We start from the raw sequence: 60,948 nt of genomic DNA on the forward strand, positions 1-60,948 counted from the left end.
GGGCTCTGGTGAAAACCAGCGGCCCCTTAGACTCCGCTCCCTGGTGAGGTCAGTGCCATCACTAGTGAGGGTCCAGTGGATCCACTACTCCAGGCGTTACAGTAGACTCCGACCATGGATCCCGGCGAGGTGCCTGATATCCGTGAAGTAGCCCGAGTGGTCGCCCTACAGGCTCATCAGATCCAGCAACAGTCACAGCTGATCCAACAACTGACTGCAGCCATACAGCAGCATACCACAGCTCAGCATTCATCACCTCCTGCAGCCTCTTCAAAACTAGGACTGGCTCTCCCAAGTAAATACGCTGGTGACTCCAAGTTGTGCAGAGGATTCCTGACTCAATGCACCATGCATATTGAACTCTTAAGTAGTCAGTTTCCCACAGAGCGCTCTAAAGTGGCTTTTATCATCAGCCTATTGGAGGGTAGAGCTCTGGCTTGGGCCACGCTGCTGTGGGACCGAGATGACCCTGCTGCTGCCAATCTCCGAACCTTCCTGGCCGAGTTTCGCTCCGTCTTTGAGGAACCTGCCCGTGCGTCTTCGGCTGAGACTGCTCTACTCAACCTCTCTCAAGGGAGCTCCTCCGTTGGCGACTACGCCATCCAGTTCCGCACCCTGGCAGCGGAATTAGACTGGAATGAGGCCGCTCTAATAGCTACCTTCAAGAAGCGCTTGTCCAGTCGGGTGAGAGACGTGCTTTCCGCCCGAGACCTACCTACCTCCCTGAACGAACTCATCCTACTGGCCACCAGGGTCGATACTCGTTTTTCTGAGAGAGAGGAGGAGGTCTGGCATGAACGGCGACTAAGCCTGTCCCGTCGCCATCACCAGCTGGCGCCGGGCTTCCAGAATCCTGATGTTCCGGTGTCCCAGCCGACTCCGGAGATTCCTATGCAGGTGGAACGGACTCACCTGACGACTGATGAGAGAATTCGTCATCTGGAGCTGAATCTCTGCCTCTACTGCGGTGGTCCGGATCACTTTCAGCTGAGATGTCCCCAACGTCCTCAAGCGTCCGGGAAACGCCAGCACCTAGGTCCGGTGGGAGAGGCCTCCCTAAGTGTGAATGCCACCTCTCCAAGGTTGTCTATGCCAGTCTCCATCCAGACACCCACGGGACAAAATCACCAGACTACTGCCTTTCTCGATTCTGGGTCAGCAGGCAGTTTTATTGCAGCTACATTGGTCTAAAGATGGCGGCTACCCGTGACCCAACTAGCCAGACCCCTGACTATCTCCTCGGGCGAGATTCTTACCGACCATGTGCACTACCAGACTGCACCTCTAGTCCTCCAGGTGGGCACCTCACATCAGGAAAAGATCTCCTAGTCCTTGTTCCTGATTCCTGTCCGCTACCTGGTACCTAGTCCTTGTTCCTGATTCCTGTCCGCTACCTGGTCCCTAGTCCTCGTTCCTGGTTCCTGCTCCTCTGTTACACTATTGCTCCTGTGTTCAGCCTGTCATCTGCGGTTACGCCTACAGACCTCTGCCAGATCCCCTCCCCTAATAAAAGTCAGCATCACCCCCTTTTCCCATTTTATAAATAAATAAACATGTTTGTTATTGCCGCGAGCGTAATCGCCTGAACGATTAAATTATCACATTCCCGCACGGTAAACGGCATAAGCGTAAAAAATTCCAAAGTGCAAAATTGTGCATTTTTGGTCGCATCAAATCTCGAACAATTGTAATAAAAAGTGATCAAAAAGTCTCTTATGCGCAATCAAGTTACCGAACACATCATGGCGCAAAAAATTACACCTCACACAGCCCCATAGACCAAAGGATATAAGCATTATAAGCATGGTAATAGAGCAATTTTAACCCTTTAAGGACATGGCCCATTTTCGTTTTTACGTTTTCGGTTTTTCCTCCTTGTGTTTAAAAGGTCATAGCACTTGCATTTTTCCACCTAGAAACCCACATGACCCCTTATTTCTTGCGTCACTAATTGTACTTTGCAATTACAGGCTGAATTTTTGCATAAAGTACACTGCGAAACCAGAAAAAAATTCAAAGTGTGGTGAAATTGAAAAAAAAAACGCATTTCTTTTATTTGGGGGAAATGTGTTTTTACGCCATTCGCCCTGGGGTAAAACTGACTTGTTATGCATGTTCCTCAAGTCGTTACGATTAAAACGATATGTAACATGTATAACTTATATTGTATCTGATGGCCTGTAAAAAATTCAAACCGTTGTTAACCAATATACATTCCTTAAAATCGCTCCATTCCCAGGCTTATAGCGCTTTTATCCTTTGGTCTATGGGGCTGTGCGAGGTGTCATTTTTTGCGCCATGATGTGATCTTTCTATCGGTACCTTGATTGCGCATATACGACTTTTTGATCGCTTTTTATTACATTTTTTCTGGATTTGATGCGACCAAAAATGCGCAATTTTGCACTTTGGGATTTTTTTGCGCTGACGCCGTTTACCGTACGAGATCAGGAATGTGATTAATTAATAGTTCGGGCGATTACGCACGCGGCGATACCAAACATGTTTATTTATTTATTTATTTGTTTACTTTTATTTAAAACCTGGGGAAAGGGGGGTGATTCAGACTTTTATTAGGGGAGGGGGATTTTTACTATTAACAACACGTTTTTTTTTTTTTTTTTACACATATACTAGAAGCCCCCCTGGGGGACTTCTAGTATATACACTTTGATCTCTCATAGAGATCTCTGCAGCATAGATATGCTGCAGAGATCCATGAGATCGGCACTCGTTTGCTTTCGGCTGCTGCAGCCGGAAACAAACGAGTGCCGAGCCGAGGACGGCGCCATCTTGGACGCGTCCCCGGCCGGCATCAGTAACGGAGATCGCTCCTCCGGGACAAGGTCCCGGAGGAGCGATCTCCCCCACTAGACACCAGGGAAACGTTGCCTCCGGTAATCGGAGGCAGCTGTCAACTTTGACAGCTGCCTCCGATTAGCTAATTAGCGGGCACGGCGATCGGACCGTGCCCGCTAATAGCGGCGGTCCCGGGCTACACGCGGCACCCGGGATCGCGGCACTTCAAAGCGGGGCCGCCGCGCGGCCCCGCTTTGAAGTGCTAATGAGGACATAGGACGTACCGGTACGTCCTATGTCCTTAAGAGGTTAAGAAACATATTTTATTTTTAAAGATTTAAATTTAATCGTAATAACTTGAGGAACATGTATAACAAGTCAGTTTTACCCTAGGGCGAACAGCGTAACCCCCCCCCCCCCCCAATAAAAAAAAATTAGTTTTTTTTTTAAATTTCACCACACATATAATTTTTTTCTGGTTTCACGGCATATTTTAGGCAAAAATTACGTCTTCTATTGCAAAGTACAATTACTGGCGCAAAAAATAAGGGCTCAACTAGGTCTAGGTGGAAAAATGCACGCACTATGGCCTTATATGCTCAAGGAGGAAAAAACGAAAGCGCAAAAATGAAAACTGTCTGTGTCCCCTAAGGGTTAAGGTGAACCTCAGAGAGATGGTTCCTAACGATGGCCTCTCTTGGGCGTACACTAAGCCTACAAAACTGGGCATAAAGGATCCAACTAAACTAAAAATTAAATAACACCCACAGGAGATGGGTGGAGTGCATGCCAAAAGGAGGTAGCCCCCCACATATAACACTAAAAGCAAAAATGGCCAGCACTCTAATACCACTGAGTACACACTGTTCACACCTCATTTTTAAAAATCTGTTAGCCAAAAAAAAGTATTTATCAAGGCCTAGGCTCCTAATTATGAGATGAGCGAAGCAGATTTGTTTTCTTTTGTATGAAGCAAAGCTCATCAGCGTTTGAATCCTGAGAGCTGATGGCTGTACAGCTATGGCTGTATCCTTGTTTTCCAGGCGGTTCTCAGGCTGTATCCACCCTCTTCACGGAGCTGCCCACTCACAGGGTTTTTACACTGATCAGTTATTCAAAAATAATCTGCTTCACTCGACTTTACTCCTAACGATAAAGGCCCTATTCCACCAACAGATCTGACGACAGATTATCTGCCAAAGATTTGAAGCCAAACCCAGGAACAGACTATAAACAGAGAACAGGTCATAAAGGAAAGACTGGATTTCTCCTCTTTTCAGATCCACTCCTGGGTTTGGCATCAAATCTTTGGCAGATAATCTGTCGTCAGATCTGTTGGTGGAACAGGGCCTTAACCCCTTCGTGCTGCAGCTAGTTTGGGCCTTAATGACCAGGCTAATTTTTCAAAATCTGACCGTCTCACTTTATGCTCTTATAGCTCAGTGATGCTTTAACGTATGCTAGCGATTCTGAGATTGTTTTTTCATGACATATGGCACTTTATGTTAGTGGCAAAATTTGGTCACTACTTTGTGTGTTTTTTGTGAAAAACATCAAAATATCATGAAAAATTTAAAAAATTTGCATTTTATGAACTTTGAAATTCTCTGCTTCTAAAAAAAGAAAGTCGTAGCACATAAATTAGTTACTAAGTCACATTACCAATATGTCTTCTTTATTCTGGCATAATTTGGTAAACATATTTTACTTTTTTAGGGTGTTATGGGGCTTAGAAATTTATCAGCAAATTATCACATTTTCGTGAAACAGATTTTTTTAGGGACCAGTTCTTTTTTTAAATGGATTTAGAAGTCTGGTATCCTGAAAAGCCCCATAAGTGACCCCATTTTGGAAACTACACACCTTAAAGAATTAATCTAGGGGTATAATGAGCATTTTAACCCTACAGGGGCTGGAGGAAAGTATTCACAATTAGGCAGTAAAAAAATGGAAAATGTAAATTTTCCAATAATATATACGTTTAGATTAAAGTTTCTCATTTTCAAAAGGAATATGAGAGAAAAAGCACCCCAAAATTTGTAATGCAGGTTCTCTTGAGTACAACGGTACCCCATATGTGGGTGTAAACCACTGTATGGGCACACAGCGGGGCTCAGAAGGGAAGGAGCGCCAATTAGCTTTTCCAATGCAAATTTTGCTGAAGAAGTTTCTGAGCGCCAGGTGCGTTTGCAGTGCCCCTGTAGTGTCAGCAGAGAGAAAACCCCCCATAAGTCACCCCATTTTGGAAAGTGCACCCCTCAAAGAATTCATCTTGGTGTGAGGTGACCATTTTGACCTCACAGGTATTACAGGAAAGTATTCAAAAGAAGACAGTAAAAATGAAAAACTCGAATTCTTCCAATAATATGTTCGTTTAGTTTGAAATTTCTCAATTTCACGAGGAACAAGAGGAAAAAAGTACCACAAAATTTGTAACGCAGGTTCTCCTGAGTACAATGGTACCCCATATGTGGGCGTAAACCACTGTATGGGCACACAGGAGGGCTCAAAAGGGAAGGAGCGCCAATTAGCTTTTTCAATGCAGATTTTGCTGCAGAAGTTTCCGAGCGACAGGTGCCTTTGCAGTGCCCCTGTAGTGCCGGCGGAGTAAAATCTCGCCATAAGTCACTCCATTTTGGAAAGTGCACCCCTCAAAGTATTCATCTTGGTGTGTGGTGACCATTTTGACCCCACAGGTATTAGAGGAAAGTATTCAAAAGTAGACAGTAAAAATGAAAAACTCAAATTTTTCCAATATTATGTTCTTTTAGTTTGAAATTTCTCAATTTTATGAGGAACAAGAGGAAAAAAGTACGCCAAAATTTGTAACGCAGGTTCTCCTAAGTGAAAAGGTACCTCATATGTGGGCATAAACCACTGCATGGGCACACAGGAGGGCTCAGAAGGAAAGGAGCGCCAATTAGCTTTTTCAATGCAGATTTTGCTGAAGAAGTTTCCGAGTGCCAGGTGCGTTTGCAGAGCCCCTGTAGTGTCCGCAGAGTAAAATCTCCCAATAAGTCACTCCATTTTGGAAAGTGCACCCCTCATAGAATTTATTTTGTGGTGTGGTGAGCATTTTGACCCCACAGGTATTTGAGGAAAGTATTCAAAAGTAGACAGTAAAAATGAAAAACTCGAACTTTTCCAATAATATGTTCCTTTAGTTTGAAATTTCTCAATTTCACGAGGAACAGGAGAGAAATGTCACCCCAATATATGTAAAGCAGGTTCTCCTGAGTAGAACAGTACCCCATATGTGGGCATAAACCACTATATGGGCACACAGCCAAGCTCAGAAGGGAAGGAGCGCCAATTAGCATTTTCAGTGCAGATTTTTCTGAAGAAGTTTCTGAGCGCCAGGTGCGTTTGCAGAGCCCCTGTAGTGTCAGCAGAATAGATTCCCCCCAAAAGTCACCCCATTTTGGAAAGAGCACCCCTCAAAGAATTCATCTTGGGGTGTGGTGACCATTTTTACCCCACAGGTATTAGAGGAAAGTATTCAAAATTGGCCAGTAAAAATGAAAAACTCGAATTTTTCCAATAATATGTTGGTTTAGTTTGAAATTTCTCAATTTGACGAGGAACAGGAGAGAAAACGTACTCCAAAATCTGTAACGCAGGTTCTCCTGAGTAAAACGGTACCTCATATGTGGACATAAACCACTGTATGGGCACACAGCAGGGCTCAGAAGGGAAGGAGCGCCAATTTACAGGAGCAAAACCGCAGCTAGTAATAGTTATTAGAATAGCGCAGTTACTAAAATAAAATAAAAAAAATGAGATTACAGGTAATGTGGGGTGGTTACGGACAGCCTGGGGTGGTTATGGGCAACCTGCGGTGGTTACAGGTAATCTGGGGTGGTTACGGACAACATGGGGTGGTCACGGGCAACCTGCTGTGGTTACAGGCAACGTGGGGTGGTTACAGGCAACGTAGGGTGGTTACGGGCAACGTGTGGTGGTTATGGGCAACGTGTGGTGGTCACGGGCAACCTGCTGTGGTTACGGCAACGTGGGGTGGTTACAGGCAACGTGGGCTGGTTACAGGCAACGTGGGCTGGTTACGGGCAACGTGGGCTGGTTACGGGCAACCTGCTGTGCTTACAGACAATCTGGGATGGTTACGGGAAACGTGGGGTGGTTACGGGCAACCTGCAGTGCTTACAGACAATCTGGGGTGGTTACGGGCAACGTGGGCTGGTTACGGGCAACCTGCAGTGCTTACAGACAATCTGGGGTGGATACGGGCAACGTGGGGTGGTTACGGGCAACCTGCAGTGCTTACTGACAATCTGGGGTGGTTACGGGCAACGTGGGGTGGTTACGGGCAATGTGGGGTGGTTACGGATAAACTGAAGTTCTTATAGGCAATCTGGGGTGGGTACCTGTAATCTGACATGGGCACCGCAATCTGGAGGGGGTCATTGGCAATTTGGGGTGGTCAGAGGCGACGTTTGGTGGTCAGAGGCGACGTGTGGTGGTCAGAGGCGACGTGTGGTGGTCAGAGGCAACGTGCGGTGGTCAGAGGCATCGTGGCGTGGGCAGAGGCATCGTGGCGTGGGCAGAGGCATCGTGGCGTGGTCAGAGGCAACGCGCGGTGGTTACGTGCAATCTGGGGGGGTTACATGTAATCTGGCATGATTACGGGGAACCTGGGGGGGTTATGTGCAACCTGGAAGGGTTACAGACAATCTGGGATTGTTACTGATAAACTGAAGTGCTTATAGGTAATCTGGGGTGGGTACATGTAATTTGGGGTGGTTACGGGCAATCTGGAGGGGGTCACTGGCAATTTGCGGTGGTTACGGGCAACGTGCGGTGGTTACGGGCAACGTGCGGTGGTTACGGGCAACGTGCGGTGGTTACGGACAACGTGCGGTGGTTACGGACAACGTGCGGTGGTTACGGGCAATCGGGAGGGGTTAGGGGTAATTTGGGAGTAAACTGCAATTATTACTATAATAAAAAGTGTGTGTTTTATTTTTTTGTATGTTTGTCACTTTTTGTACTTTGCACATTCATTTTCACTGTATTACTATGATTACTGTGATATTTTCTATCACAGTAATCATAGTTCAGTGACAGAGACCAAATTGGTATCTGTCACTTTAAATTTTCAGAGTTGGCTGGTTGTGAAGCGCATGCGCACTTCATAACCAGCCAGGACGTCGAGGAGGAAGGAGCTCCAGGATCAGGTGAGTATATGGGGAAGGGGGGGGGTGACTGGGGGACGGGGGTGACAGGGGGGGTGGGGGGACATCACTTTTTATCCCCTGTCACCAATCATTCATGGTGACAGGGGATAAAAAGTGCCGGGAGCACATGGTACAAGCGATCAGCGGTATATAGTATATACCGCTGATCGCTTGTACCGGGACCCCACAGGGGGGTCCCCGATGACTGCCCCGTGCTCTCCGCTACCTCCGGTGGTGGAGAGCATGGGGCTTTCATTCATTTTAACTTTTTCATCGCTGTGAACCGACATTAGTCGGTTCACAGTGATGTCGGCGGCCATCTTGGAAATGATGGCTGCCGGGGGAGGGGGGAGATGAAAGGCGGCGGCAGCACCGGTAATCCCCTTTACCGACGGCCGCCGCTATAACTTTAATAGCGGCGATCGTCGGTAAGGGGGGGGGGGGGGGGCCGGGACGGACCCCACACAAAGCCCCAACCCCTCAGCTACCTCCGGTAGCCGGGGGGATGGGGTGGGGGCCGTCCCGGCCCCGCAGCCTTATTCTCTGCCATCGCCGTAAAAAGCTGATGGCAGCAGAATAAGGACCATTAGTGACCGCCGTAAAAAGCCGTATCGGCGGTCACTAAGGGGTTAAGCATAGAGATGTTTAACTACTTTATGGGTGCCAAAAGGGGATCTAACTACTATTTAACGACACAGAGGGATACTTTATCGGGCACAGAGAGGTCTACCTACTGTATGGAGGCACAAAGAAGACCTATACTACACAGGTGCAAAGAGGGGACCTATACTATATGGAGGAACAAAAAGGGCCTATACTAAATGGAGACACAGAGGGAGCCTAATACTATATGTATTATAAATACTACACATTGACTTTCAAAGGGGCTTTATCTTCTATATTGGGGCACAGAGTGGTCTGACTACCATTTGGAGGCAAATGTACATGTGAATGTACCTTAAATGTTCCACTATATTTAAAGGGGTTGTCCAGCAAAAATCTTTTTCTTTCAAATCAACTGGTGTTAGAAAATTATATATATTTGTAATTTACTTCTATTAAAAAAATCTCAAGTCTTCCCGTACTTATTATCTACTATATGTCCTACAGGAAATATTTTACTTTCAGTCTGACACAGTGCTCTCTGCTGACATCTCTGGCCAAGACAGGAACTGTCCAGAGCAGGAGAGGTTTTCTATGGGGATTTATAGAAAACCGACTCAGCTTTGTTGGCAGAGAACAGTGTGTCAGACTGAAAATAATACATTTCCTGCATGACATACAGTAGCTAATACGTATGGGAAGACTTGAGACTTTGTAAATTACAAATCTATATAACTTTCTAAAATCAGTTGATTTGAAAGAAAAATATTTTCGCTGGACAACCCCTTTAATTTGCTATGCTACATTGGGTTTTAGACTAAGGTACTGACATTCTTGTGTTGAATTTTTGGTTTGCCCAACTTTGCTTGGACATTGCCCAGCTCTCTTGCCATTCCGCTCAGCAGTGGCTGAAGCTTAGAGGGAACACTGCCACTAACTTTATAATGCTGGACAACACACTTTATCCTGTGCATATATTTACAATCAAATTGCACTTACATGCAGAATCCAGCAGAGGTCTCTCCACACATTTAAATTATTTTAAAATGCTGCAAGCTACAGTATACGCCACAGCGCTAAGGACTGTTCCTATTAACATTTGATGAAAGACCTGTATCCAAATCCCTGGATCATACAACAGTGGTAAACAATAAAAGCAGCCCTCAAAGGACAAGTGCTGCATAATGTTTCCCTAGCCAGTTGTACACATAATATACAGATTCAACAGGAAAAGTTTTTCATAGACTGTAGTGCTAGCTGGTATGCTTTAGTGTAAGGTGCAAAGGTTTGACATGTAACACTAGAAGGAAGAAGCAAGAGACAGCCTTTGTTTCATCCCTGTGGTATCTAAGGTCAACAGTCAGGTGCTGATAGCCGATGAGATAGCAAATCCAGTCTTCTTCATTCTGGAACTGTCACTGATGATGGTCCCACAGCCTCAAAATGGGCAATTCTGTGAAGAAAGGGAAGATTGTTATTGCCAATGAGAATCAGGTGAAAAGCTTGCGTCTCTACAAGGCAGGTAAGATGTTATGTTAGTAATATATTATAGAATATATTTTCTATGACTAAATAGATGCAGTGTATAGATTTCTCCTATGATCAGACTGTACACTGAGCGCCTTTGAAGTTGTGCCACAACAAACACAGTTGCAAAGCCATTGTTTCTATCATTTAGATGAATATGTGTTATGGCTCAGCTATGATTAGAGACTATTGTAAGTGGCACTTATCATTATGCTTGTCCATGCTGTGGAAATACTACAAGGTATCCTATAAACCTGTATGTATGAAGCCCATACCTTATGCAGAATTTGTTTATTAAACAATAAATACTATTTCATCTATTGACTATGTTCCAGCATGTTCATTATTTGCTGCCATAATCACCAATAAAGGGCCGTCTTTTTCCGCTAAAATGCCTGACTATTATAACCATTGAGATTCAAATGGTTATTTAAATTTAAATGTTGCACACACTGATATTCCTTGTCCATCTATCAGCTATGTGCCTTTATATTTTCTCATCTGAACATAAAATGTAAAATTTTTCACAACTTGCAGTGGACCAACTTGAAGTCTGATTTTTCTCCACTTTTTTTATCCTATATATGCAGTTGGTCTATCAGTGCTATTGTTATATTATAACAATAGCCATGTCCTGTAGGTCCAGTATGCAGTCACCTGTAGATTGCAATAAGATCATAATGCGTGCAACCCCCATTCTGATCCAATGTGGGTTGCATGCACGGTCTCATTGGGTGTTCATATCCATGGAGACCTGAACTTCTGGATTAACAGAGCTGTTGGCTGTTGACCCAGCAGCGGCCGTGCCGACAGATACACTTTAATGGTGCGTTCACACCTACAGGATCTGCAGCTGATTTTCTGCAGCAGATTTCATTTAAATAACTGAACACAGCATCAAATCTGCTGCAGATCCTGTAGGTGTGAACGCACCCTAATACAGGTAGCTTTGTGCACCGAACAAGAAGGGACTGCACTTGAGGCAGCAGCTGGAATATTAAAGGGAATCTGTCAGCTGCAATTCCCATTCCAACATGTTCACACTGTTACATAGCTGTTAGGACAGGGAGACACATGGTACCTTTCATATATCTATCTGTACTTCTAGAACAGTGCTTCTCAATTCCAGTCCTCAGGCCTCACCAATGGGTCATGTTTTGAGGATTTCCTTAGTGTTTCACAGGTGATATAATTATACTCAGTGCATCAGGTATTATCACAGCTGCTCTTTGTATGGGATATTCTCAGAAGCACTGGTCTAGAACATAGAAAAATACTTTATTATGAAAAGTCAAAGAGGCTTTCCAGTGCTAATGAAGTGCTGCGGGTATGTGACCCCATAGGCCTTCACTATACCAGGATCCACAGCAGATTTCGCTGCAAACTCGCAGCGTGAACTCCGCTGCGGATCCGGTATGTGTGAAGGCCCCCTAAAGGAGAAGTCCGGCAAAAATTTTTATTGAGGTATTGTATTGCCCCCCCCAAAGTTATACAAATTACCACTATACACTTATTACGGTAAATGCTTATAAAGTGCTTTTTTCCCTGCACTTACTACTCCATCAAGGCTTCACTTCCTGGATAAAATGGTGATGTCACGACCCGACTCCCAGTGCTGTGCGGGCTGTGGCTGATGGAGAGGATGATGGCAGGGGGACACTGGAGGGACACTGAGCATCCCCCTGTCATCATCCTCTCTAGTATTGTTAGAAATGTAGACTAGATTGGAAGGTCAGAATAAAAGGGAAAGAGAGAGTAATTCTGTCCAATGCTTACCCACGGTAACAAAGCATCATGGAGGACAAATGGAGGCAAAATATAACACAGAAGGAATAAAGGAACTTTCTATGCTAGAATCACTGCATATTACTTTAAAACTATTGTTATGGTCTTTCAGGAGTTTTGGGATAAAACAAATCACAGGATTGAAATCCAGCAGCTAAAATTGGTATAACATAAGAAAAAAGTTCATATTCACTTTTTAATTTCTCCCTGCTTTAGAACCTCTGCTCAAGTGGTTGCCTGCTGTACCGGCATGTGACTGCTCCAGACAGTCAATGGCCAAAATGGTCACATAAGTATTTCCAAAGAGCTTTTAAATTTAATTAATAGTAACATATTAAATAAGGTTGAAAGAAGACAAAAGTCCATCAGGTTCAACCTAGGAAAACCCTAATGTGTTAATCCAGGGGAAGGCAAAAACCCCTATAAGGCAGATGACAATTGCCCCATCACAGGGAAAAATTCCTCCCCGACTCCAATGGCAATCAGAATAATCCCTGGATCAACGTATCACCGGAAATCTAATGCCCATAACTTGTAATATTATATTTTTCAAAAAAAGCTTCCAGGCCTCTCTTAAACTTATTTAATGAATCGGCCATGACAATATTATATGGCAGAGAGTTTCACAGTCTTACCGCTCGTACAGTAGAGAACCCGCGTCGATGCTGATGGTAAAATCTTTCCTCTAGATCAGTGATTTTCAACCTTTTTTGAGCCGCGGCACACTTTTTATACTTAAAAAATCCTGGGGCACAAAATGACACTAAAACAGTACATATTATACATATAGTTAATAATATAGATTCTAAATGTATTTATACTCACTCAGTGTGAAACCTGGGCCTGTTTTCTTCTCTCCCCTGTGCTTCTCTCCTGTGCTTCTCTCCACAATACCTCTCCCCCCTACTTCTCTCCTGTGCTTCTCTCCACCATACTTCTCCCCCCTGCTTCTCTCTGTGCTTCTCTCCACCATACTTCTCCCCCCTGCTTCTCTCCCCCATGCTTCTCTCCCCCATGCTTCTCTCCTGTGCTTCTCTCCCCCATGCTTCTCTCCACCATACTTCTCCCCCCTGCGTCTCTCCCCCATGCTTTTCTCCTGTGCTTCTCTCCACCATACTTCTCCCCCCTGCTTCTCTCCTGTGCTTCTCTCCACCATACTTCTCCCCCCTGCTTCTCTCCTGTGCTTCTCTCCCCCATGCTTCTCTCCTGTGCTTCTCTCCACCATACTTCTCCCCCCTTATTCTCTCCACCATACTTCTCCCCTGTGCTTCTCTCCACCATACTTCTCTCCTGTGCTTCTCTCCACCATACTTCTCCCCCCTGCTTCTCTCCTGTGCTTCTCTCCCCCTGCTTCTCTCCTGTGCTTCTCTCCCCCATGCTTCTCTCCTGTGCCTCTCTCCACCATACTTCTCCCCCCTGCTTCTCTCCCCCATGCTTCTCTCCCCCATGCTTCTCTCCTGTGCTTCTCTCCCCCATGCTTCTCTCCACCATACTTCTCCCCCCTGCTTCTCTCCCCCATGCTTTTCTCCTGTGCTTCTCTCCACCATACTTCTCCCCCCTGCTTCTCTCCTGTGCTTCTCTCCACCATACTTCTCCCCCCTGCTTCTCTCCTGTGCTTCTCTCCCCCATGCTTCTCTCCTGTGCTTCTCTCCACCATACTTCTCCCCCCTGATTCTCTCCACCATACTTCTCCCCTGTGCTTCTCTCCACCATACTTCTCTCCTGTGCTTCTCTCCACCATACTTCTCCCCCCTGCTTCTCTCCTGTGCTTCTCTCCCCCTGCTTCTCTCCTGTGCTTCTCTCCCCCATGCTTCTCTCCTGTGCTTCTCTCCACCATACTTCCCCCCCCCTGCTTCTCTCCTGTGCTTCTCTCCCCTGTGCTTCTCTCCACCATACTTCTCCCCCCCTGCTTTTCTCCTGTGCTTCTCTCCACCATACTTCTCTCCCCTCTGCTTCTCTCTGCTGTTTCTCTCCCCCATCCCCAGGTTTCTCTCCCCCCCTTCCTCCTCACCTCCTCCGAGATGGTCGCTGCTGCTGTCCGCCTAACCTACTGGCCGCCCATAGGGCCCGGACGTGCTGCTCCAATCAGCGAAGACCGGGAGTGTGGTGCTCTGAGGCGGGCCGTAGCGCACAGGTTAATTGGATGCGTGCATCACAGCCCGCCGCAGCGCACCACGCAACCGCCCACATTATAATCCGCCACTGATCGCTGCGCATTGCCGGGGAACAAAACACAGGGGCACCATAGTTTGGGGAACTTTCCCCGCGGCACACTGGTTGAAAATCACTGCTCTAGATGTAGAGGATGCCCCCTTGTCATGGTTACAGACCTAGGAGTAAAAAGACCACTAAAAAGACCTCTGTACTGTCCATTCATATATTTGTACATTGTGATCAGATCGCCCCTAAGACGTCTTTTTTCTAGCAAAAATTACCCCAAGCTTGATAACCTGTCCTGGTACTGTAACTTACCCATTCCCTTTATGACCTTTGTTGCCCTCCTCTGTACCCGTTCCAGTTCAGCCATGTCCTTCTTATATACCGGTGCCCAAAACTGTACACAGTATTCCATGTGTGGTCTGACCGGTGATTTATAAAGAGGCAAAACTATGTTCTTATCTTTAGCATTTATACCTCTTTTGATGCATCCCATTATCATTAAAGTTGAGTTTACTGTCCACCAATACCCCTAGGTCCTTTTTGGAGGAAGTTTTACCCAGTGTTTTATTATTTAGCACATAACTGTATTTATTATTTCTATGGCCCAAGTGCATAACCTTATATTTATCCACATTAAAGCCTCCGGATTCTCCAAATCCCTCTGTAATATGATATTATCCTCCTCTGTGCTGATTACTCTACCCAGTTTAGTATCATCTGCAAAAATGGAGATTCTACTCTGTAGCCCCTCTACAAGATCATTATTAAAAATATTAAAAAGAAGTGGATCCAGCACTGACCCTTGTGGTACCCCTCTAGTAACTAAAACCCAATCTGAATATGTTCCATCAATGACCACCCTCTGTTTTCTATCACTCAACCAGTTACTTACCCATTTGCATACATTTTCCCCTAGTCCCAGCATGGGATTCTCCTCTGTGAATACAGTAGAGAAGAATGTATTTAGTAGATTGGCCTTTTCCTCTTCCCCCTCCACCATTACACCCAAATTATTTTTTTTCAGTTTTCAGTTTTTTGCTTCTTATCTTTGCTTTTTACACATTCTATTCTTCTGTCTATAGTTGCTCAATGCTTCCTCACTACCTTCTTGTTTTAGCAGTCTGAATGCTTGTTTCTTATCATTTATTGCACCCCTTACAGCTGAAGTTAACCACATTGGATTTCTCCTATTTCTCCTACTTTTATTCCCATATGGTATGTGTCGTTCACACGATTTAGCCAGCATGCTCTTACATATGTCCCATTTCTCTTGTGTACTTTTATTTCTGAAGGCATTGTCCCAGTCTATGTCCCCAATGTCCTCTCTTAGTGTATGGAAATTAGCCTGTCTGAAATTTAATGTTTTTGTAGCCCTCTACTAATAATTTTACTGACCAACTTCCTATAATCAACTTCCTATGGTATGGTCACTATTACCTAGGTGACCCCCCACCTCTATTTTTGTCTGGCCTATTGATTAAGATCAGGTCGAGGAGTCCCCCCCTTCTTGTTGGTTCCTGTACTAGTTGGGAAAGGTAATTATCTTTTACTATTTCCAAAACCCAGCTTCCCTTCCTGGAGCTGCAGGTTTCTGCTTTCCAGTTGATATTTGTGTAGTTAAAGTCCCCCATAATAATGACTTCACTCTGCTTCGCTGCCACAACTATTTGTCTTATAAGGACATTTTCTGCTTTTTCCACTATACTTGGAGGTTTATAACTCACTCCTATAAGAATTTTAATATTCTTCGTCCCTCCCCTTATTTCTACCCAAAGAGATTCCACATTATCATCACTTATATCCTCCCACAGAATGGACTTAAGGCAGGATTTAACATATAGGCAGACCCCTCCCCCTTTCTTATTTTTATGGTAATTTCTGAATAGACTATAACCCTGGATATTAACGGCCCAGTCATAGCTCTCATTCAGCCATGTCTCGCTTATCCCCACTATATCGTATTTCTCATCCACCATTATGAGTTCTAATTCCTCAGCTTTATTAGTGAGCATTTGTATACATACATTTAATATGTTTGTCCATATTTCCTTTCCTCTTATCACTAGTGACTGTTCTATCCCCTCCCACCGCTCTACCCCCAGTTCCATAATCTAGGCTCAGCTCTCCATCTACTCTGTCTTCACTTACTTTTCTTATATACAAGCAGAACTATTAATCACACTATGTTGGCAGAGAAAAAGGACCAGGACTCACCAGCTTTCTCTACTGCACTATTTTCCCTTTTTTTTTTAATTGAAACATGAAATACTATATACAACATGTTGTCTTCCATCTGTTCTGTGTTGCCTTAAAGGGCATGTATCACTTTATTTTTTTTATGGATTAGAGCCACATACTGAAACATGTTCTTTTTCTGTTTGTGCTTTCTAATTGTAATTTCATGTTTCTACATTAATATAAGAACAGACATATTTTCTAAACTGTTTAATGGCATTTAGCTGTAGGCTTTATAGCTCCATAGACATAGACAACAATGGACTGCACCTGTCCCACTGACATAAAGTGGAAACATTATTTTTCAAGAGTTCATTCCAAATGGGGGAGGGGGAGAGTGAAAGCTTGTGAGCTTCATTTATTGCAATCTATATCTTCTTGTATCACCCTATACTGTAATGCTGTTCAGGCTACTTTACAGCAGAACTGAACGTCATAGTAAAATGAAAGATTAAAAAAAAATTACCAAAAATTATTTTAAATATATTAAAGAAAACTTGATTTAAACAGTAAGGCTAGGTCCATAATACGTTTTTGCAATCTGTCTTTTTTCATCCGTTATATCAATCTCTGTACAAAGTCTTTAGTTTAATCCATTTGAGGCATAGTACTTGGGTTAGCAGCTAGTCCAATGTACCCTGGTTGCATATATTACACTAAAACAATCATGTTGTAAAGTTACAAATACATTGGTACCTCGGTTCTCGAACTTAATTGGTTCCAGAAGGCAGTTTGAGAGATGGTGGTGCACTGACTGTGCTACTACTGTACTGTATATGCACTCCAGCAGTCTTATACAGTACTGTACAGGATGTGAGATGGTGGTGCACTGACTGTGCTACTACTGTACTGTATATGCACTCCAGCAGTCTTGTACAGTACAGGATGGGAGATGGTGGTGCACTGACTGTGCTACTACTGTACTGTATATGCACTCCAGCAGTCTTATACAGTACAGGATGGGAGATGGTGGTGCACTGACTGTACTACTGCTGTACTGTACATGCACTCAAGCAGTCTTATACAGTACTGTACAGGATGTGAGATGGTGGTGCACTGCCTGTACTACTACTGTACTGTATATGCACTCAAGCAGTCTTATACAGTACTGTACAGGATGGGGGATGGTGGTGCACTCACTATACTACTACTGTACTGTATATGCACTTCAGCAGTCTAATACAGTACAGGATGGGAGATGGTGGTGCACTGACTGTACTACTACTGTACTGTATATGCACTTCAGCAGTCTTATACAGTACTGTACAGGATGGGGGATGGTGGTGCCCTGACTGTACTACTACTGTACTGTATATGCACTCCAGCAGTCTTATACAGTACAGGATGGGAGATGGTGGTGCATTGACTGTACTACTACTGTACTGTATATGCACTCCAGCAGTCTTATACAGTGCATACAAGATAGGAGATGGTGGTGCACTGACTGTACTACTACTGTACTGTATATGCACTCCAGCAGTCTTATACTGTACAGGATGGGAGATGGTGGTGCACTGACTGTACTACTACTGTACTGTATATGCACTTCAGCAGTCTTATACAGTGCATACAAGATAGGAGATGGTGGTGCACTGACTGTACTACTACTGTACTGTATATGCACTCCAGCAGTCTTATACTGTACAGGATGGGAGATGGTGGTGCACTGACTGTACTACTACTGTACTGTATATGCTCTCCAGCAGTCTTATACAGTACAGGATGGGAGATGGTGGTGCACTGACTGTACTACTACTGTACTGTATATGCACTCCAGCAATCTTATACAGTAAAGTATGGGAGATGGTGGTGCACTGACTGTACTACTACTGTACTGTATATGTACTCCAGCAGTCTTATACAGTACAGGATGGGAGATGGTGGTGCACTGACTGTACTACTACTGTACTGTATATGCACTCCAGCAGTCTTATACAGTACTGTACAGGATGGGAGATGGTGGTGCACTGACAGTGCTACTACTGTATGGTATATGCACTCCAGCTGTCTTATACAGTACAGGATGGGAGATGGTGGTGCACTGACTGTACTACTTCTGTACTGTATATGCACTCCAGCAATCTTATACAGTACTGTACAGGATGAGGGATAGTGTTGCACTGACAGTGCTACTACTGTATGGTATATGCACTCCAGCTGTCTTATACAGTACTGTATGAGAAGCCTCACCAGTGGTAAACTCACCAGGAACAACCCACCATCCATGCACGTAAAAATTTTCAGATACTGAGCAAAGTTTGAATTCTGAACATTGCTTCAAGATAAAGTTTTGTTCGAATATCGCAATATTACTGCACTTCAAGACTCGGGGCTTTGAAAATACTGTGTTGAGCTCCAAGCTGTTAGAGAACCAAGCGGTTTGAGAACCAAGGTACCACTGTAATTTTAATATAAAAAGTTGCCATTATTAAGGTTGTGTTTAACATTGTTTTATTGAGTTATGGACACCCATGGGTATCTAACTGGGACTGTACCTTTATTTTCATTGAAGTCCATGAAACTATTCCTGTCTAGATGAAATGCAGTGAAGGAGTTCTGGAACTACAGAAGTACACCTCTTCCTCTTCACCTCTCCCTGTTAGCATACCTAGTAGCAAGCTGACAGATTCACTTTAAATACATTGTTGTTGTTGTTGAAGTCTGTATTTTACCTCACCACCTGACTTGATAGTATGACGAAGATTAATGAACCTTTACTAACTGAATATTAACCTTTTATTTCTTTTAGAATTAGCTAAAGGAAATCGAGATGTGAAGAAACCAGACATCAGATCCTACAAAATAGATGAGAAGGAAGAGAGTGAATGGGGAAATAACAACGAAAAGTCCTCTTTACAGGCTACAATCCAGCAATACATCAACAGCAGTGATGTTGTAATCTTCAGCAAGAGTTCTTGTGAGAACTGTTCAAAAGTAATTTCATTCATTGTTCTTACTCTGTATCTTATTTACTCTGTTACCTATATATGTCACCACTTTTCCTTTTGAAGTAACATGACATTGTGGAGATTATGGGACCTCTAGACCAGTGTTGCCCAATGGTCCTAAGCCAAGCACTTTTAATTAAAGGGAAACTATAAGAGGTTAGAAGCATCTAATCTGCTGATATATCCCATCCCTATAGCATATAGGTTATGAAGGATGAAGGTAAAGTTCTTACTTTCATTCCCGGCACAGTTTCCATGATATTAGGAGTTTAATTATGCTAATATGTTGTTTTGCAGTGGGCTGGCCAGGACGGATCGGTGCAGTGGGGGCCCTAGTCCTGCGCCCAGTGCACCAAAACAACTTTTAGCATAAGGATTAGATTCCTAATCATGGAAACTGCGCATGGGAGGAAGGTAAGAAACTTGCCTTCATCCTCAGCACCCCGTGTGCAGTAGGAAGATATCAGCTGGGTTTACACACTGTGGTTCAGATTTATCAATCTATCCGAGACACAGATGTGTTTAATTTTTGTCTCAGAGAGGTAACAACCTCTCAGCTTATTTTGAAAAATGAAAGTCAAGCCGTGATTGATTTCTGCCACAAAAATCAGATACATTTATGCCACGGACAGACTGATAAATCTGGGCCAGTATTTTAATCCTAATTTTTGTCCAAGAAGTCAAACCGACAAAGAAAAAAACTGTGATTTGCATCTTTTTATTCTGTTTTGGTAAGATTGCCAACCAAAATACTGTGTGTAAACCCTGAAGCTATGCTCCCACTAGGTAAAAATAAGAACAAATAATGCTGAATGTTGCAAAATTACAGCTGTTATTAATGGTCACGATCAGTAATAATGTCTGTTATTTGCCCTTATTTTTAAATAGTGGGAACATAGCTACAGACTGTCTATTCTAAGCTTGCACCGTTTCTTAGCTAGCTCTTTTGTTCACACACAGTCATTTTTTGATGGCTTTTAGAACGGCCATCATTTTGAGTCCAACTAATGTCCATTATTCCATAATGATAGCCATGATTGCACAAATGACGGTCATTATTTGGCCATCCAAAAAGACAGCTATCAAATGGCCAAAGTAAGATGTGGGAATGTAACCTTAGGCTATGTTCAGGCAACCTTTTTTTTTTAGGTGAAAATGCAGCCATATGTTGATAATTATGGCCGTAAATAATGATCATGCTCTTTAGTTACAGCTGCGTTTCCACCTCAAGAAACATTGTGTGAACATAGCCTTATTTTACCTTTTTTGGCACATTTAAAAGTTGACTTGTGGAGCCATTTTTGGGGGTTAGTGGTTGACCAACATCCATCCACCTAGGCCTTTTTTGCCATCATTATTCTACCACAGTACTGTTGGAACTTTCATTTTGCATACCTGCATTACAGGTCAAACCATTTTTTTTACAATGTGTGCATAGACGGCTGTGTTTTTTTTTTTTAATACATTTTAATGTAGCACATAATTAGATTCAAAATACAGCTGTGTTTTTTTAACCTGTTTTTAGCTTTTATTTCCGGCGTGGTAACATAGTCTAAGATTTGTTTGTTTGTGTTGGTGTAGTATGCAATCTTCAGCAGATGATGCCAACTGCTATATTATTGGGGTGTTGGTTGCATGAATAATATTATGAGTGATCCATGAGAATGTAGATGTTCACTGATAGCAATGGGTAGGATTCACCAGCATCCTTACATATCTTTGTCTACAATGCTCTAGATTAAGAGTTAGTCCATCCTGTTTGAGTGGGGAGACATCTATACGCCTTAGGTTTGTTTGCAGAAATACCACATGGCATCAGTTTGTACATGTTAAACAATGCTGAAAAAAATGCAGGTTTTCTCCTTCCCTAAACACAGTGCCCTCAGCAATTCCTGGCACATTTAAATAGCAAGTTAGTTCATGCTTACACATTTTATTAAAATCAATAATGTTCTTCAAATGAATCAAAACCCCATGTTTGCCGTAATGTGCTGTGCAACGATACATTAATTCAGCATTAAGAGCTTTAGAACTGCTTCTTACCACTAATAAAAATTGAATGAAAATTGAACAGAATTGTCTTCTGTTAAAACAGCTTTGTACAAAATCACTCAAAAAGTCAGACAACAGATGGCGGCAGAAACAAAACAGAATAATTCACTTTGGTCGCCAACTTTGTAGGAGACGTAAACAGGCATGTTATCTGCTTTGCTCTTCCCCAAATGAATTATCATATTGATCAAAATGTAACTAAGTTATACTGTAGCTTTTGATGAATTTAAAAAGTAATCAAAAAGTCTAATGAAATCCATAAAATGTTCTACAGATGAACTTAGTAGCATTCATGATGCTTGAGCCCTCTCAGAACATTAAAGGGGTACTCCGGAGATTAAAAATTAATTTTTATTACATTGCTTTAAGAAAGTTATATTAGTTTGTAATAACACTTTATGAAAAAAATGTATTGTTTATTATTTACATGTGAACTTCTGGTGCCTGGCAGTAGTAATAAGCAACACGGTATACTCAATACAACTAGAGAGTAACCTATGTGGATGATGTTACTCCGGGGCAAGATGAGAAATTAGCGGTTGCCCAGATATTGTTTATAGCTATCACTGCTCACTATGTTTCTAGCTTCTAGCACAGGAAGAGATGATAATAACACCGCTCACTGTGCAGAGGCTGTCAGATACAGCAAACAGAAGTATAAGGGGATGAATTTCAAGACAAGCATTGTACAAAATGCATTGCCTAAAGTTGTCCAAATAGATCACTTCTGTCAATATCATAGGAAATAATAGGAAATTATTATTTCCTATTTTCATTTTTATTCATAACTATAACTTGCAGTATACAACATGTCAGTGACATCCATGAAGAGCAGCAAATGTTCTATTCCTCTGACTGTCCTCCCCTTGTTCTCAGTACAGTATTGTTGTATATAAACTATATATACAGTGAGACCTTTCCAATACTATGCTCCTTTCAGCATAACACATGACAATCAACCCACCCAGATCAGGTTATTCTCTGAAAGATCTTGAGTTCTATGAATATTGACCCTCTTGAGAGGACTAGGCCTTCTGAAGACACCTTGTGAATGCAGTTTTAGCCTTCTAAGAGATCTCAATGTATAGCTCTCACTATAGACAGAAGCTTAATGTAATTTTTTTCTTTTCTAGATAAAGGACCACCTTGATGAATTTGATATTCCATATTTCGCAGTGGAGCTAGACCAAATAAGTAAGATATGTAATAAATACAATGTTTTCAGTTGTTTATATTGAGACCTGGTGTAACCTTGGTTTTTTTTAGTAGTCTTAGAATTATTAGTTTAGGATTTTGTATCAAACTGTGTGTTTACATATGAACATTATTTTAGAATTCACATAAATAACAGATTAAAAAAAAATCGTAAAATGACAGTAATTTTGTTTTATTTATCTTGCACTGACCCAGAATTACAGTAGTACTGGTAATAATAGCATGCTCCCCTGCCATATGCCACAGAAAAGGGGCAGATTTGCCTCCTCTCTGTGACGTATGCCAGCTGCATCAGGTGGGGGGGGGGGGGGGGACGCAGCAAGGTGTGGAGGGGGCGTGGCCTTCTCACACGCTTGATTTATTAAGATGTACGGGGTAAACCAGCCAAAAAGGTGTAGATTTATGCGGAATGGCCACATTTGTGCGCCTCTTAGTAAACTCAGCTGGGGAAAAGGGGCCTGGGGTTTATTTAAGAGTGGCGGATTAGTATGCCAGTCTTGATAAATTTCCCCCTATATGCTTTAGCACATTCAAAGTCTTTACACCAGTTACTATAGAGTTATCTAATTATAGGAACTCAGCTACGTTTTAGTGGTGTGAATGTTTGTTGAACATCTATAATGACTTCCTGCAGAATTGTAAAAGTAGCTCCAAGGTATAACACAGGATATGCAGGTCAGTAGAAAAGTAGGATTATAACATGTTTGCATATTACCTAAGCTGAATATACCATGTGATTATGCTTTTCTGTTTTATGATCCACAATTGGGGTAGAACCTTCTTCTAAGTGTGGAGGTTCATAAAAAGACCCCAATAACAACATGGTTTTCCAGTAACAACATATATGGTTCAATCCCTACTGCTGATTTTTCAAGACACATAGTTAAGAGACACATACAAATTTTGTAGCTAAACTGGACAGATATGTGAATTAAAATTATTTTTTTTTATTAAGCCTATACAACAACAACAACCTTTATGTTTATATTGCTTGAAATAATACTTGATGATTTGTCATGGTAACCACATGTGATATTGATGATGATGATATGTTTTGTTTGCTAATCAAAATGCTAGTGAAAAGCACAGCATGGTGTATGTCAGGTAGGAACTAAGTGAACACAGGAAAGCCAGCATGTAGAATATTGAACACCAATGCCTAAATATGCCTACACTATATTGTCTTTCATTTTTGTGTAGCTTCTTAATAAATAATAAGACCTAACTAATATCTTTATCTATATGTAAGGAACTTACCTCACCTCGATCCAGCGGCGTCTGCCTCCAGCTGGGCTCCGGCGCCGCCGGCTCGGGAGCGTGCCGTCGCTCCACTCCCGCCGGAGCCGAGTGATTTCATGGAGACCCGACGGCGTCCCTAGCACCCAGGGACGCCGTGGTCTCACGTGACTGCCGGCCGGCTGGCCGGCACACAGCTGAGAGTCCTTGCACTCAGACTGAGTAACAAAGGAAATAGTAGTAGTCAGCTCACCTCTTGTTTGGGTCAAATCGGATCCTCATACGAGAAAAGAGAGTGCACGGGTCTGGCTTCGGCCAGCTGCCAATTCGTGATGAGAGTAACAAGAAGTGATGGTCCCAGCACTCCGTATAAAAAAATATCAAAATCTTTATTTCATTCCAAAAAGTAAAAACAGCTCATGTATGGTAAACAAGGACCTATGCGTTTTGCGCACATAATCATGATCCATGCGCGCGAAACGCGTAGGTCCTTGCTGTTCACCATACATGAGCTGTTTTTACTTTTTGGAATGAAATAAAGATTTTGATATTTTTTTATACAGAGTGCTAGGACCATCATTTCTTGTTACACTCAGACTGAGTGACGGATCATCCGGCCACTCAATCTGCAGTGCATCAGCTGCAGTACGGCTGGACTCAGGAGCCCGGACCAATCAGCCTTTGGTCCGGGCTCCTGATCCAGTATATAGTAAAGTGTTAGCCAGTGTGATATCGCTGGCTATTAGGTTAACCCCTGGTCCCAGCTCTCCCCAGTCTATTCCTGCGTTCCCCGTCCTAATTCCCTTCTGACTGCTTACTCGTGTTCCTGATCTCCCGCCTGACCTGTGATTATTCTTTGTGTGCCGATTTTGTACTGCGTTGCCCGTGTGGTTTGACCTGGCTTTGTTCACTACTCTCTATTGTGTTTGTCTGTCTGTCGTGTTTTGTGTCCCACGTACTCAGTGCAAGAAAGTCTTTGTGGTTGTCCGTGACCGCCTAGGGTCGACTGAGGCAATTAGGCAGGGACAGTGGGTGGGTTCAGATCAGGGCCCACTGTCTGGTTGTGTTTGTCCCTTTCTGACTCTATATATGTGTTTTGTGAGTTAGTATTGATTTAAAGTGTCACTGTCAATATAACTTTCATTATTTTGTTATTGTTATCATCAGGACCTGAACAATATTGCCATACAATACCTGACCATACCTCCCCCCTACCCCCCTCAAAAAGACACCAGATTTACTGACAAGTCTGAACAGGAGGTGGGAGACTAGAAGGACGATTTGTTCATCTAGTTTTAGATCATATTTTTTACTTACCCATTCATAGCAGACATGAATATTAAATATTAATGATTGGCATAGATATAACATAGCAGGGTTTCTTGTGACCGATAACCTTAGAGCTTGAGGCCAGAGAAGCAGCTGGTAGAACGGAGCAAAGAGTCACACATTATTCATAAGTAGGGTCATAACCTACTGGATAATTCATACTAGAGTCAAATCATTACACATAATTCCACACAAAAAAAGTATTTGCATATTTTCACCATTATAAGAAGAATATAACAGAATAAATGAAATCTATTCAGAGAAGATGTATAAGGAATTATTCTAATAATACAAAGGAATAGATAAACCTAGTCTTAACACAATAGCTCTTAATCTGTCTATACCTGGATCTATGTCGTGTAGCTCAAATATTAATTTTAGCTTGGTATTAAGACAGTATGATATAATACAACCTATTTCAATCATTTTGAGGTAACTTCCTCAAAATATACCACACAGGAATGGTGAGCTACTTGACTAATACCATTTACCCACAACAATGTAAAGTGGGCCAATATTTATATTTGTTGAGCATTATGTACTGCAATGCTCTGTATGATACTGAATGTAGTGAGAGCCAGGGGCAATTATTTTCTCTTAACATAATGAACCTTCTGCATGTCAGAAATGTGTGCCTGAGCACCTAATGGCCAAGCAAAACACAGTTGGGTCAGAAAGTGTTTCTGAAGTCGGTGCACTTTTTCAAAGGAGGGGAGGGAATTTTATTTTTGCCTTGTTTTTTTATTTATTTTTTGTATTCTCTATTACATTGTTTTTGTTTTTTAACTGTGGGGGCACATGTTAACATAAATTATATAATACGCAGTGCTTCTGCATTCAGAAGTGCAGCGCTCAAACAAATTTTTTTCCCTGCTAGAGACTGTTCACACAGAGCAAAAGAGGCGTAATTGTAAGCAGAGCTTGCGATGCGGATGCTGCTTGAAATTCTGCCTGTCCCATTGATCAGTGGGATTTCTCACGTGACTCCGCTGTCTGGTCAATGTCCAAAACTATTTCAAGCGGTGTCAATGGCATGGGCTCTGCTTTAAATTCCACCTCTTTTGCTCTGTGTAAATGGGCCCCTACAGTATGAGATTGAGCTGAATTTACCTGCAGATTTGCTGCCGCAGCATGCCCTTTATGTTTTGGATTTATGACTGATTTTACTAGTTATGTATAGACAAACCAAAAGACTCAAAAACAGAAGAGTCCAAAAGCACACTCCAAATGCTAAGATATATGCATAATATAGATATTTAGAATTGAAAAACTGCTATAGAAATAGAATTAAAATTAGGTTATACCATTTGATCAAACACTGTGTACCATCCAACCACAATAAGGGCACAAATACTATGACAAGGCTAATAAAGCCCACAAATTACTGGCCTCACAATTGAGAGACCAGACTGTGAAAAACTCTCCGCACATGGTGAGGGATAGCTCGGGTGTCCTGTCATACGATCCCACCCGGATAGCCTCAATTTTTTCCGAATACTACTCCTCCCTATACTCTCTCCCGGACTCCCTACCTAGGGATCCCGTGGAGAAAGACCGCTGCCTCCAGTCCTACCTAGCTGACTGTCACTTGCCTAGACTCTCAGGCGACGACCTAGCCATGCTTAACAGGTCCATCACAGCAGAGGAGATCACCGATGTCCTTAAGGACCTTCCCTCAGCTAAATCCCCGGGCCCTGATGGCCTTCCCTATACATATTACAAAACTTTCTCTGACATTTTACTTCCACACATGACCGCCTTGTTTAATGCCTTCCTGCAGGGTGAAGATAGGATCCCATCCCCTATGCTAGACTCTTTCATTACTGTTATACCCAAATCCGAGAGGGACCCCTCTGACCCAGCTAGTTATAGACCAATCTCCCTGCTAAACGCGGACTTCAAAATCTTCACTAAAATCCTAGCGGTTAGATTGGGGGTGCTCCTGCCGAGTCTCATACACGCGGACCAGGTTGGATTTGTCCTAAACCGCCAGGCAGGTGATAACACCCGGCGGACCATCGACCTGATAGAGGTCTTGAATAAGACCGACTCTCAGGGATTGCTGTTGAGTCTGGATGCAGAGAAGGCCTTCGATAGGCTAGGCTGGCCCTTTCTGTTCGCTGCCCTGAAGTCTTACGGCATCTCTGGGCCTTTTCTGCAGACAGTCCAAATGCTTTACTCTACGCCTACTGCCCGCGTCCGCCTTCCGCATGCCACCTCTCCGCCTTTTCACGATACATAATGGGACTCGGCAGGGATGCCCCCTGTCCCCGCTCTTGTTTGTCCTTAGCATCGAACCCTTGGCGGCCAGAATCCGCCTCTCCCCTGACATTCAAGGAGTGAGGGTACGGGACCGTGAATTTAAACTGTCATTATTCGCGGATGATATCCTCCTAACGATCAGTAACCCCCAGGTATCCCTCCCCAACCTTCACTCCTTCATCACGGAATTTGGGTCCATCTCCGGTTATAAAATCAATTCCTGTAAAACGGAGGCCATGCCTATTAATCTCCCCCCTCCTTTACTTCATGCCCTTCAATTGGCGTATCCCTACAAATGGGTGGTAGATAGACTGCGCTATTTAGGTACTAATATTACCCCGTCCTACCACTCACTCTACAAACACAATTTCCCGAATTTCTTCCGGGAAATATCGTTTCAACTAACGAAATGGTCTAAACTACCCCTCTCCCTTATTGGTAAAATTACCACTGTAAAAATGAATGTCTTACCCCGCTTCCTCTATTTACTAGAAACCCTCCCTATCCCCATCACAAGCTCAGCATTGAAGAAATTCCAGAGTTCCCTCTTGCAGTTTGTTTGGGGTGGGGGGCGCCACCGGATCTCCAAAACAGTGATGTGTGCGGGGAAATCCCGTGGTGGGCTTTCCTTCCCGGATATCCACAAATATTATCTTGCGGCCCACTTACGAAGGATCCCTTCCTGGACCACTTTCCAGGCCTTCAATAAGTGGACCGAAATAGAGAAGCTCTGGATGGCGCCTACCCACCCTAGCGAACTGATTTGGTCACCCAGCTACTCGGGCACGATGTCCTGGCTTCTAGGACCGATGAGACACACTAGGGAGATTTGGCTCGCGAGTGACAAACTATTCTCCCTTAAATCCAAACCTTCCCTCCTGACACCATTCCTTTATACTGACCTAGTGCAGAGAAGTCACCACCGGGACACCATATGGCCTTGGCAAACGGCCCGTTTGTTCAACTTTGCCGACGTATCGTGCCCCCTCTCCAGGAAGGTCTTACCCTTTTCAGTCCTCAGGGAACGATTCGGCCTCCCTCTTCGGGCAGCTGATTTTCATGCACAAATCTCATTGTTTGCTTCCGTGATTACTGGACACCGACCTTTTGCCAAACCCACAATGTTTGAATTGTTATGTAGGAACTCACCCTCGACCAGGGGATTAATATCGTCCATATACTCTATTCTCAATGCCCCCTCGGAGGAACTTGATCAACCCCACCCCTACATGGCCAAATGGGAAGCTTATCTTAACAGACCTATCTCCAAGGGCCTCTGGCAGATAATTTGGTCCCAGGCGACCAAATCCTCCTCCTGCATTGCTTACCGTGAGAACCAATACAAAATTTTGTTTCATTGGTACCACACTCCCGCCCTTCTTCACCGATTATTCCCCTAAACACCTTCCACTTGCTGGAGATGCTGCTTCTCCGAGGGGACATTGCCCCACATTTTCTGGGACTGCCCTGTACTGAGACCCTACTGGTCGGGTATCCGAAATCTGGTCTCTGTGGTTCTCCAGCGGGATGTACCCTTACACCCCCTAACTTATATCCTTAATGTCCCCCCAAAGAACTTGGGCAAACGGTCGGCCAGGCTGCTCTTGCACCTCTTAACGGCGGCAAAGTGTTTATTGACCAGATACTGGAAACAAACCCTCATTCCATCCGCAGTGGAGTTGGTCAACAGAATACAAGAGGTGCGGAGGAACGAATATCTCTCCGCATCGGCCGAAGGCAGGGTGGATCACTTTCAAAAAATATGGTCGCTGTGGGATACCTATTATGAACAATTTCACACCCCCGGTCAGACTCCTGTAACCAATGTTAATGTTTAACTGTCTCCTAGTTGTATCTGTATGTCTTGTCTTGTCTCCCCCCCAGTGTTTGTTACGTTTCTGATTTAAGGGTTTCTCCCTTCACATTTGCTTACCAAGGGCTCACTCGATGATGTAATCATAATAAGGCCCTAAGATGTGACCACCTCAGGCACTCACACAGGCGACCTCTAGGCCCCTTGGCCTCTCTCATAACCCCCTACCGGTGGTCAATGTGTCGTGGACCCCATCTTACAGCATTGTTTCGCCTTATTCACCACTATACTTACTCTGTTTCATTGATGAACCCTTATACAATGTTGTTTGCTTGTTTAATGTTTATTTTTTCTGTATTTTGAAAATCTTAAAATAAACAATTTATAAAAAAAAAAAAGAAACGATAAAACGCTTAGGGTGCCCAGACATGTTGTGACAGCTGAACAGCAGCAAGCAGTAATCACTTAGCCCTGTCCTCTGTCTGTACTTGACAAGAATCCTCAGCAATTCCCGATAAACTAGTTAACCATAAATGTCCTCACTTTACCTCAATTCCAGGGATTCTTGCTTAGTACATAAACATTTTTTGTGTATGTAATGCGGTAACTTTTAGGGCCTTATTACATGGAGCGATAATTGTCTGAATCAGGCGGATTTGGCCGATTATTGACAACAATCAGCCAATGAAACAATCATTGGCTGATTGTTGGTTTAGGTTTGGACCTCAAGTCGGCGGGCACCGACCGCGCATCGCTACGTGTAATAGTGGTGTGTGGCCGACGGCTGACGATTGTCCAAACACCTGATACCTTACCTCTCCCTGCTCCTGGTCTTTTCTCCTGTGCTCCACAGCTTCTCCGTCCCAGCGGCTGCAGCATCTGAGTGGCCTGTCAGCTGACAGACTGCTCAGATGCTGCTGCCACCAGGACCGGGAAGCTGATGAGCACAGGAGAGGAGACCGAGAGCCGGGAGAGGTAAGATATCATGTGTTTGGGCAAGGGCTGCATGGACATTGCTAACGATGTCCATGCAGCCCTTACTGCCCGATTATCGGGCCATCTAATAGGTCCAGTTAACAAGCACCGATCTAGCATAGTCGGGCCATAGTCGACCTGTGAAATAGGACCCTTAGATGCAGATGGAGCATTGGGTATGAAAATCCTTGCAATGTAGGCATCGGAGTGGAGATTTGGCTGTGACTAGTCATGGCTCTCTGCCTGTGAGTGCGCTATGTGGGGGTGATTTACAGACAAAGAGGCTTCTACTTCACATATTGCTGGGACATAGGAGCCTCTTTACCAGTCAGTCACCCCCGTAGAGCATGCTCATAGTAAAAGAGACATGACTAGTCACGGCCCAGTTTCCGCTCTGATGCTTACATACAGTAGCAGTAATGTTCCTACCAAGCACACCGTTTTAAAATACCTGTTCCCTCCATCTAAAGTTATTGCATTACACAAAGAAGTTATGGTAGGAATGGTTATTCAAATATCTATTGGGTACTGCTAGTGCTCTTATCAGCTCCATCCAGGCAATTGGTTCCCTTTAAGAGGCCCATAAGTGGCTGGTGCACCATGCTTCTAAAAGGCTAAAATGCTAAAATCTGAGTTTGCATAAATTGTAATAAGTACAGAATTGGAGGAGGCTATGCCTCCTGTCATGGCCACTTTATGCCAAGCTCCACCTAGTTTCTGCAAGACTGTGGCAAGGCACAGACTGTGATTTTCCACATAATCTAGCTCATGTTTCAGCAGGTGTGAGCGCTGGTCATTTGGTAGAGGATAGGACCAGAACCTCTGTCATTTTGATGCTAAATAATGAATGTATTTAATAATGATAGTTGTGAATGTACTGTTATGCAGCTGCTATTTGGCCCCAAAATGACTTCTGTCCTGAAACACGGCCTTTGAACGCCTGAAAAAAAGACAGTTTGTGAACACTGTGTAGAATAAAGAAGGATTGGCTTAAATCTGATGTTTTTACAGTAGTCTGCTATATTCACACATAATATTTGTGTCAGTCTTTTGTTAACCAAAACCAGGAGTGGAACTGACAAGGCAAAAATTATAATAAAAAGATTTGCACTTGTGTTTTCAACCCACTGCTGGTTTTGGTTGAAAAAAGACTGACAGTAATACTATGTGTAAACATGCATTTGTATTTGCCTTTACTTACATTGGCTGAGTGGGCTGTCACTGCCTAGATGAGTTTGTCTTGTAAGCGGTAACAGTTTGCGGGGGAATGGAGATGAAGTAAGCATAAGGGCCCAGATTTATTAAATGGAGTAAAATATACACTGGTGTAAACTGCCCACAGCAACCAATTACAGGTCAGCTTTTTTATTTTATTAGAACTGAAAGCTGAGCTGTGATTGGTTGCTGTGGGCAATTTACACCAGTGTATATGTTATACTCTTTAATAAATCAGGGCCAAGATGTTTCTTATGTTTTATATAAGGGTGGCATTATTTAAAAAAAAATTAAGAGCTGGAGTACCCCTTTAGTGCAGTGATTATAATGAATATTGCAACAGACACGTAGCTCAGAAATTAGGTGGCTGTGTGGATTTAGGGTGTTTTCTTCTTCTTTTCCCACTGGCTGAGTGCATTTAACACCTCCTGAAGTACATGTTTATAATATTATACAGTTGATTCTTCAGCCTTGTTAAACACTAAAAAAAAGTGTTTCCTGTGTTTTCCTCTTCTTTTTTATGTTGCTTCCAATTTAGTTATGTCAGGGAAGGTGACGGCTCCTTTATCAACATCCCAACTTCTTATTCATATATTCAAAACAGGATGTTTGACTGTTTCATAAACAAAATATGTGGCCCTGATTCTAAGAGGAACATCTGTAAGGGATTATCACATGTGTGTTGTGCTTTGTCACCCAGAGCCTCCTGCACAGAGGTGAGCAGATGTCTATACCTGTACAATAGCCAGAAAGCTAATTATAGCCGTCTTGCATATGATTATGCCCAGGATAGGCTGGCAAGTATTAAGATTGATCCCTACCTTTATTAAACTTCTAGAAGATGATTATCTGAGCAGTATATTTAATCAAAATGTATGCCAGTCACTTTGCAGAAGTTTGGTCAAAGTTTTAAAGTGTAGATAAAGTGTTACTAAATATTCTACTGATCAGCTATAACATTATATCCACCTGCTTAATATTGTGTACTTCCCCCTCATAAATACGAAATACAATGTATTTCATGGCCACCAGGAACTTAACCTACCATGCAGTTGATCTATAAAGCAATGCTCAGGAGCTGAGCATTCTTCATGAGTTGGTACTCACAGTCAGTTACAGACATTAAAGGGGTTATCCAGTGGTACAAAAACATGGCCACTTTATTCCAGGGACAGCCCCACTCTTGTCTCCAGCTTAGGCGTGGTTTTGCTGCTCAGTTCCATTAAAGTGAATGGAGCTTAAGTGCAAACAGCACCTGAACTGGAGACAAGAGTCGTGTTGTCTCTGAAAGAAAGTGGCCATGTTTTTGTAGCACTGGATAACCCCTTTAACAATCACGCTATCATAAGCAATCGTATTTGACCAGTATCTCAATCAAATTTCCTCAAAATTTATTGCAAATCCAAAAGCAAAGCAGCTGGAATTCTCTTAAATTTGCAATAAAAGTTTGAAGAAATTGATTGATTCTGCATGCTGTTGGACTTTCTTAATCTTATATGCCAGACAGACATATCAAAAGTTTTGATCAGAGAGTGTTTAAGTGTTCATACCATGACCGATCAGGAGAATAAGCTGGCAGAAGCCTGAGATGTCTGAGCTCAGCGCGGCAGTGACGCACATGAGAAGACGGCTACATAATGCAAGTCTATAGGACACGCCTCCTCTCATTGACACGGAGCGCGGAGGGGATCGTGTGGTGGCAGCATTTTCCTGCCTTCACTCATTCCTCTGATTGTTCAGGGTGTGAATACTCAAATAAAAATAAAAATGTTGACATGTCTCCCTGAGTGCAGCAAGTTTATTCCTTTTTATTTGATGTGCTGCAGGAAATGAACTGAATTTTTATAAGTGCAATTATTTTATTTTATTTTATCTTGCATTATATTGTTGCTTATGATATACATATAAGCTATGATTTTCTTATTTCGTAAAATATCTTGAAATGTTTAAAACGATTAAAATGATAACAGAAACGGATACTTTCTACTGGCAAAGTATAATGTTAGGTATAGTGTTATTTTCTCCAAATCATACCTCATATATGGTAGTATGTGTAACTATCATCTCCACACATAATAATATTCCATACTTAGACTCCATATAGCAATACACAACAGACTGCTTATGACTTAAAGTGCTCATGCATTCCCCTTTTCCCACATACATGTGATCATTTGGCTTCGCCGATGGTTCATATGTTGTCAATACAGAAAGAATGGGTAAGTTGCTACCAGACTCCCCAAGTGGTCGCTTTCCTCTCTGAGAACAATGTCAAACATGTCTGATCCTTCGGGACATTTGATAGCACAGAGCCTCAGGACCTCCATGTTTTCATGCGCTATATAGCCTCTTTGTACATGGCTCTATCATAACACAAAGAGAGTCCCATAGCCTCTTTCGATGATGAGCCTGAATTTGATCCTAACTTTACTATTTGTTGCTTTCCTACAAATAAAGAGGATGTTTGGTCTCTTAGGGTGCGTCATCAGAATAGCTAATTTCATCAATGTGAGTTGCAGTTAACAAGAAGACAATAAGACTAGATTTGAATTACTCATTTTAGTTCCTTCTAAAATCTATTCCTAAAAGTACGTCACCTGGAATGCCCCATTTCCCTTCCGGTAAAATCTGCAAGTCATTGTTACTCACACTTTAGGGAGAGTTAGAAGGCGGAGATGTAAGGAAGTTTAGGAGACAGGGTGGTTGTGAAAGAAATGGTTCCTCCCTTTTTTTGGCTTATCTTTGATACACGGCTTATAAATGAACATGTCACATACAATTTATTTCCACAGACAACGGGCAGAGCCTCGCAAAGGAGCTCTTTGAATATACAATGGAGACAGCATTACCCAATGTTTTTGTGAAGGAAAAGCTTATAGGAGATTACACCGATGTTCTACAGGTAAATTTCACTTTGCTTGTATTGGTAATTACTGAACACTTGAGGGAAAACCTGGCTGACCTAATCAACAGTCAATAGGGTCCATCAGGATTTATTGGAATCCCTTTAAAGGGAATGTGTCACCTAAATTTTCTTTCACTGATTAGAATCACATACTAAACTTCTCCTTTTATCTGTTTCTTTTTTCTGACCTCAACTTTTATTTCTTTTACTATTTGTACCTTGTTGTGGGGGCTGCCATATTGCCTGGGGTGTGTTTTTACAGCATTTAGTAATATGCTTTACAAGACTCATGGGCATAGACAACAATAGACTCTGCCCCCTTGAGATAAATGTAAAACATAATTGAGGGTGCTCTGTGGCCTTTGAAAAGGTCATCCCACAGGGAGCTGCAATTGTCTTCTCTATCTACTGGTGTCACATGAAGCTGTAATGCTGTACAGATTACTTTATTGCAGACTCTTCTTATCACTACACACAGAACAGGAAGTCTCAATTCTTAAAAAATATGTTTAACATAAAAACATTAAACAATAAGTCATTTTCTGATGACACATTCCCATTAAGAATGGATCCAGTAACGTCATGAACAGAAACCTTTGCACTTAAGTTATAAAATATATGTTCTTTTGTATGTTCATTTTGTCAAGACTAAGTTGGGGAATTAACAAGATCCATGCACTAAATTTTTTGCGCCAACACAAAAGAAGGTGTGCATTTTTGACATCTGATTTGCTCACGCGAGAAATGCAGAGAGAGCAGGACAGAGGGGGCCAAAACTTTTCAAAGTATGATAGTGTGCTGAGTTTTGAGTTGCTTGATTCGTGTCTACAAATCTATTGGTTTGCTGGTAAAAGAAGGCATTGCATTATGGGAGCTCAGGTGACAGATGTCAGCTGTCACATATCTGGCTGAAGTGGAGCTGAACTGCTTTATCAGCAGAATTGTGAATGCAGCAATGTCTATAAATAGAGAAACATCATGTAATATTAAAATCTGTTTAACCCCTTCACGTCAGCAATACGTACACATATGTTCCTGCTGAACATACCCCATGCAGCAGGAACATATATGTACGTTCCTGACTGTAAAGGGGTTTGATGTGTGCAGGACCGCTGCAGTGAGAGAGAGGTCCTGCACACAGTGTCCCGAGAGCCGAGGATAATGTCAGGCAGCTGGGATCCCGTATTATATATATTATATATTGTAGCATGCAGAATTGTCCGATCTATTAAAATATAACATTATTGTTTCTGGACGGTGAACAGCGTAAACAAAAAAAAAAAGGATTGCTGATTTTTTAAAATTATATATCAGAAAAAAATTTGTAAAACGTGATCAAAATTTTTCGCCAGTATGATATTAATAAAAACTAGAGATCATAGCAAAAAAGATGACAAGGTGGAAAAATAATAGCTCTATGGCTCTTAGAAGGCGGGGAGGAACATTGCATTAATTTGACCTGGACATCCGTGCATCAAAGGACTCGGTCTTGAAGGGGTTAAAAAACAAACGCAAAGTATTTGCAAAGCTACTCATATGTTTATGTGGACTGATACCTATGTTGATAAAATGTGGTAAAGTGAAATTGCACTATAAGGAATCCATTTACACACTTCCTCCTGAAGTCAATGGCTGTCAGTGTCATTCTTAAACATTTTCTATTTTTTTCTAGGGTGAGAGATCATTTTCCCTACCCTCTAGCTAAAAGATGAGGGTCCTGAATAGGGAACCTCCTTTATTTACTTAAAGTGCTGTAATAGGGAATTTGAAAATTGTTCTTCTAAGCCAGCTATTATTGTAAGGGATTCAAATTAAATTCCTGAATAGTATATTTGTATCTATAAATTTTAGTTCATATTTCAACTGAAATTTATAGAGAAGTATACTGCAATGAATGATATCTGATTATTTTTATCTTCAAGAACAAATGAAAGCAGATGAAGATAATGAGCATGACATATATGAACTGGTTTGTTAAATCAGTTTATGTAGATAAGTTCACCCCGTGGCACACGTCATGTGAGGTGCTGTCAGTAGTCTACGTTGCTCTGCGGAAGTATGGTCACATGGCTGACACTCCCAGATATATAATGACAGGTTTCTCACTTCTCATTGAGTAGATGTAAAAGATGACATTCTAATCACATGTTCCTAAAGAAAGCATAACCGGAAGATCCATGAGTCAGAACTTGTGGTTTATTACTTCTATAGGTCATATCTTGTTGCTTGCATATATATCTGTTAATAAACAGTGAGTTCATCTAAACATGGGATGTTAAAGCTACCAAGTAATAGTCATACAAGTGGAATAGAAGATACTTTATAACAAGAGAGATTTAATATTACCGATCCACTGTGGGAGTGGTGTGCCAGGATCTCTCTCCTGTTCACTGCATGCCTGAATTATCACCGCGGCTCACGTCCTGTTGATGAATCTAAAAACAAAGTCAATTCTGGCAGTGTTTTCTGCTACTTTTTACAAAGAATATTCATAAAATTATATTCTGAAAACACAATCTCAAAGGACCTTGAATCCCGATACTGCCTAGATGTGTAGTGATGCTTTTCCCTCTCCTGTAAAGCATGTATAAGTTGGCTTGATTTGCAATTCAAGAGTCAGTCAAAACTGGATGAGACCCAAGGAAATGCTGCCAAATTAAGGCTACTTTCACACACCGTCAAAATGACGGACGCTTTTATTGGACTTCCATCATTTAAAGACAAACAACGTCCATTATTATATGAAAATAATAAGAAAGTAAGGGTCGTTATTTGTTGGTAAATGACAGCCGTCTGATAAAAACGGTTGTCATTTTGATGGGGTGTAAACATAGTCTAATGGTGATCCACATTCCCAGAGACAATAGTAGAGGGCAACCCTATGGCAAAGACCCCCATGGCAAATTCCATTGTTTTTATTAGAAATATAGCAGTGCAAAATGACAGGTGCCACTGTCCATCATTCAGTGTAACTGGCAGTGTGTCATAGTTCCTGTTTATAACGGGAAATAACGCAAAACAATCCTGTGTAAAACCTTTTAGGTTCGTATGAACCTAAAATCTCGGCGTCTGATTCCCGCTGTCTGCTCGCTCCGTGCAGCGGGTGGATACAGTGTAGGGAATGCCTAGAAAACTGGGATACAGCCAATGCCAATGGCTGTATCCCCAGGCGTTCCTTACGCTGTATCCACCCACTGCACGGAGCGAGCAGACAGCGGGAATCAGACGCTGAGATTTCAGGTTCATACGAACCAAAAAATCCAGCAAGTTCGCTCATCTCTTATTATTACAATGACATTAAAACGTCTCCCCTTTAATTTGTCCATGCAGTGATGAATTGTAGATACCAGTGATGCAAAATAACTTAGTATTTCTGTTTTTTTTCCCTAGTTATCCAAAGATGGTTTGTTCCAGAAATTGTTAGAAGGCAAAAGTGATAAACCCAAGGAGGATGCCTATGACTATGATTTGATTGTTATTGGGGGAGGATCAGGAGGTCTAGCAGCTTCTAAGGTACAAACACTTTGGACAGCCAAAATCATCTCAATATAAGTAAAGTATATATATAATATATATTGTTGTTTTTTTATATTATTTTAAATAGGAGGCTGCACATTATGGGAAGAAGGTGCTTGTACTGGATTATGTTACCCCCTCACCTCTAGGAACAAAATGGGGTAGGTTGGATACCATAGTTTAATGCAGCTCTGAATAGCATTCCCTTTTGATTGACACTATTCACTGATAGCAACTCTACTACTACTCTACTACTAGTAAAGGAACAGTAACCGTGGAGGGTGACTGATGCCATATTGTGGCCTTTTCAGTCTATCAGAAAAATCCCATTGCAACAATTTGAACCAATAAAGTAATTGGGGAAGATTTATCAAACTGGTGTAAAGTGAAACTGGCTCAGTTGCCCCTCACAACCAATCAGAACCCACCTTTCTTTCCTCACAGACTCTTTGCAAAATGAAAGGTGGAATCTGATTGGTTGCTAGGGGCAACTGCGCCAGTTCTACTTTACACCGGTTTCATAAATCACCCCCATTGTGTTTATATTTGTCTATCTTTAAGAACAACATATTGGAAAAATCCACCGTGACCAGAACTTTATCTGACCTGTCATTACTTGTACTTTCATATGTAACTTATATCTGTTTAGTTTTCACTGGCTAGATATAATATTTTGCTACATTTGGTTAATACAAATATATATCTATTCTTTAGTACAGAATGACTGCATTTATTGTGTTGTTTTTGTGTATTTATTTGTATAATATGCCTCTCTTTATAGGTCTTGGAGGAACGTGTGTGAATGTTGGCTGTATACCCAAAAAACTGATGCATCAGGCAGCACTGCTAAAGCAAGCTCTAAAGGATTCCAGCAAATATGGATGGCAGATTGAAGATAATGGTATGAGATAAATTTGATTTATTTTTCTCACATAAGGACTGACCCCTGTGGCCTCATGTGCCATACATCTGCCTCATAGAATCTGTTGTCGGTATGATATGGTAGCCAACACAGAGCCCACATAGAAAACATACGTTTATAATAATAACATTTTATTATTCAATTGTTTATCTTTTTTCACTCTTAAGTTTTATGCTGTACATATGCAAGGCCAAATATAAAATCATTCACTTTATAGAGATAAAAGTATCAGTATCATTAAGACCGGCATACTCAAAAAATATAAAAAACAGCCTCTGAGATGACTTAGCACATCAAGTTTTGGGTATCTGGATAGATTATAAATACCAGATATGTAAAGGGTTGCTTTAGATTTGCTTACAGTATAATATAATCAAGTCACCAGCATGGAACTATGTGTTAGTTGTGATAAACTGATGATCACTACAGGAACTATCTGGAAGCTGATTAGTAACGCCTTATTGCTTGCACTCCAGTGTGAGAACCGGAAAAGTAACAGTATGTATGTAAATTACCCATAACAGAAATAGGTACACTCTAAATTGTACAAATTATGGATTCAACTCTAGGGAAATTAGCTCACATTCGCCTTTTTCTGGACCCATTCCCAATTAATTGCTATGTCACACATGTGGTAATACACTCGGTTGACATACTTGGGAATTTTCCATGATTATAGTAGCTATAATAAGCATACAGATTAGACAAGCCTTGACTGGTAAATTGCAAAATCATATCCTTGTTATAAAATGTGCATGTAGTTGCATACATTAAAGACTGCTGTTTGGTTGGCTAGGCTTCTATATATACTTCTAAACAGTGACATCATGCTTTAGCTGGACAAGCAAACAAAATGAAATTTATTCACAACCAAGTACTTATAACCCAATCTGGATATTTAAAACTAGCTTCACTATACACCTTCATTAACTTCCTTGGATAATTTCATATTCTAAATACTGCTTCTGCCACTATTCGACTATGTACATTTATCTCTTGCTTTTCTCTCAAAAGTTCAACATAACTGGGATGTTATGACAGAATCAATCCAGAATTACATTGGCTCTCTGAACTGGAACTACAGGGTGGCACTGATGGAAAACAAAGTGAAGTATGAAAATGGCTATGGAGAGTTTGTGGAACCCCACAAGATAAAGGTAAAGCCATTTTTAAATACATAGGTAAATGTAGATGTATGTTATTAAGGCTATGTTCACACACAGTAAAATAATACCAAAATACAGCCATGGTAAAAATATGTCTGTATTATCAGTATAAGGCTATGTTCACACAACGTAATATTTTAGTAAAGAACGGACGCTGATTGCAATGGAATCAGTGTCCATTCTTTACTGCAGGAACAGCATAGCATTGAAATCAGTGTAATGCCGCCCACTGTGTTCACACAGCATTATGTTAATGCCCATTCTTTAGTTGTTCATGCCTGTTGTTTCCGGACTCTGTTCAGTGAACATAGCCCGGAAATAATGGCTGTTCACACAATGTAATGTTCAGCAGCGGCCGCACTTTACATTGAAGTAGATGGCTAACTGATTTGCAGGCACTCGACGATGGGCGCAAATCAATAGTAAGAAAAGAACGTTCCTGCAGCTGATACAGAGGTATGAGCTGCAGAAATGTCCTAAATGCAGCCCGGCGGCTGTCAGTTTAACAGCGTCCATTGATATGCAACAGACGCTGTTAAACTTTACAATTCCCAGCCTTTGAAAAATAAAGCCATTGTTCACGCATTTTTTTCTTTCATTAAAAATTCCCCTTTTATTGTACTGTGTGTGAACCTAGCCTAACACTGTGATATGGAAACACTTATAAGCAGCCCATAGTCCACCTAATACAACACAATAATCCTGTTAAAGTGTACTTGTCTCAAGATCAGTATGGGTGTTCAGTCCTGGACTGATCAAAACTTTTGACATGTTCACACAACATTTTTTCTGCCCCATTTAAAATTACATCCGTTATTTTGAGTCTAAAATAACGGATGTCATTTAGCAGTCTGGCCTCCCAGCAATGACGGCTGTTGGTACATTATTCTAGTTTGGGTTACTAATTGCCCTTTAGATGCGGCTTTGTTGAAAAGTCCATTGAATTTAATAGTAAAAACAAAGAAAGAACGGTGATAAAAGAACAACTAATAAAAAAAGTCTGCTGTTTGCAAAACATGTCTGAAAATAATGAACATGAACATTATTTTGACGTCCGTAGCAATAACGTACATTATTCAATACATTGTGTGCATTGGACGTCCATCTTTCATCAGTAAGGGGTGACACGGCCCCTCTGCTGCCACCAATGGCTGTTTCGGGACTATATGGCTGCAGAAGCCCCAAGCCCTGGTCTTGACACAGCTACATATTGCTAATTGTGAGTCTCCCCAAATGTTTTTTTTTTAAGGTTTTTTAGCATTAGAATAGACTTTACAGTTGGGGAAGCAGCCTGTGTCAGTGATGCAGCACAATGTAGCAGAGCTAACGGGGATAACTATCACTAACTGCCTGCTTTGCTTCTCTCTGCTACAGCTGCAGCATTCCTTACATAGACTGCTTCCCAAACTGTAAAGTCTGTTCTAGAACCATTATGCAATAAAATAGAAATTAGAGGAGGCTCTCGATCGGTGGTATTCTCTTTAACTTCTAAGACCAAAAAATATTTGTATTGAGAAAGAAATGGTCATAAACATACATTCAACCATAAGTTTCATATACTTATATAAAATAGTGGCTGAAAAAAAAAGTTAACAGTGGGTATATTGCTATATAGATAAATGAATACATGAGTATATGGGCTGGTAGTACAGTAACACAGAAATGCAGACTAGGGCTACGGTTATACAACTTCTTCTGTAGACAAAAGGAGCATTTTTTAATAATGACCAATTTTCATGATCATATTTATGGCCGTCATTATAAAATAACGGCAGTTTAAAAAAAAAGAATGGCTGTTTTTTAGCCTAAAATAAACCTAGCATCATTGGATTCACATGTCTGGAATGCCGCTGACACTGAACAACGTACCTACACGCTCCCCACATCGTCGCTGCTGACTGCCATGCTAGTTTGCCCAGCCATCTACCTACTGTCCATATCATTGTTGATTCGCATTATCACCCATAACACAGACTCCTAGAAAAAGCTGTCACTACCTTCAAAATATACAGTCTGTGATTTCACAGTTTCTTAATAAGATATGCACAAGAGCAATAGCAACTGAACACTGTTTCTACTTGGTCATTTCAGCATTAAAGTGGATCATATGTACAAGATGAAGTCCTATTTCCACTTAACTACAATTCCTAAATGCTATTTCTCACTTCACAGTAAATTATTAATGACCGTCATTATCAAACAACGTCCATTTTTTTGCCTAAAAAGACATTGTGGGAACAATGCCTTAAAGTGACACTGTCACCTACTTTTTGCATTCTGACATCTCTACTCAGGTGTAAAGGGTAAATTTAGCGGTTTTCATACCTTTTTTTTACATCATATGTCATGGTGCTTGTTGAAGTAAAAAGTCATCTTTTATCACCTGCAGATTGTGTTAAGTGGGCGGGGCCTCGTGGCATTAGCGCCACTTAGCCCCGCGCACAACGCCATAGTTGGCCCCGCCCCCTCGCCGGCCATTGGAACAGGCTGGCCGAAAGGTCTAGACCTCACCCGCTTTACGTTGACCAACCAATGGGTGTCAGGGGGGCGGGGCTAAGTGGCGCTAATGCCGTGAGGCCACGCCCACTTAATACAATCTACAGTTGATAAAAGGAAACTTTTTACTTGAACAAGCACCATGACTTGTGATATGAAATAAGGTATGAAAACCACTAACTTTACCCTTTACACCTGTGTAGAGATGTCAAAATGCACAAAGGGGGGTGACAGTGTCACTTTAAGCTATGTTTTATAGTTGATATACAAAGTTACCACTTTTTCTTGGGTACATCCTGCACAGTTCATATACACCTGTATAGTTAATATAACATCATCAGTATATTCCTTTTGGTGGTATCCAAAGTCTAGATTAAGGTCTTAAGAAAGAAAGTAATAAATGATTAAATAAGAAACAATTAGGTAAAAGTTTACAGGCATTTTTTTGATGGAACCTTCAATTCCTTATCTCTCTCTTTTTTTTTTAAGTCAACCAATTCAAAAGGAAAAGTGAAGTATTTTACAGCAGAAAAATTTCTCATAGCTACTGGAGAAAGGCCACGTTACCTTGGAATACCTGGTGACAAGGAATACTGCATCACAAGGTATCAGTAACAACTATTTGCTATAGAGAGTTAAGTTGCTATGTATCGCTGCTGGATATTTACATAAGACCATAGCTGTATATGTCATAATAATCAGATTATTATGTTTCTCAGCAGATCTGCATGATGTTAAACAGCACAAGTATAAAATAATACAAATAACATAGTCCAATATTAGAAATGTAGCATTTTAACATATCACACTCACCACTGCTGCTACTATACTTATGATGTATGATAAAGAAGTCATATCAAATATCCAAGGAGAAAAAATTACAGCATTGACCACTGATTTTTATTTTATTTCAGTGATGACCTCTTCTCCTTGCCCTACTGCCCTGGAAAGACTCTGGTGGTTGGGGCATCCTATGTTGCACTGGAGTGTGCCGGATTCCTGGCAGGACTGGGGGTAGATGTTACGGTTATGGTGCGCTCAATTCTCTTGAGAGGTTTTGACCAGCAAATGGCTAATAAGATTGGAGAACACATGGAAGAGCATGGAGTGAAGTTTATCAAACACTTTGTGCCAACAAAGGTACAATCTAATTTAACAAACAATCCATTTATCTTATTGAAAAACTTGCACATTTAGGCTATGTTCACACTACGGATGAGACCGGCCGTTCCGTGACTCCGGCCGGGTCACGGAACGGCCGGTCTCAGCCCGGATCATCACGGATGATCTTTCCTCCGTGGAGCTCTGATGAGGGCGCATCAGCACGCGCCCGCATCAGAGCTTCCCATAGCCCACAGTGAAGCAAGCGGCCGGAGCCGTTCGCTTCACTGTGTGTACTCCCAGGTCCTTCTGCGGACGGAATTCATTGAATTCCGTCCGCAAATAATGGACCTGTCAGTTGTTTGCGGCGCCGCATGGGAACCGGCCGGAGCGTATACGATGTGTGTACGCTCCGGCCAGGATCCCATAGCAAACAATCCTATGTTCCACCCCGCAAATCTACGGCTGTAGTTCTGCGGCGAGAACTATGGACGTAGATTTACGTAGTGTGAACATAGCCTTAGGATAGTTGTAAAATTTATAAACGGACAAAAACAGAAAAAATTGTTGTGGGAACATAGCCATACACTTATATATCGATGCTGACCGGCACTGGGGATTTATTACTCTAGATATAATCTGTTTTCGAACGTGCAATTTTAATTAATTCTCCAGTTCATTCTTGTGTTTAGGATTACGATATCTTTAGTGGTGTCTAGATTGGATTCTGCCTAACATGCTATATTTTCTCTGTAGATAGAGCAGATAGAGGCAGGAACGCCTGGGAAATTGAAAGTTACATCTCAGTCAACTGATGGAACAGAGATTATGGAAGAATACAACACCGTAAGTAATGAATACATTAATTATTATCCCGTCTAATACAAGAAGCAAAGAAAATACACGTAGCACATCAATAGGAATGTGTAGGAATGTGTTTAGCTAGATGGCCAATGTAAAGCAAAGGTCTGTCACTTTATTAAACTTTCATTGTGTGTATTGGCTTTATCTTTAATACCACATTAATAAGACATTTTACAATGCTTTTTAGGTTTTACTAGCTATTGGAAGAGATGCATGCACAAGAAGAATTGGACTGGAAATACCTGGAGTAAAGATCAATGAAAAGTACATTTCAACTTTTGTTTTATATTAAAGATTACAATAATTTTTTTTTTAAATAGCAGTCATGTACTAATAAATTAGAGCTTACAGTATAGGTTGCTTCTCTAAAGTTTGCTGCATGGATATTTAAAGAGGTATTTAAAGAGGATCTATCAGCAGGTTGGATGAATCTAACCGCTGATATGTCCCTACTGCACAGGAGATGCGAGGAAGAAGGTATATCTTTTATTTTCCTGCTCATCGATATTCTGGTGCACTGGGACACCCGTTAGGAGCAGTACCCACCCCCATAGTGCTGATGCGCCCCGGATGGCCTGCTCTGTTCTAATAATAATCATTGGAGCAGGCCTGCCGGAGGCGGGCCGGTTTGGCGCTATGGGGGCGGGAAGTGCTCCTAATGGGTGCCCCAATGCTCCTAATGGTCTCACCAGACCATGGAGCACACAACTAACTGCACCAGGACAGCACTGAGGAGGAAGGTAAGTGACATATCTTCATCCTCAGCGTCTCCTCTGCAATAGGGACATATCAGCAGGTTAGTTTCGTCTAACCTGCTGATAGTTCCCCTTTAATATTTGCGCAGATACTGTAAGCAATACAAATCTGTACATTTTTTAAATTATGATCATGAATTATTCTTATAGGCATATAGATGGTTACAGTGCACCAGAATGCAAACATTTATTTTTTGCCTCCACAGCCTGATAAAGATGGTACTTTAGGAAAGTGCAAAATTGTATGCTATATAATAGTTTTGTACCAGCTGTTGGCAGATCTTATAGAAGAGAACCTTTTCTTTTAATGTAATGTTTGTACATACAAAAAGGATACATACAAAACATACATATCTTTATCAGGGCTGCACAACTTAATGTGGCTCATACTCATGCATATAGGGGTATTCCAATAGCTGTTAGCACTTATCCTCTATAAGGCTTAAATACCCCTTTAAACACTGTTCTAAGATAAAGCATTCTAAGGGAAATCAGGGATTAAACAACTTTCATATTGAAAGTTTTGACTTTTGCATAGTTTCCCATACAGTCTGCCTCCAAAACATGGTGGTAGGTTAAACAGTTTTCTATAAAATTGCTCTCAAGTTTGTGACAATGGTAAAAATGCTGCATTATTCTATTTATTATACAGAATATTCCTATTCTTACTATTCAGTCTATTCACATGTCACTATGATTTACCCTATACCATGAGCTGCAACATGTACTAGTGCTTAATATTATGTTTTCCTCCATGCCTGGATGTCTGCTGGCCAGGCTGTAAATGTGAAATAAACAATTTTCAGAAATGCTCTGTATGCTAATTAGGTAGTCCTTTCGCCGTGCAGCTTTCTGAAGTTGTCACCCCTGGCTGCAATCATGGCCACTCAGGCACTAATCACATCTATGCAGACGTGATTATGCATGAATGACAGCCCAGGCACAGTCCCTGCTCCCACTCTGCTCCCTGAACTCTTGCACAGATGCAGGGTTCAGGGAGCAGACTGGCAATGTTGGTCCCTGTTCTGGCTGTCAATCACCCCTAATTACGCCCAAGTAGCTGTGAGTAGGTGTGAGAACAGCCAGGAGTGCGATGGCTACTTCAAAAAGCTGCACACCAAAATGACTACTTGGCCCCAAATAGCATACAACGCGGGACATTTATAAAATAAATTTTTTCCAGATTTACAGCCGAGCCAGCTGCATTACATGCCAAGTTCAATCTGAGAAACAGGTTCCCTTAAATAGGGTTGGCTTTAATATTGTAAGTATTGGTAATAACATGGCACATACTGGTATTGTAGTCCATGCCATTCACTTTAATCAGCTGATCGGCAGGGATTCAGGAGTCAGAGCCCAACAAAGCAGATATTGTTGTTCTAAGGACAGGACATCAATATAAAAGTCCTTGAAAACAAACTTTATTAGTAAATAATACACTAGGCAAGGGAATCCAACAATATATGGTATCTTTTATCTGGTTTGCCAATATAGTAGAGTTAATAAACTGTGTTTCCTTTTAATAAAAAGATTGTAACGTTTATCTGATATGTTTTTCAGGACAGGAAAAATACCAGTTAATGATGAAGAGCAGACAAACGTACCCTACATCTATGCGATTGGAGATATTCTAGAAGGAAAGTTGGAACTTACCCCAGTAGCTATCCAAGCAGGTCGCTTATTAGCCAGAAGACTATATGGAAACTCAAGCCTAAAGGTCAGTTTTAATACACGATAGCCTCAAAGTCCGACTAATATATTTTGTTTTCTATTTATCTATTTATCCTATTTATCTATTTATTCCTATTTACTTAGATCTATAATCTAATCAAAAAGCCCAAATAACCAAAGCTAAATGTAATATTTCTAAAGAGGAAGCAATGGGTTTCAGTTGTATTGTAACTGCTCCCCCTTCTCTGAATAGGTCTTTTTTTTTAATCCTTAGAAATTGTAACTATTTAATTTAAAATGGATTTACTGGCAAAAACTGTTGGATAGGCCATCAATAGCTGATCAGTGGGGTGCTGATGAACTACCCCCTTATATATGACCATCCACCAATCATATAGCTCAGGGCATCTGTCCTCAGCAGGAGTAGCAGCTGCTAGTGTAACCTCATTGTTGCTGCTGTTCCTTGCATCTTTGCTTACACAGCATCTTGCAAACCCAGAGTATCAGTAACCCCTTCTCTCCTCCACGTACCATCTATAGTACTAAGTTAGCCTGTTTAGTGCATTTTTATGATCACTAGGTCATGGCATAGCAGTAAAGGCAGTAATTAACCCTTTGAGGACCAGGCCCAAAATGACCCAGTGGACCGCGCAAATTTTGATCTTAGTGTTTTCGTTTTCCCCTCCTCCCCTTCTAAGAGCTCTAGCACTGTCAGTTTTCTATCTACAAGGCATGTAAGTGCTTGTTTTTTACAGGAATAGTTGTACTGTGTAATGGCGTCATTCATTTTACCATAACATGTAGGATGGAATTCCAAATATATTATTTATGAAGATATAAATAGGTGAAATCGTAAATAAGAATGCAATATGGTAACGTTTGGGGGGTTCCTGTGTCTACGTAATGCACTATATGGTAACAGCGACATGATACTATTACTCTATAGGTCAGCCCGAACACAACCATATGCAGGTTACACAGATTCTCTAATGTTATATATGTATTTTTTAATGAAATCCTTTTTTTTGGCAATTAAATATTAATAAAATGGGCCTATTGTGACGCTTATAACGGTTTTATTTTTTCACCTACGGGGCTGTATGGGGCGTCATTTTTTCCGCCATGATCTCTAGTTTTTATTAATACCATATTTGTGAAGATCGGACGTTTTGATCACTTTTTATTGATTTTTTTTAATATATAATGTAACATAAAATCAGTAATCTGCGCACTTTTTCCCCTCTTTTCGTGTACGCCGCTAACCGATCACAATGACGCTTGTTATATTTTAATAGATCGGACAATTACGCACGCTACGGTATATTATATGTTTATCTATTTATTTATTTTTATATGTTTTATTTATATAATGGGAAAGGGGGGTGATTTAGACTTTTATTGGGGGAGGGGCTTTGGGGTAGTGTAATAGTGATTTGAACTTTTTTCTTTTACACTTTTGAAGTCCCTTTGGGGGACTTCTACATTCACTACTTTGATTTTTACACTGACCATTGCTATGCCATAGGCATAGCATTGATCAGTGTTATCGGCGATCTGCTCATTGAGCCTGCCTGTGCAGGCTCAGTGTAGCAGATCGCCGATCGGACCGCACGGAGGCAGGTGAGAGACCTCCGGCAGTCCGTTTCAACGATCGGGACCCCCGCAGTCACACTGCGGGGGTCCCGATCGGTAAGTGACAGGGGACTCCCCCTGTCACTTACACTTAAACGCCGCGGCGTTTAAGGGGTTAATGACACGCGGCAGCGCGATCGCTGCAGCGTGTCATTACCGGTGAGGTCCCGGCTGCTCACTGCAGCCGGCCCCCACCTGCTATGAAGCGCGCTCCGCTCCGGAGCACGCTTCATAGCGGGAGAACCACCCAGGACGTAAGGTTACGTCATGGGTCGTCTGGGGACAGACTTCCATGACGTAACCCTACGTCCAGGGTCGTCTAAGGGTTAAAGGGAAGAAGTGCCTGTGTTTACTACTGGCAAACAACTGAGCTCTGGTTACACCCCCTGTATAGAGAGAATGAGAATTACCTGGGCACCTTGGAGAGGACTCTATACAGCTGAGTAACAGCAAAAGTTTACCTTAAAACACTCTGGAAGGTTATTGTAACAAAACCAGACAAGTTCTAAAAATCTTTTGAAACACAGTTACTCTTTAATGCATGTTTTATCTCTCACAGTGTGACTATGTAAATGTGCCAACAACAGTATTTACTCCTCTGGAATATGGTGCCTGTGGTTTATCTGAGGAGAATGCCATATTAAAGTATGGAGAGGAAAATATAGAGGTAAGAAATACATAAAAAAGTGTGCTCTTTTCATCATTAAAAACTGCAACTAAAATTATTGTTATGGGCAACTGCTCTAATTTTCACCTACCCATTAGGAAACAGATTGGGCATTCAATACAAATAATTTCACTTGCATTCTACTAGCTTAGGAAAACTGTAATGCATTTGTTATTTGTGTTTGAAAAGAAAATGGATGCAAAATAATGATAGTACAAACCTAAGTTAGGCTACAATTAATACTTTATTTTGCTGTACTCTGCTTCCACTACTACAATTTGCAATGTTACAGAAATCAAAAAATTTACCCACCCAGTGTATGCATTCCAGTTTCTTTGGGCTTTATATTGTATTTTTTTGCTTTTGTCTAAAGCTCAGCAAATGGTATTTTGTAGGTTTACCACAGCTATTTCTGGCCTCTGGAATGGGCTGTTCCAGCAAGAGACAACAACAAGTGTTATGCAAAAGTTATCTGCAACATAAAAGACAATGTAAGTAAAAAAAAAAGTCTTACAACAGTTTAAAGCTTAAAGGGGTTGTCTGGTGATGCTTAGATTTCTAAATGGGGTCAGGCTGGCTAAAAAAAAAAAATAAGCGTTGCCTGATGCTTTGCTACTGCTTATTGCCCTGGTCCCTAGTCCACTGCCTACTCCCTAGTCCCTAGACATAAATATCTGATCTGTTGATCGCTAAGCTGTGGAATAGACTACTTCTGGAGTGGGTAGAGGCAGTGAGTTTAGGACTTTAAAAAAGCTTTGACAATTTCTTAGAAAACAATTACAAATACTTATGTAAACTATAGACTTCTTATTTTGAATTTAGAGCAGATTGGTATATACCTTATGGGTAGTGTTGCGCGGACAGGCAGAACTGTTCGGGTTTGGCAAAGTTCTCCAAACACTAACACTCGCAGTTTGACTCTGGGCAGCTGCAGAAGGTGTTCTGGAAAAAAAGGATACAGCTCTGAATGTTCCGAGAACATTGCTGAGCCCAAACAGTTCAATCTCTACACTTAACACTACTTATGGGTTTCTTATATTAATGTGGAAGGGGGACAAAATTTTAACGTTACCCTTCCCCAGCAAACATTTTTCTTTTTTTTAAGTAATTATCATTTTTTATTTATTTATTTATTTTTTTTATGTAACTATGTTGGTTTTTGCTTTACCAATTATCTAGGTTCTCATCATGTATTTTTATACTTTTCAGCACTTGGACAGCTCTGTAAGAGCTTGCAGGGAACATAATATTTTGCTACTTGATCAGATAGATACATGTGTATTTACTGCTCTCAGTCAGAGGCACAGCAGTTCCCATCCATAGAAACATCAGAAACGGTTTAAACTTTGACTTTCCTATTACATGCAGCCATTGTATAAGCCAAAGCAATTAATACAGCCTGTAGGTGTTTAATTACATTTTCTGCAAGACAGATTGCAATGTCATCCATTCATTGTGTCCCAGCTTGTGACATAACCTTTCTTTCTGTCTTCTCTTGATGAAGACTAAATTATGTTCTTAGAATTACCCTTAAACTGCTGCAATAAAATGCATTTCCAGTAACTAAAGTAAATACATATGGTTGCCTCTGACCATAGGATTTTATCATCATATGCGCTGGTGTTTTATGATAGGTAGCAATTATTGCTTTCTCCCCTAACCTGACATATCACATGAATTAACATAATAAAGGACTAGTGCCTATGACTTTTACTGCTGTCATCTAAACTGAGCCTGCATTTTTCTAAAGTGAAGACTTCATAAGACTTAATAAAGTCTGTATTTTGTAATACAGTCTGTAAAAATGTGCCTAGATGGGGATAATAAAATCACCTATCCATCATCATCAATTTTAGAATTCAGTTTGGCATCACATCAGATATCTATGGTATGAATTTCAACGTTATATAAGGGAGAAAAAAAAGAAAGAAATGAAATAACCATTCTCCTTGGAAAGTGTCTGTCACCTTGCACCATTCACCTGTGTTGTGCTGCCTATGGTAATGTGACAGGCCATAATAATAAAGATGATGAATCGAATGCAGGAGAACAGCATCAATTCTACTAACCTGACTGGTGAAGGCTGTTGACCCTCATAAAACATGCTGACTTATGTGCTGCATGTCCAGGGTAGTGATTGCCCTGGAGATTGGATGCTTAGCACATAGTGACTGTTCCTCAGTGATCAAGTACATCAGCAGAACGTGGCAATAATTGTACACTTAGAACTAATTGAAGATTTTGTAGAAAATGCTGACGTTTCAATATCATTCCAGGGAGAAGTAATTCCCCTGTAACTAAATTTGTGAGTAGATTGGTTAGAAGCACAAGTACAATTTTTCTTTTTTTTTTCCCTTCTGATTACAATATTAGAAAATTACCAATTTGTACAATGTTAATTTATTTTTATATTTTAACCAAAGACCCATTTACTGGTTTATAACATAAAGTGAATGACAACGTTTTAACACCATGCAAGGACAGGGACAATAAATCTAATTGAATTTGTCATTAAGGAGTACTTATAGGCTTACTGCATACTTGTTACATTTTAAAAAAGAAACTCTCAACTCACTAAGGAATCAGATTACATGCTACCCATAGAAGTCTACAGTGAGGGGAAGGGTTAAGGAGGTGTGAGCTGCTGGAGAGTGATAGAGGCACAGGGAGGCACAGATCGGTGGCTGCAACTGGTAGCAAGTGTCATATCTTACTTAACCGAGCCACGGTTAAAAAAAACGGACCGACTTCCCCATAATGGCGCTGTTCTATCCGTGGGTCATATTAAAAGAGGATGTACCTGATAGTACATACTCTTTAAGGGCTTTATTCACAGCAGCACTGCGCATTACTGCTGTATGATGTCCTCAATGCTGCTGCTGTTTCTGAGGGTATACTGTGGAACTGAGCTGAGAACTCTGATAATTGCTTGCATAGTAGAAACTTAAAAAAAATAAAAATAAATAAAATTGAAAAAATATCAGCTATAAGTCACACAGTTACCAGAAATACTTCTATCACTAATGTACACATACAAAAAGTCTGTAAGGACATGTATGTTTGTTGTTCACTGTATAAACAATGTACAATGAACAATTATCTTAATTTTTTGTATCAGATCAATGGAACTCCTAGGTAATGTTATGTTAAGAATCTTTATTTTAAGAATCTCAGGTTCATAATGAATTAATTTGAAGTGTCAATAAAGCGACTCTGCACGCCCCAAACCGCTTGTACCTTCGGATAGCTGCTTTTAATCCACGATCTGTCCTGTGGTCCGGCAGGTGATGCAGTTATTGTCCTAAAAAACAACTTTTAAACTTGCACCCCGTGCCCAATGGGTGTGGTCTAGATTGTGAATGTATTCGGCTGGCACACTCTTTCTGTACCTCCTCCCCACCCTCCTCATTATTAGGAATGCTCCAGGCAGATTGTCTCCTATTTGTCAGCTGTGTGAATTCTGAACATGGGCTGGATCGTTAAAGGGACACTGTCACCCCCTTTGTGCATTCTGACATCTCTACACAGGTGTAAAGAGGAAATTTTGCGTTTTTAATACTTTATTTCATATCATACGTCATGGGGCTTGTTCAAGTAAAAAGTCATCTTTTATCAACTGCAGATTGTGTTAAGTGGGCGGGGCCTCACAACAGTAGCGCCACTTAGCCCTGCTCACAATGGCACCATTGGCCCCACCCCCTTGACACCCATTGGTTGGCCGACGTAAAGGGGGTGGGGTCTAGACCTTTCGGCCATCCTGTTCCAATGGCTGACTAGGGGGCGGGACCAACTGTGACGTTGTGGGCGGGGGTAAGTGGCAAAGTAAGGGCAAAGATACTTGGCAAGGGCTGCAATTTTAAAACTGTTTTTAGGACAATAACTGCATTACCTGCCGAACAGACCCCAGGACAGATCTTGGATTAAAAACACCTATCCGAAAGTACAAGGGGTGTGGGGGGGGGGGGGGTCAGATTGTGGGTACAGAGTCGCTTTAACCTTGTTTTTGTTGTATTCATGTTAGTTTTCTATAATGTTTCTTATTTTATTTCTCTAACAGGAAAGAGTGGTGGGTTTCCATGTCCTTGGCCCTAATGCTGGAGAAATTACACAAGGGTTTGCAGCTGCCATGAAATGTGGTCTCACCAAAGAACAATTGGACTGTACAATCGGAATACATCCAGTATGCGCAGAGGTTAGTGCTAGGAATATGATATTTCATCTTATTGTTTGTATATAGATGTTCAAGATCATAAGTTATAATAGGATGTTGGTATGCATGTCACATAACAGTAGCCAGCAATAAAGACAGAGCTGAAAATAGAACTGCAGAGCATGTTCTTTTCCAAGACAAGCAGGACGAACCTTAGAAATGATAGCAGTTACTTGTCTCATTTGAAGTCAGTGCTTGGAGAAAAAGAATATTGGTCCTAAATTATAAAATGCCGATGACAGGACAGCCACATAGCTAATGGGGTGCCAGTCTTCAAGATAGGGGTCAGAAAGTGATCCTAGAAACTATAGGCTAGTAAGTCTAACGTCTATTATGGGTAAAGTATTTGAGGGTTCTAAGAGATTCTGTTCTGTAGTATCTTCATGAAAATAATCTTATAACAATGCACTAGCATGGATTTATGAGGGATTGACTAATCAGACTAATCTAATCAGCTTCTATGAGGAGGTCAGTTATAGACTGGACCTGGGGGAAGCTGTTGACATTCCATATCTGGACTTTTCAAAGGCATTTGATACTGTGCCACATGAAAGGTTGGTCTATAAATTAAGCATGCTGGGACTTGGGGAAAATATATGTAAATGGGTAACTGGGTGAGTGATAGGAAACAGAGGGTGGTTATTGTTGGAACATACTCGGATTGGGTCTCAGTTACTAGTTACTAGGAGAATAATATAGTATTACAGAGGGATTTGGAGAAGCTAGAGGCTTGGGCGGAGAAATAGCAAACTAAGTTTAATAAAACTACTGTTTTGGGCAAGTTGTGACCCAGGTGCCCAGACATCACAATTAGGCCCTTGTCAAGGTCATTCAGACTTCCAATACATTCACTTCATGAACTGACTGTTCATTGTAAGTTTAATACATCTTACCCCTTGGTAGGTGCCACTTTTAATATGTGATTTGTTATCCATCCATATGATATGTTAATCCATGTGATTCAATTCACTTGGCTGATTGGGATATATATATATATATATATATATATATATATATATATATATATATATATATATAGTTCAGTGTTTCATCTTGAATGCATACACAGTTGTTTAGATATGGAAAGCTGTGCCTCATGAGGACACTTACAGAAAGCATATCAAACAAGATTGGTAGACAAACTTAATGTTGTCCTTGTCAGAGCAGTGCATTGATGCTTCCACAAGAGATGTCTTTGATAAAATTAATTGAGGTTTTTGAACAACCCCAGGCAGGACCATGTAGCATTCTCTAATCATTCTACTACAATGGCTCTCTAGTCAGCTAATACCATGCAGCACAACACATTGCACAATATTAGACGTATACATTATATTGGGTTTCACACTAGAGCTATGGGGATCCAGCAGGAAGCCCTTGTCACTAGGTATAACTGAACACTATAGGTGAGATACCCCATATACAAAGCCACACCTGCACTCCATTCATACAGTCTTCAATGAAGTATTTTTGTACTATGGTAAAGCAGACTTGTCAGCAGCTTGTTTGTTAATATGTACATAAGGCTTAAGTGACAATGGACACGTTGCCCATCACTATAAGGGCCCAGATTTATACCTACTCCCCCGATGAATAGAGAACATGGTCTGGCTAAGGGCCGTATTACATGGCCAGATCACTAATGTAAATGAACGCAGATCTGCTAGAGACGGTTTCTGAAGTGACTGACGGTTCAGCCAATCACTGGCTAAAACAGGACCGCATCGGGGCCAGTTAAGCAGCTTCAGTGGCAGTGGCGGGGAGTGGGCAGGACTTAAAAATTCACCAGGGAGCGTTGACAGGTATGTATACAGTTGATCATCGTCTTTATTACATGGAGCGATATTCTGCCGATTCAGCCTGATTATTCGTAATTGAAATTCAACACACCAAATAATGTCTGAGCCTGTCCTTAGGCTGTAGGTATTCTGGTTGTTGCTTATAATACTAAAATGTACCTTTAAAAAGTTTTCCTTTATATTGGTATAAAGGATGCAACTAGCGAGAGAACAATGCTTAAAGAAATTCTCGCAGTGTAGACATTTTCCCTTGATTTGTGTGAGACATCTCAGTAATTGTTGTTCATCTTTGATAGCAGAGAAATGAAACAATTTGCGGTTTCTTCCAATGATGCAATATGTCTGCATTTGCCTGCAAACATAAAATTATCCAGAAGTGTTTACTTTTGTATTCATCACTGCATTCAGGAATAATCATAGCTCCTTGCTGGGAAAAAATTGAAGATGTATTCTAAATAGCAACATAATCTCTCCTTTCAGATATTCACCACCCTAAGTGTGACAAAGCGGTCTGGAGGAAGCATTATACAGGCTGGATGCTGAGGTTAAACCCTGCTGTTTGTTGCTGGTGCCATTGTCTCACAAAGCAAGTGAGCTAAACTGAAGACAATGCCAAGGGAAGAGAATAAGGAACAACGACACGACTAAAGAACAAGAAGCTCATTAGCTTTGAGAATGGCAGCGAACAATACAGCTAGATTACTGGAAATAAGCTACTGCGGTGCACTCTCTTAGTGCTTTTGTGACGTCGCAACCCAAAGCCATATCTGGTGGGCTGTGGCTGAAAAACTGCATCTTTGGCTTATGGACACTGGGACATATGTTCCTAAATTTTCAGTGAAATCAGAACATTTTAATATCACAATTATCACAATTGTATACAAGTACATCTTATAGTGTCTAACAAAAAGGCCTATACTGTGCTTCCTACTTTCTTTACATAAACCAGGCAGCCAGAGAACGTACACTTACCCTGCAGTGCCCCTGAGGCAAAATGATGCCTTATTGTACATGGTCCCCATTGAATACAATGGACTGCTGTGTAATACATTAATGTATTGCGTTCCCCTTAGATCAATTATGTGGCCTGGATAGTTTGTGTAGCCTTTTAAAGTCATTGTTGTTTGTCACACCTACCCTTTTACACAAGGTCATATGTTGCCAATAACAATTACTGTATTAGCTGAAAGATCCAATTAGCCGAGGTGCGGTCATTCGCTCATATGTGAAAGGGCCTTAACTGATATGTATTACATATGAGGTAACCCCCCCCCCCTATAAAATTTTCCTCATAGAATATTTGAAATGGCTTTTCTAAATCAGGCAACCCAGATGCATTATGGATGAGATTTACCAAAAGGTGTAAAAACTACCCTGTATAAACTGTCTACAGCAACCAATTACAGCCCAGCTTTTAGTAAAATGAAAGCTGAGCTGTGATTGGTAGCTCTGGGCAGTTTACACCCGCACGCTTTTTCAGTTTATATGTTCTGTGATACAGAAATCTAGGGTAATCCCATACACTAATATTTTACCCACTATATTTTCATTTAAAGAGATATTGTCACTTCCTTTCCTATGGTGCCGATGTGTACAGGGATATGGGGCATGACGACCCTGAAGCCTACTAGCAGTTTACATAAGCATTTATTTAAGGTGTTTGTTACTATTTGTCTATTTTGCTTATAAATTATAATTCAATGCTGTGAAAACACCATACAGAAAATTATTGCTTCATACATATTATTTTTTGTGTGATTCATGTAAATGTATGAACATAGTGTTATATTGTAAATGAGCCGCAGAAGGGCAGTAGGTACATGTCAGTAACACAGAGCTGGCACAGCTTACTGTTATTGTAACTCATCCTATTCAAACACAGTACATACAACTTTAGTCACTGTAGCATTGTATTATTGTAACAACAACTGTGTATACTGGGTGCAGCAATCTATCACTTTGTGTATATGTTCTATGTCTTGAATATTGTGAATTAATATTTGTAAATTACAGTTCTATTTTGTTAAATAGTTATCTTGAGTTTCTAATAAAATTTGATTTTTGATAAACATTGTCTACCGGACTTGATTGGGCTGCACAAAGTAACACAAGGTTAATGGGCTAGAGAATTCCCCAGCCTCTAAAAGCCTCTTAATTTTTTTTTTGCCAAGGAGCACGCCAAGGGCACGTTTTTCATTATGGTCAAGCAACAAGCACAGCGCTGTTTGCTTGAACATTTTTTATTCCCTGTAGTTAAATCTTTTTGCACAATGTGCTGAGAGGACAGTTAAAAAGCATAAAAGAGAAAAAAGATTCCAAAGTCTTACTTACTGTCCAGCAGTGTTTGATGTTGGACAGTGATATACTAAGAATTCACAGATGCAATAAAAAATATTTAATAATACCAATCAGAATCTAAAGAAGCTTCCCCGCTGCGATTAATAACTTTTGACATGTGAAATGTCAAAAGTCACTACAAATGACAGTAGCGCTATAAGACATAAAAAAGCCTATCCGGCTATATCTAAAACCTTTATTGTCATTTTAAGTATGAAATCGATGGGCAGAATTATAAAGAAATGTCCACTTTGTTGCACCATTTAGCAATGTATGTCTATATACTGTATAATGTAAATCGTTGCGTACATACATCACTTACCTAACACCAGTGGCGTCGCTAGGCAGTTTTATTCCTCATGTCCCGGGTAAAATGCCTGCTGCCCCGGTTTTGCGAGCCAGATGTGGCTTGTTAGGGTGGTCTTCAGGTAAGACCTTCAGGTATATTGGATGGTAGCCAGATTGAAGGGGCATCTTGGCCAAGAAGGATGCAGACAACTCGAGATGGTTCTGAGTAGCAGCATGTTTATTGCAACAAAGTCATCTTCTTTTATACCCCTTGCGGGGTGTACACTTCATTAAACATTAACACAGAATCTTTAGGTATTTTCCATAGATGAAGTCATGTGATTATATCCGGTCATGCGCAGTGTGATCAATATGAGTAAACATCTTATTTGCAGAGTAAGGGAAATTAATAAGAATAACATCCAATCATGGTTGGTTAAAGGTTGGTATTGATCGATTCCCCGCTAATCAGTTTGTTACTGTTTATTCAATCAAGTTATCTTCAATTATGATGTCTCTGTAGCTCTCTATCAATGTTCTGTAGACCAGAACATAGATAAGTGTCCTGAGGATGGGTCAGAGTGGCCCAACCTGATGAGCAACATCAGCATTTTGTAAATCATGTGTTATTGAGAATCATATTAACACTATCCTCTCTGTGTCCTAAAATTATACTAAAGCCCCTCATCCCTGACAGGCTCTTTTGATGGCCGCATCTAACTTGCAGATCGCCGCTGCTGCCCGTCCGCCTCACCTACTAACATAGCACCCGGACGCACTCCTCCAATCCAATTAGCGCAGGGCCGCTACGGCGGGCCGTGGTGCACGCATCCAATCAACGCGTGCGCCACGGCCCGCCACAGTGGCACCACGCTCCTGCTCTGCTCTGATTGAATTGGAGGAGCACGTCCGGGCGCTACGTCGGGGGGGGGGGGGGCAGAATGTGAGGCTGTTGCTACTACCCCGCAAGGGGAGGCGTGGACTCTTACAAGTGAAGGTGAGGAGGCGAAGCATGGGGGGACGAAGGGGAGAAGCACTGGGGGGACGCAGGGGAGAAGCACTGGGGGGACGCAGGGGAGAAGCACGGGGGGAAGCAGGGGAAAAGCACGGGGGGACACAGGGCAGAAACACTGGGGGGACGCAGAGGAGAAGCACTGGGGGGACGCAGGGGAGAAGCACTGGGGGGACGCAGGGGAGAAGTACTGGGGGGACCAGGGGAGAAGCGCCTTTATTACTATGGTATGTACAGCAGATGCATTATTACTATATAGGAGGCACAGCAGAGGGCGCATTATTACTATATGGGAGGCACACTGGTGCATTATTACTATATGGTGGTACAGCAGGGGGCATTATTACTACATGAAGGGGACAGCAGGAGCCATTATTACTATATGGGGGCACAGCAGGAGGCATTAATACTATTTGCTTATGATGGCACTCAGAGGGCCCATGCCCCGGGTGTTTCAGGACCCTAGCAAAGCCCCTGCCTTACACTGGTCTTAAATCATAACTAGTGTTATACTCCAGAGCTGCAATAACAATCCTACTAATGGCCAATGAAAATAGTCAAAAAGTTCAATCTCTTTGCAGACACTGGGCTAGGAAAGGATGCTGAGAGAATTTAAACTGCAGCATGTTGTTAAAAGGTTGAATTTTTTTTACTATAACAAATATAGACTTTATTTTTCCAAAAGTATATTGAAAAGTTCTGCAATGATTGCTATATACTGTAGTTAGTCAGAGGTAAACAGAAGTATGCAATACCTAAAGTCAAAAAGCAACAGCAAAAAGACACTAATGACATTACAGTACTGAAGAGGTAGACAATTCTTAGCCAGAGGTTAAAGCGACTCTGTACTCACAATCTGTTCCCCCAAACCACTTGTTCCTTTAGATAGCTGCTTTTAATCCAAGATTTGTCCTGGGGTCCATTTGGCAGGTGATGCAGTTATTGTCCTAAAAAACTAACTTTTAAACTTGCAGCCCTGAGTCAAACTGGCGTGGCCTAGAAAAACCCATGCTTTAGCATTGTGACACCCCTCCGCCCCTCCTCACCATTAGGAATGCCCCTAGAACATTTTCTCCTGTCTGAACATTGCACGGATGCCTTAAAGATCCAGCCCATGTGCCCGGCTGACACAGGTGAGGAATAGTAGAAAATCTGCCTGGAGCATTCCTAATGATGAGGGGGGCAGGGAGGAGTGACAGAGAGGGTGTGCAAGCCTAATGCATACACAATCTAGGCCACGGCAGTTTGATACAGGGCTGCAAGTTTAAAAGTAGTTTTTTAGGACAATAACTGCATCACCTGCCGAACAGACCCTAGGACAGATCTTGGGTTAAAAGCAGCTATCAGAAGGTACAAGCGGTTTGGGGGGTCAGATTGTGGGTACAGAGTCGGTTTAAGGCTTGGAACCATGTTGGCAGGAAATCACAGGGGGTGAGTCCCCAAAATTCACCAGTCTCTGCTCACCTAGTAGGATTATACTCTATCTTTTGTAATATTACAGCAGAACCTTAAATAGTGGATAGTTAACCAAATCATGCATATTTTAGAGGTATTTTAAATGCAAAGTTTAAAGCAAATGTACCACCGATACATCGTTTTTTTTGTTTTTTTTACATGAATAGACTGGCGCACAGTTCCCATACATAGAGCTGTTCTATTGCCGAGCACCGGCCGTGCATGAAGCACTGGAGGAGGACCTGCAAGCCGCCAGTGTGACGATCTCCCCTCCCCTCTGTGTTACGGCTGCATTGATTCTAATGGAGCCGCATCACAGAGGGGAGGGCAGATCGTCACACCATGGGCTGGCCGCCTCCAGTGCTTCATGCACGGCTGGTGCTCAGCAATAGACCACAGTTCAGGAATCGGTCTGTGGTTAAAAAAAGGACTGCGGCACTGGCATCCCTGTGTCGGCACCGGTCTATTCATGTAAAAAGAAACCAAAAAGCGATGTACCGGTGGTACATTTGCTTTAAGTAAAGAGGTCCATAGACCCACATGCAGTTTTGAAATGTATTGATACAGCAGATGCGATAAAGCAGATGACAAAGCAGAAATAGCATTAGTGAGTATGCATTAGATGAGCAAAAAATTCTTCTTTAAAGTAATGTAAAGCTTTGCATTAGTGCCGTAATTCTGCATTATTTCCTAAATAGAGCCACTTCCAAGCAAATTGTCATTTGATATTTGCCAGTAGCAAAGCCTATAAAGACAATTTTTAATTTTCTGCACAGTGTTGTGTGTTATGAACCATATTATGG

At 41.5% G+C, this 60,948-nt stretch overlaps 1 protein-coding gene across 1 annotated transcript; it reads left to right on the plus strand.

Moving 5' to 3' along the window:
* The first annotated feature begins 10,039 nt into the window (after positions 1-10,039).
* On the plus strand, positions 10,040-56,890 carry TXNRD1 (thioredoxin reductase 1). Its single transcript, XM_069973671.1, has 17 exons — positions 10,040-10,119; positions 19,054-19,238; positions 22,438-22,498; positions 34,142-34,251; positions 37,645-37,767; positions 37,859-37,931; positions 38,552-38,671; positions 39,707-39,849; positions 42,844-42,959; positions 43,269-43,494; positions 44,212-44,301; positions 44,507-44,583; positions 46,635-46,791; positions 48,937-49,044; positions 49,440-49,535; positions 53,102-53,236; positions 55,534-56,890. The coding sequence occupies exons 1-17, from the start codon at positions 10,041-10,043 to the stop codon at positions 55,594-55,596; spliced, it is 1,962 nt and encodes a 653-aa protein (XP_069829772.1). The 5' UTR covers position 10,040; the 3' UTR covers positions 55,597-56,890.
* Positions 56,891-60,948: the final 4,058 nt, after the last annotated feature.

The sequence above is a fragment of the Dendropsophus ebraccatus genome, chromosome 1, assembly GCF_027789765.1.
Source record: "Dendropsophus ebraccatus isolate aDenEbr1 chromosome 1, aDenEbr1.pat, whole genome shotgun sequence".
Taxonomy (NCBI): Eukaryota; Metazoa; Chordata; class Amphibia; order Anura; family Hylidae; genus Dendropsophus; species Dendropsophus ebraccatus.

Excerpts from the sequence above, each read along its gene's own strand:
- TXNRD1 (XM_069973671.1), top strand. The coding sequence starts at position 10,041 with ATGGGCAATTCTGTGAAGAAAGGGAAGATTGTTATTGCCAATGAGAAT. Across the intron at positions 22,499-34,141 it reads AGTGGAGCTAGACCAAATAA|ACAACGGGCAGAGCCTCGCA; the intron begins GTAAGATATGTA and ends TTATTTCCACAG. Across the intron at positions 37,768-37,858 it reads GAGGTCTAGCAGCTTCTAAG|GAGGCTGCACATTATGGGAA; the intron begins GTACAAACACTT and ends TATTTTAAATAG.